At 50.1% G+C, this 71,536-nt stretch overlaps 1 protein-coding gene and 1 pseudogene across 1 annotated transcript; one reads left to right on the plus strand and one right to left on the minus strand.

The window, feature by feature from the left end:
* Nucleotides 1-26,282: 26,282 nt before the first annotated feature.
* Nucleotides 26,283-26,398, minus strand: LOC118614672 (annotated as a pseudogene).
* Nucleotides 26,399-40,724: 14,326 nt separating this feature from the next.
* ISX (intestine specific homeobox) lies at nucleotides 40,725-52,925 on the plus strand. Its single transcript, XM_036235879.1, has 5 exons — nucleotides 40,725-40,797; nucleotides 41,519-41,932; nucleotides 49,611-49,762; nucleotides 51,529-51,645; nucleotides 52,510-52,925. Exons 1-5 carry the CDS (start codon nucleotides 40,725-40,727, stop codon nucleotides 52,744-52,746), a joined length of 993 nt encoding a protein of 330 aa, XP_036091772.1. The 3' UTR covers nucleotides 52,747-52,925.
* The last annotated feature ends 18,611 nt before the right edge of the window (nucleotides 52,926-71,536 follow it).

Consider the following 71,536-nt stretch of genomic DNA (forward strand, 5'->3'; position numbering starts at 1 on the left):
TTCCTTTTAGTCCAAAGCCACTCTGCAAGCCCAAAGGAGTTCATTTCTAGCTATTTACAGAAGCAGCTTGCTGATCCTGCTCTCTAGTAATGAGTCGAGAGAGGAAACACAGAATTCGGGAGGGCTGAGTGTCAGAAAGAATGTGGAGGATGAATTTAGGGGTAAGGAGAAGCAGCTGCCCTCTCTAAAAAGATTGATAATATTCGAGAGGACCTTCAAGATGCTTTGTGTTTTAAGATTATTCCCCATCAAAAGTCAGTTGCGCTTTTTGTTGTAGCTACAAACATATAAAAACACATATAAGAGAAATACTCACCAAATTTGAGATGCATCCTCCCTCGAGGGAGGAAAGGGGACGATGTGAGCGGAAGGGGAAATGAAGCTCTCTCTGTAATATATGATTCATTAAAAGCTTAAAAATTTATGTATCTGCAGAAAAAAAAGCTGATAAGCAATAAAAGATGAAAAGATTATTTAGAGATAGAGATGAAACCACAAGAATTGATTTTTTTTTTTTTTAAGTTCTCTCTGGCATGAGGGACTGGAGATATGAAAGACCAAGCAAGAGATTCTGGGTCATAAACTCTTCCACGCTTTTTTTTTTCGTTCTTATATTATGTACTACTATTTTGCCCTGAATCTAAGACATGCATTTTTTCACATCTTAACAATTCTGAAATAAGGATACATTTTACAATTCATTGTAGAACATAGTTAAATCGGCGGAGTTTTTTTTTTCTTTCTTGGTGCTATAAAAAATAATAATGGCTCATCATATAACTTATAATCAATAGATTCTTAAATCCTCTTCCAAAGGGACAAATAAAATGAAATGAATTATCCCCTTTGGCATTCCCATGAAAGACCAAGAAAGAAACGAAGTACTGTTCGTTTTCTCTGGGTCGTGTTATAAGATAAACTGAGGCATATTTAAAATTTTAAGAGTTTATTTGAGCAAAAATTGATTTGAACTGGGCAGCACCAAACAAGAAGCAGGTAGGAGCCCTCCACTGATGGGAGCTAAGCAACTTTTAAAGGGAAAAGGTGGAAGCGAAGCAAGGATATTATTGATTGGCTTCAGCCAAGGTTTGAAACTGATGGTTTTTAGGTTTTGATTTTGTAACCTCGTGGCGTTTACAGGCTTATATCTTGGTTTGCTTATGCAGGCTGCCATGGCATTAGAGCCACCTCGGTGTAATGGCCTTCTCGTTTAATTAATTTTACAATTGACTGAGGGTATCTCTGGGTGAGACACTGCATTGAGACTGGGCTACCTGGGGCCCCAGGATTTATCTGTGTTTAATAACCTGATAGCGGGAGGAGAGCAGAAGAGCTTGGGTCACATACGTTGTTGACGATTAATCTCTTCTTAGGAAAAAAAGAGAAAGTATAACCTACATTGGGTCCTTTTGATTTAGAAGATGTGATGAATCAGAAAAACTTTGTGCTGGTAGGCAGAACGTGACCTGGAAAAAAAAAAATTTGTCCTAATTCCTATGTGTTATTAAATTTCGTCTCCCAAAGTAAGATAAAACACAGAGCCTGAAGTAATTAAGCCCTTTTTCCTCGGAGCTGGTCTTACACGTAAGGCATTCTAGAGCAAGGAAGTCCCTACTCCCTAATATATTCATCTCATACAGCAGGGAGGGTTAATCGTGTTCCATCGGCTGGAGCCGGGACGGGGGTGGGGTTGTGGAGCATCCCAGCTTCTGACCTGAGACAGGACTGCAGATGGTTGTTAGGATGCAAAATTCATCCTGTGTGGATATAACCCTGAGACTCAACCCAGCTCTTCCACTGTCCTTCCCTCCATGTAGGAAAAGTGAGCGAACAGGAGGCCAGCAGACCCTAGAGCCAGATAAGGAGAGATCATTCCCTTTATTGAGGAGTTTAAGAATATTGAGTTGAGTAAACCCCAGTGGGTAATTTATGGATTTTTCCATTCAACAGACATTTTTTGAGCAGGTGCTTGGCACTGTTCTAAGTACCTCTCTCATGGTCTACATAAATTATCTCCTTTAATTCTCTCAAAACCTAATTGAGATAGGCACTGTTATCATCATCCCTATGTTACAGATGATAAAAGTGAAGCTCAGAGAAATTAAGTAACTTGCCCAAGGTCACCCAGCTAGTAAATAATGGGGCTGGGATTCGAACCCGAAGGGCCAAGGCTCAGAGTCTGTCCTCTTAACCACCACGCTGTATCACTCTCACAAGTGGACATGGACATTGATTAGTAGGCCTAGAAATGGCTCTGTTCTGTTAGTCATTCTGAAAGAGGGTATAAAGGCCTGAGTTCTGGAAATCAGAGAGGAATTAGACTCCCTTCCCAGCCGCTAGCCAACACCTCTGTGAAGGCACTGTTGGGCGCCCTGGCATCAAGCCTAGCATATAGTAGATACTCACTAAATATTTCCTGGATGAGTGAATGAATGAGTGCATTCATTTACCAGCCAAAGGATCTTGGAAGAATTCCGTAATTTGTCTGCCTTCTAATTAGAAACACGGAGCCGGATTTCATCAGCACAGGACAAGCCACTTAACCTCTCTGTGCCTCAGTTTCCTCCTCATCAGGATGCTAGTAGTCCTTTGCCTCCTGGGGTTGTGGTGGGAACAGAATGGAGTCATGCATACAGAGCGTGTGGAAGACTGCCTCGTCCATGTCAAGGACCCCTGAGGATCTGGAATCCCCAAGGGGTATTGTTGCCATTGAACGTCCCTTTCCCCCAGAGAACCCCAAAACCCTTCCAGAGGCATCTCAGTCATAACAGCACTCTGCACGGCCGCTCTCCCCCAAGCTCGGCAGAAATACGGGGTGCCAGGTGAGGAGAGCAATGTCCTGGAGAGGGGCACCCAGGAGAAAAGGGCAGCCTCCCACCCTCACAGGCTATTCGCACGCCAGAGCCTCTTTCCTAACCAGAGCCAATGGGCCTGCACCAGAATCGAGAAAAAATTAAATGAAACAAAACGGTCCATAATTAGAATGGCAATAAAAGCAGGGGGGAGGAGTAGGACAGTAACTCTATTAATAGTGCTAATAAATGTTCCGGGATAATACCACTGTGTTCTGAACCTGCCCGTGGGAGGTGTTGCTTATACTCATTTGCATATTAATTTGGAAGGAAAATGCCGGGCTCTTTCTGCTGGGATAAATCAATTCCAGTGGAAGTTCTCATATGGGAAGCTGCTAATTCTTCTTCCGTCTTCCTCCCAGCAGGAACATACCCATGCGCTGCCAGGAAAGTATTTTTAAGAGCCACCACGGTGTGAAAAAAAGTAGGCCAGAAAACCACAGGCAGAGTGCGGACCTTGCAGATGGCGGGAGCCGTGATGGGCTGAGATGGGCCTTGCTTAGTGGGGGCTCAGGAGCCAGGGTGGGCCTGATAGGCCCTGGCTTCTTTGGAACAACACCGCTGGGGCAAGAACGGCAAGTGGGTTCACCTCGGATTCCAGCGCATATCTATTGGTACTGGCTGTTAAAGGGACATGGAGTGGAGAAGGATTTGGGATCCAGGGCCAGCCTCAGAAGACAGAGCGCAGCGATCGATTGGTGATGTCTGCCGGGGGAGCGAGCTGGGCGGGGTGAGCGGTGTCTGCCACGCTGCCCTCGTCTGCTTGGCCGCTTTGTATTCTAGAGCAGGGCTCTCTATGAGGGCTGTTTGGGGGCACCGCGGGGCAAGCAGGGCCAAGAAAGGGAACAAAATTTCAAAGCAGCCAAGCAGACAAGAGAGAAAGGACATGCTTGAACACTAACGTTTTTTGAGCAGTAAGTTTCGGGCACTGTGTCGGATCTGGGGAAATACAGAGATGACAAAGAAAATGCTTTCTTCCAAGAAAGTAAATCTAATGAAAGAGACAGGCATGTAAACGGGACGGATGACACGAGGTATCAGTTCTCGGCTTCCGGTTGCCGGGCTGCCCCTTCCCACGTCCCTCCACAAGGCCTGTCTCTCTACTCCCCCTCACGCCCGTTAATATTCCACAGGCTCCCTCCTCTCCTCCCTGTACGGACCTGCCAAGGAATCTTTTGCTCCCCACATTTGAGCTTCCTCCTCTGCACCATGGCTCCCCAAAGTCCGCCTCAAGCCGCAGTTTTTCTCCCCAGCACCATTTCCCAGGTGCACGCCAGGCCTCTCCGCTATCATAATCCCCATTTTAAAGTTGGGGTGACTGTGGCGCGGAGGGATCCAGTGGCTTCCTCAAGGGCACACTGCTGCAGGTGGTAAAGTCAGGATTAGACCCAAGATCTGGGTGACGCGGAACCTGTGCCTTCAAGCCCCACGCTGCTGTGCTGGCCGGCTGACACCCCCTACGACAGCATCAGGACAGACCTGAGGAGGAGCCTCGCTCACGAGATGCCTGAAGACAGACGCAGGACACTTGCTCCCCTTGCCTGTGTCAATCACGGCCTAGGTTGCTTATTCCCGGATATGAGCTGCTACAGTTACCAGATGAAACAGGATGAACTGGGAGAGGGCTGTGACTTTAAGGAAAAAATAGGTTTTCATGAACTGCATGCACATTCTTAAAATTTGATGTTTCTTAACCTCATACATCACAAGATCGGCAAAGTCACCAGATTTCTCCAGTGAACCAGATAATAAAAGAAAGGTTCTAAGGAGGCGACGCAATCCTCACCTCATTGCGGAGAAGGAGCTGAGGCTCAGAGAGGTCAATAGCTTCCCCCTACATGCACAGCCAGCCCAGCAAAAAGGCAGGAATCCAACCAACCCAGGGCTTTTGGGCTTCTGGCAACTCAGGACCCAAATTCTCCCACTAGAACACGCTTAGAGTGATTAGGGGCAGCATTTATTAAGCACAGAAGTAGAGAAAAAGAGACGCAAGAAAAAATTGCATTTAAAGAGAAGATTTTCTTTTTAAAAGATCTAGTCATCAAAAAAACTCCTTGATGCTTTGTGTTCAGTGTCACTGGGAAGAAAAGCAACGTAGGCACCGGAGGTCACGGGCCATTGTTTATGTCCCACGACTGCAGTCTTGGACCAGTGGACCCCTGCATCCCTTCACCAGAGAAGGGAGGGAGGTGTCCAGTATCAGTCCCTGGAGAGGTCTTCCCTGCCCACCACCCCCAGTTCACGACAGTCCGTTCCATCCCGCTGGGGGCCCACCCACTCTCTCCTTTGCAGCGAGAGGGGGCATGACAAAGAGGCCAAGGACTAGGTGATCCATGTCCCAATCCCAGCCGACTTCTGCTGGCTGGGCCTCCGTGGTCTCCTTACCACCCTCATCCCTAACATGGACAAGTCGCAGCAGCTGCCTGTGGGCTTGCCCTGAGCATTGCACGAGTTAAAAGACGGAAAGACAGAGCAGAGCCTGGCACACAGAGCTGGTCCTCCTTAGCTTCTTATTTGCTGCTTTCTCTCTTCCCTACCAACATGGAAACCCCCAGGGCTGTGGTTTGGTTTTGTCGCTATGGGCTCCTCAGCATCCAGCATAGTTCTCGGCACTGATCAGAGGTCAATTTGTAGACTATCTGCTGAACACACGTTCTGCTAGTCACCAGAACATGGCGGCGAGGTAAGGGCCAGCCAGGAAGAAATATGAACAGACCCTCAAAATGCCACGTGCGGAGATCAGTGTCTGAAAAAGCTCAGGCTTTGGGGCCAAACAAAACTAGTTCTGAACCCCCAGAGGGCCAGTGTCGAGGGGCCAGCCACTGAGCTGGCCCTCACCTCTGGGATCCCTCTCCCTTACCTGGGAAGTGGGAGTTCTCACCACACAGGTGGGGATGTAGTGAGGAGGAAGAGATCACCTGCACGACGAGCCTGCAGGTGCTTCGTGCCAGCCTCCTTCCCCCTCAGGGTCCCCACAGAGCCCTCTCCAGCCGTGTCCCTCACGCCCCCCGGACCTGGCAGTGCCGCCTGTACCCGCAGGGCCCCAGACCCGCCTGCCAGACCTCGCCTGTGCTCCACGGCTACACTCTGAGCAGGAGGAGGGAGGCGGGCGAGCTCTCGTTTGTGTTTTTGCAGTGCAGAATTTGTCAACGTGGCGCAGTTGACAGACGGCCTCTGTGTCGCCACACTGGTTCTTTTAATTGCCTTTCCTGCGTGAGAGCATCTGTATGCGTGTGTGTGCGTGATCGCTGAGCCAGGCTGGCTGGCTTGGGCAGGAAAGGAGCTGACTCCAGAAGACGGGTGTTCCCTTGGAATGCCTGACACGGCCCCACACCCGACGACACAGACTGGGGTGAGGGGAGAAGACCCCTCTGGGAGTCAGGAAACGGGACTCTAGGCCACACCCTACCCCTTTCATAAAAGTAACAGCAATGAAATCAATAGTGTGACAGACGCTAAAATGGGGCTCTTTCGAGCTCAATTTCAAGTTCAGGTCCCAGGACATTCTCCGTATCAAGGTAAGTGCTTGGACATATAAGGAGGTAACCGAACACCTGTTCTGCAATCCTGGGCTGACCTCGCCACATCCCCTTCTCCCAACACATTAAATGTTGGAGCACCCTCGGGAGGGTTGAATACTGAGGGACCTTTATTTGGAGAGTTATCAGGGTACTGTGAGATGACACTTTCCCAAGATGATGGAATGGGGGTGAAGACACTTCCCTCGCTCCTCCAGCCCAGCGAGACGGGCGCCTTCCCCTGGATTTGGGTGTGTGACATGCGCCTGAAGAATCTAGGGGTACGACGCTGTGGCTATCGGCCGGAGGCAGTGAGGTGGGAAGAGGGAGCTGTGTGGCATCAGGATCTAGCTGCACAGCCACAAGGTGAGGGCAAAGCCGGGCCATCGGCGGGCCACGGAGAAAGAGCCAGCGTGGAGCCTTCCCACGGTGGCCACTGGATTCCCAGGTGCAGAGGAAGGAAATCTAAGCAAGCAGCAGGTCATTTTGTGACCCTGTGAGGAGCTGAGACAAGCTGAAGGCGGCGGAGGGATGAGGTGGAAACAACCTGAGTCCCCGATGAGCTCGCCGAGCCACGGGGGGAGCCAGCCTTGGCCCCTCCGACCTTCTTATTATGAAAGGTACCATGTCTTCCTTATGGCTTACGCCTTTTGAGTTTTCTGTCTCCAGAATCCAAGTCGACATGACTAATTTGCCCTAAAGTACGCAGTTAGCAAGTGGAAGAGCTGAAACACGGTGACAGATCGGGCAGTCCAGTGCTTGTCACAAGTCACCACGCTGAGGGTCTGGGCGAAAAGTGCTGTACGAGCTCAAGTCACGCCCGAGACACGGGCAGCATGAGAAGCTGAGGGAACAAAACATTAAAGGCTATCAGACAGCAAAAGCAGAAGCTCCAAGTACACTTCAGGATATAATAAGCACTCGATTAAACTGTCTTCCGAGAAACTGTCTTAGACCTGAGGGGACTGAGAAAATACGCCGCCGGGAAGACATTACAGCTAAACGTCAAGGGGGAGCCCGAACTGGATCCTGGGACAGGAAAAGGGACATTTGTAGAAAACAGGTAAACTCCAAATAAACTCTGGAATTTGGTTGACAGGAAGGTACCAATGTCAGTTTCTTAGTTTCGACAAGTACACCAGCGGCAATGTGAGAGGTTAACAAGAAAAACTGGGTGAAGGGTCCAGGGAATATTCTGTACTATCTTTGCAACTTTTCTGTAAATCTAAAATTATTCTCCAATAAAAAGTTTATTTTTAAAACGTTCAGTGACTGAATGATGAACATAGGAGAAGCCTAGGTCCAGGGATGAATAAAAACACATCTTTCACTGAAGTTACTTGAATAATTCTATACCTACAATCACCCTTTGGACGTCTCTTAGTCCCCTCGAAAGCCCTGTGGGGCATATCTGCACATAGTAGGTTCTCAGTAAATATTCACGGACTGGGTGAGTTAATCCTCTCTGCATACAAGGAAGCTGTAACCTAGAGACGCCAAGTCCCTGCACTTGACTTTATTTGAGTCCGAGGCCCACGCTGCTGGGACGCCCCCACCCTCCTGGTATTCGCATTACAGTCTCCTCGGAACCTGGGAGGCCCCCTCCACCACCACTCCAGCCTCCGGCCACTCGACTTCATTGTTTATGCTTGGAAAACCTGAAAGTGAGGAGTTACAGCCTCTCCATGCCCCTGAAAGCAGCATCATAAATCTCAATTCTAAAATTTAATAATGTTTGCTTTTGCATTTATGGCATCATTATTACCGAGCAGGCTTCTCGGGCTCAAGGTGGCGGTAGAAAATCATTTCATTTGATGGACTCCCTTGGCCCACCCCACCGGCTGTGATCTGGCCTCCTCTCAGGGAGGGACAGCAAAAGCTTGGACGTGGGACGTGGCAGAGGGAAAGGCCAGATGGGTGAGGGAAAACCAACGATCCATCCTGCAGCAACAGCTCGGCCCACGGTTCCCTGTTATCGTGAAATCACAGCTAAAACTACCTGTTCCGGGGGTAGATTATCCACTCCACTGCCTACCTGTCCCTCCCGCCCTCCACCTTCTCTGCTCACCACGCCACGGTCCTGACCTCCTGGCTTCAAAACGCAAGAGCGAGATTAACTCCAGGCAAAAGGCAAGGGAATAACTTCGAGGTTTGCAAGACATGGAGGCTGCCCGTCGGGCTGACCTGGAGTCATCTGAGATGAGCGGTCGTAACCCACGTTCAATCCCTAGAGTTAAGAGCCCAGAGGGTGTTGGTCTGGTAAACCATCTAGTGCTGATTCTCCTTGGATTCTTTCCTTTCTACAGTTCAAATCCCATTCTTTGCCCAAGGAGCCAGGGACTTTTCATCTGGACCTTTTGACCTATGTTTTGGATCCAAATAGACTTAGATGATAATGATTATATCAACTTGGAATGGATGCTTCTGCACCTGGCACCAAGAGTGTCCTCGGAGTAGCCGTGGCCTTTTGTTTTGGGTCCTGGAAGAAATGGAAAGGGTCTCCCTGCTTTGTCCCTCACCCTCTATGATCTCCTCTCCACGAGGTCCTATTTTGTAAAGTATATCACGTTCTATGCCCTCCAATGGCTTCCCAGCACGGCTGTGACCCAATCCCACATCCTGACCGTGTGGCCCACCAGGCCCCACATGGCCTGGCCTCCACCTGCTCTCTGAAAGGCTCTCGTCCACTCTCCTCTCACCTCTGCGCTCCAGGCACACTGGCCCCTGCTGCTCCTGGAGCACACAGGCCGCATGCTGACCTCAGGCTCTCGGCATTTTCTGGTCCCTCTGCTGGAAAGCCCTTCTCACAAGCACTTGGTTCAGTCCCTCACTTCCTTCGGCCCCAACGCCACCTCCTTCACAAGGCCTCCTCTGCCCACCCCATCCACAGCAGCGCCTGCATTACTTCCTATCCTTCTATCCTACCCTCTCTTTCCCCACAGTGCCTGATATATTACGCGTTTACTTGTTCATCATTCGTTGTCTCTCTTCTTCACTAGAATAGAATCTTCATGAGAACGCTGCGTCCATCAGGATAAGCAAGATTCTGCGGCAGCAGCAACTCCAAGTCTCGGTGGCTTGCAAGCGGAAGAGTTTATTTCTCACATCCTGTCCCACGCGGGCCAGCCACAGGGTCTACTTCCCATTACTGTTGTCCCCATTCTATGACCTGGGCCAATGGAGGCCCGCCATCTGGAATATTGCAGGTGACGTGGCAGATGAAAAAGAGAATGTGGCTAGCTGGGCATGAACTACCTGGGACACCTGAGCCCATTCAGATTTCATTGGCCTAGAGCTGGAATTCAATGGGATGGGGAGGTACAATCCTTCCATGTGGAGTCTGGTGAGTAGGAAGTCTGCCAGAGGCTAGGAACTTAGTTTTATTTGTTTCTCCATCCACCATGCCTAAAACAGCGCCTAGCTTGATTAGGGGCTCAATTAATATTGGTTGGATGGAAGTTTGACTTAATTTTAAAGCCCTGTGTGCTGGGGCTGATAAAATAAGATAGACTCAGCGGTATCCGGCACATCCATAGACCCGACCTTGGGATCTGGAAAAGGTGGTGGCGGAGCTGACGGCAGCCGCAGGTGCCATGAGCCAGAAGGAAGCGTGGAGACCGTTACCCTAGGCTCCCTCCAGGAACGGCGCCTCCTGTGCATCACACAGAATCCCTCCGGCAGTGAGGACGGGGCTCTGACAAGGCTCTGACCGGGCCTTGACAGGGAAGACCCGGTACATGTGTACACCCAGGCCAGGTTATGTCTCTTGTGGGACCTGGGTCAGAGGGCAGCTGGGAAGCCAGGACATCAGGGCTTGGAAATGGAAAAGCAACCATAAAAAGGCTTTTCCAGGGAGCAGTGAAGACTCTGAGACCCAGAGAGGGGCCGCGGCTTATCCCGAGTCGCTCAGCTGGCAAAGGGCAGAGCCAGGGTGTGAACGAGGGTTCCCCTCTCGGCCCAGTGGGAGCAGCATGCTAGGAGCAATGACAAGACAACAGCAGTGGTGGCTAGCCCCCCCTGTACTCCTACTATGTGCCAGGAACTATGTTAAGCACTTCTCACCAATCTTCTTACGTGCGCCCCAGGATAACCCTATGTGGTGAATACTGTTATTCATTTCCATTTCACAGATAAGGAAACCAAGGCCCAGAGAGGCTACAGAACCGATCGAAAATCACACAGCTATTAAGCGGCAGAGCTAGGATTTGAGCCCAGGTCTCTCAGACTCCAGACACCGTGCTTTTAATTGATAATACACTAATATTATAATAGCGACCAGCCCACTCTCGATCCAGCACGAGAAACCGAAGTAAGCCAAAATTAGAATTGAGGACTCAGGCCAGGGAAACTAAAATATCTGGAGCCATGAAACAAACCCGAGAAATCCGAACCAAAAGTCAGAGCAGGGACAAGAACGGAGGGCTGAAAAAATGGGTTCCGGATAGACAAGGAAAATAACAGCGATCACGTGGACATGGCGCTGCCTCTGTGCCGAGCAGGGCAGACTCTCGCCACGCACTAACTCGTGCGACCCTCACAACGGCTCTGTGAGGTGGGGACGGCGTGGATCCATTCGCGTCCTGAGGAAGCGAAGACACAGAGAGGTTAACCAACTTGCCCACAGTCACACAGCAAGTTAGGGGGGAGCCAGGGTTAGAACTTGGGTCTGACCCCGCTTCTCACTAGTGTGTCGCAGGAGTCAGTGACGGCCTAGGCACAGAGCTGTGTGGACGCAGAGCCAGCCGGCCACCACGTCAGGGGACACCTAGCTCTCCTTCGTTACGTCGTCCGGTCCTCCAGAAAGTGTGCTGGAGCTTGGACGTTTCTGGCTTATCTCGGGCCGAAGCCCGCCTCTCCCAGTACGTTCCCCTCATTGGTCCTAGCTCTGGCCCTTGTGGTCACAGTGATCGGGCCACTCGTCCACTCCATGGCTGCTCTCTTCTCCACTTTTAGCGCCCCTTCCTGGTCTTGGTGGGGACTTCAGGCCCCTCACCCTCTCTGCCTCATCCTCCGAAGATAGCTGGAGTACCAGCACCCCTTCAAATCCAGCTGGCCCTGGTACCTCAAATACCACTTCCCAGCACACAGGGCCCCCAAAGAGACGTGCAGGCTGGTCAGTGTCTTCTCAACACACGCCCTGATTTTTCACAGAACTATTGCCAGTTTTCCGTCAGGCCAGGCAAATTAGGCTAGAGCTTACTTCTCAGCGCCTCCAAAGAATGCCCCTGGGCATATGCTGTCTCGCTCTTTCCAGGCCTCATAAAATATAATGTTTACACAGGTGCAAGGGAGGCGCTGCCCAGCTGAACCTCTCCTCCCTGCTGGCCGGCGTCCAGGCTCCAGACCTGGTGCCTGCCCATCTGCTCCAGGCCTGGTGCCTCTGTCCCCACGGAGGTGTCCCGGTGGCAGTTCTGCCCCCACGACTTCATCCTAAAGCTCTGCAATTCTTCTGTTCAGAAACGTTGGACTCAGAACCCCATCCCCCCCCACCCCCACCCCCACCCCCGAGGGGACTGAAACAGAACAGTGGTTGTAAGTGCGTGTCCTCAAGGTGGGTGTGGTCGCTGGGGAGTGGGTTCCATCGTCAAGGAAGATCGAGAAACCTTGGCTAAGAAAAAGCGACGCTGGCTTCTCTGCCGTCAGCCTTCTCAGAGCCGTGTGCGTGTGTGTGTGTGTGTGTGTGCGCGCGTGCGTGCTGTGCGGCACTGGGTCAGCTCTGACTCCTGGAGATGCTGTGCGTGAGTGACGCCCACGATGTCCTGTCCTCAGCAGCCCTGCTCAGCTCCTATGGACACAGGCCCGTGGCTTCTGTAATGGAGTCGCTCCATCTCCGATGTGGTCCTCCCCTCTTCCTGCTGCCTCCTGTTTTCCCCAGAATCATTGTCTTTCCCAAAGAACTTGCCGTCTCATGATGCGCCCGGAGAAGGACAGCTTCGGTTTTGTCATTTTTGCCTCCTCCGGGGATGTTTCAGGCGTAATTTGCATGAGGACCACTTGCTCATCTTCCCGGCGGTCTCGGGCGTCCGTAGAGCTGTCCGACATCACACTTCAAACGAATCAATTTTTTTCCTATCAGCTTCTTTCACTTGAGTGCATTAGAAATCTACTTAAAGGGCATCATTTGATTCGATAAATATTTATTGAGCATCTATTGTGTGCCAAGCATTATTTAGGCACTAAAAATACACCAGCCATGAGATAAACAAATAGAGCAGAATTCCTTGTTGGAGACAGACAATAAACAAGAAGGAAAGGAAATAAGTAATATACATAGGATGCCAGAAGGCTGTGTGTGCTATGGATTTATTTTTAAAAGCAAGATAGGAATTAAGAGAGGCATGGCAGGGCTGAAATTGTAAATCGGGTGGTCATAATAGGTCTCGTTGAGAAGGTAGCATTTGAGCAAAGACAGAAAAGATAGAGAATGAGTGGGCCAGGAAAATACCTGCAGCACCAAACGGCCAAGGAGCGTACCTGGCATGTTAGAGCAGCAGGGAAAATAGGAACTAAAGGCCTTGGCACTACTGGCACTTGGGACCAGATAATTCTCTGCTCTGGGGTCTGTCCCATGCATTGCAGAATTGTTTAGCAGCATCGCTGGCCTCCACTCACTAGATGCCTCCACCCTCACCCAACAAGGGTGACAACCAAAGTGTCCTTGGACATTGCCAAATGTACCCTGGGGGCAAAATCACAATCCCACCCCCTTAGAACTGAGACCCAGAGGCTTGAAGTCACTTGCCCAAGGTCCCTTAGCCTCATGCCAATCTCATCCCATGTAAATCCATAAGCAGCAGGCAGCCGGCCCAAGTTTAAGGTTTGAAGTTCTGCGTGTGGCACCGGAGCCTGCCCGGACCACGAACACGCCCACATACCTGGCATCCTCCTGACATCCTGGCCCCACCACCCAGCCCGCTCCTCCCAGTTGTATCCTGAGAGCCTGTCCCTCGCCCAACAAACTTCCATGTGCTGGGTCTCATTGCTCTCAAGGCAAGATCTCAGGAGACTGCAGGCCGTGCTGCACGGTGGCAGGTAGACAGTCGGGTGGCCAAATGTGGATCCAGGCTGACCTGGGCTGGGACTTGGATCTGTCGCTTCCTGGCGGTATGACCCTGCAAAATGGGGACAGTGACGATGAACTGCCTTGTCTGGCTACTCTTCGGCTGACACGGGAAAACGCTTGTGAACACATCCGGCAAAGTGCCTGGCACGCAGCAGGCTCTTATCGCCTGGTTTCTTTCGTCCTCTGTGGCTGCCACAGCCAAGTACCACAAACCCAGTGGGTTCAAAACAGCAGGAATCGAGTCTCCCAGCGTGTAGGAGCCTGAAATGAAGGCGTTCGCAGCGCCATGCTCCTCCCAGGGCCGCTCAGCGGGACGTCTTCCCTGCCTCTTCCAGTGTCCGGTCACCCCCTGGCTCCTTGGCTTGCCGGGCATCACCCCAGTCTCTGCCTCCGTCTTCGTGTGACCTCCCTTCCTGCGTATGCGGGTCTCCCCGAGTCCTCTCCTCTAGTAAGGACACCAGCCATTGGATTTAGGGCACAACCTAAATTCGGGATGGTCGCATCTTGAGATCCTTGACCAACTGCATCTCCAAATACCCTATTCCCAAATAAAGTCACATTCCGAGTGGGCATGAATTCGGGGGGGTTGGGGGGGGAGGACACATCTCGTGGTGGAGGAACCCAGGCCAGGGCTTTTGCCATGTACCTCTGCTCCTTCAGGCCACCAGCAGGTCACACAGTCGAGCCTCCGTTTGCCCTCTGCAAACAAGACCATCCTGCTGTCTGGGCCCAATGAGTCCAGGTAATGTCCTGCGGCACATCCTATTCTGGATTAGCCCAGAGGTTTTCTGGGGACTGGGGAGCACTGTGGGAGCCCACGTGGAACGAGGAAGGTGGGTGGACGGGGCAGTGTGCCGTTTTCACCCTTTCCTTTGCACAGGAATCAGCCCTAAGCCAGGTCCGCCAGTCGCGGTCAAACCTGGGACCACAGCGCCTCCTGGCGGCCCGCACGAGCCTGCACCGCGGTTCCCTTGTGCTCACGCAGCCATGCGCGGCGGAGGTGGCTGTAAATGAATTTAGCATCAGCACAGTTATTTAAATTGTTTTAATTAATCACAGATTGAGCAGTAAATGAACCACTAAGTGGAGAGAGAGAGCGCGGAGTGAGCGAGAAAGAGGTGAGGGAGGAAGGCGGCTCAGAGGTGATGGCTTAAAGAAGCACAAATAGCTTTCCGAGGGGGCAGGCAGAGGGGGCAGACGGGGAGGGAGGGGGCGAGCGGAGGAGACAGGGGGAGGGGCGGGGGGGGGCTGTTGGCGCAGGTCGCTGAGCTTTTCCTCCCACTCCTGACGCCCCACTTCTGACACGTCTCCTGCTCAGCCTTGGCTGGATGCGTGGGGGCGGGCGGCGGCCCAGTGTGGGTGGGGCTGGGAGGGCCGCCTTGGGGCAGGAGGTACCTCCTTCCCTATGAGAAGGATGGGGGGTTGGCTAAAGGGGAGACCAGGCTGGACAGCGGTGTAACAAACATTTAGTCTTAAGTCAATCCGTGCTTTGCACTGTGCTCGGAACTTTTACAACCATTATTATGTTTGAAAATCAATATACGACACCAAGCACCCTGTCCCAGAAATGCCAAGGGCTCGCTGTGGGACCTTGACCTTGTACAACGCACTTGGCTCTGGCTTGTCCACGTGCAGAAGGCGAAGGGGCCGATGGAATTGAAGAAGACAGTGCCTAAGAGCTCCAGGATCCGGGAGCCTTTTCTCTTGAGCAAGACATTTTAATGACGCCGTGGGCCGGGCTTCACCATCTATAAGCCCACTCTGCAGCCTTTCACATTTAATACAGGATTCAGCAAACTGCAGCCTGCAGGCTTGTTTTTTCTATAGCCCATAAGCCAAGAGTGGGTTCTTTTACATTTTTATATGGTTGAAAAATATCAAAAGAATAATATTTCATGACACGTGAAAATTATATGAAATCGTAATTCCATAAATAAAGTTTTATTGGAATGCAGCCACATTCATTTTAGGGACTATCTATGGCAGCGACGTAGTTGCAACAGAGACTCTATGGCCTGGGAAGCCTAAAATACGGACCACCTGATCATTTACATTAAAAGTTTGCCAACTCCTGATCTACCACATCATCATTTGTAAGATGTACGATTTTTATGTACCGCTAACAAGAAAAATGCTGCGAAATTAAACTATACCACAGTGCTCTCATATTACGTAGATTTTTTTTATTTTACATTTATTAAAAGTTATTTAGACTATTTAAACATGGCTTCATATCACACTTGTGAATACATAGAAAGGGAAATGTATGCAAAGTTAGCTAAGGTACTCTTAAAATATCTTCATCACCAGAGTCTAACTCTTCAGAGTAACTTTTTGACTCAAAACCACCTTTGTCCTCGTCAGAATGTCATCCTCAGTGCCTCTGTGTAATGCACTTCTTAAAAGAACACTTCGCCATCGCCTTGGGATTTTTCTTCCCAGACGTTGACAGCTGATCTGGAAGTTCTGATTCGAACATACGGGCTGGGACAACTACGTCGTGACTGCTGCCTGGCCAGTGGTGATTTTAAGAAACATGGCAGTTTCAGAGATGCTAGAATGTGGGTGAAGGGTGCAGGGGAAGGGATATGAATAAACTTTTCAAAATTGGAACGGTTGTCTACTGGTGAGAATGTATTCTGGAAGTAGAGCCAACAGGCTTGCCGATGCCCAGGAAGCAGGTAGAAGAGAAGGAGGAACAGCATGTAACGACTCTTCAGGTTTTGGTTTGAGGATATGACAAAACGGCGTCATCATTTTCTGAGGTGGGGACAGCTACAGAAGGATTTAAAAAAAAAAAAGTCAGGAATTACATCTGGGACCTGCTCAGTTTGAAAAGTCTGTCGGTCAGCCAAGTGGACACCCAAGGAAGCAGCCAAATGGACAGCTCTGCATTTCAAAGGCAAAAATACCCTGGGGAGACATGAGGGCAGAGATGGTGACCAAAGCCATGAGCCCAGATGAGATCACAAAGGGAGTGGGTTTCAGTAGAGAAGACAATCCTTTGAAGGCTGAGCCCCGGGGCCCTCCAACACGAAGAGTCCGAAAAATGAGAGGAACTAGCAAAAAAAAAAAAAAAAAGACAGAAGAAGCCACCAGTGAACAGAGCAGCTACATCATTCACAGAAAATAGCGCAAAAGGAAAATGCAGGATGTTTTGCTCAAAGTCGTTAGGAATTTCAAGATGGCGGCAGCAGAGCCTGTAACGAAGCTTGGGACCTTCTGAGCAAATGCACAGGTCACACACCCAGGAAGCCAGTCCCTCAGGTAAGAGAGGATGTAAGGGGAATGTGGCATCCCAGAGCCAAGGGGGGAAAAACGTACCTCAAGGATAAGAAAGACCGATCGACCAGGTCAAGGAAATGACTGAGGACTGAGGACTGACTGGTGGTTGTGGCAAGGTAGAGGCCACTGGTGGCCTGAATGAGAGTGGCTCCTGGGGCGGGGTGGGGACAAGCGCCTGATGGGGTGGGTTCAAGCAGAAAGGGAGAGAGGGGATAGAGTTGGCTGGTAGGTAGACAGTTTTAGAGGGGGTCTGCTGGACAGAGGAGCAGAAATATGGAGGGATATCCAGAAGCCACTACAGAATCGAGGCAGGCATTTTTTTTATTGTTGTCGCCCGTTCGTAGGCTGATGAAATGATTCTAGAGAGCAGGCAGTTGGGAAGGCAGGAAAGGAAGGGGAGCATCTGCAGGAGACGTGTCCTTGAGCAGCATGAGGGTGCGAGCAGTTGGCCGCCTGTGGGAGGGCGGTTCACCGAGGGCGTAGGAAGGAAGGCCAGCCTACGAGTAGGCGGGGCCGCGTGACAAGGCTCGTCATGGCAACAACTTTCTCGGTGAAGCGAGAAGCAAGGGCATCCCTGAGATGAGGGAGGAGTGAGAGGGGTAAGTATGAAACCATCATCTAGGAGGGTGCGGACTGAGTCCAGTTCTGTACCCAAACTTCTTTGGACCACTCTCTGCAGTAAGAAACACGTTTTGCATTAAAACACAGTATACAACACATTTCGCAGAGCGGCATTTAACCTGATGGCATTGGATGGGCTCTGACCTTTTCTATTCAATTCTATCTCATTTTCTTAATGCTTATTGGACCCACTAAATTGATTTCATGACCCAGAAAGGAATCTCAGCCTGGAGTTTGAAGAACACTGGGCTGGGGAAACGTGGCTAGCAGACATACTGTGGGCTGACCGGAGTTAGAGGTTGTCCATGTAAAGGAATACCTGGGTACAGGTGTGGAGTACAGAGAAAGCAGATTTACCCAAGACCAGGGGTTTTGCCAAGCAGGTGCCACCCAGAGAGAACTAGTGGGTCGCAGGGTCTAAGGAGCGAGTTGAGGACATGATGGGTGAAGGGCAGTAAAAGGACGGCCATGTGGGTGGAAAGGAAGTCCAGGTGAGGTCACACAAGCACGGAGCCAGGGAACCACGGGGAGTGTAGGGAAAGACAGGACCTGTGGGTCGAAGCATGGAACTGGGTGGGCGGCGGGGGAGGGGCGGTTCCCACCTACTGGTAAAAACAAGGCTCAGGGCATACTCATGGGGGGGTCCAGCTGAGGTAGGGGTGAGGACAAGCTCATGGGAGGAAAGGACTCTAAGGATTCTCACTGAAGATACTAATATCCCCCTAAATGAGGACCCAGTTCACACTGGAGACATGGCAGGGGCCAAAAGCTTCGGACTCTGAGACCCAAACCCAGGGTCTACGGGTGACTGACTGCAAGGAAGAAGGGGTGGCAGGGAGTTTTGATCTCGGAGTCTGTGGCTTCGCCTGGACATCCAGGATGGACAAGGAGTCCCCATAGCACACAGAGTGCGAGAAAGGGGGAAACCTCCTTGAAAGGCTGCCGGGGACGCGTGGGCTCAGGGGGGCTCCAGGCCGCCTTGAGAGCAAGATGGCCGAGGGAGGACTCGGCGTGTGCGGACTCTGCCAACGGTGCCAGCCCATTCTAAGGGGCACAACGGAAGGGCCTGGGCAGTGGCGTCTGTGGGGCAGGAGAGGGGGGAGGGTCTGCTCCAGAAGGAAGGAGAACGTTGCCGCTGACGTTGTCCAGAACTGCGGGCGCGTGGTGATAATGGGAAGCCGGGCTTGTTCTTGTTTGTAAATTCTTTACAGACCTCCTTGCTGGAACCCCACAGACTGCCACCTCCGCCCCCCTTGGGTGCACTGCTGGTTTGGGGAGGTGGGAGATGCGTGGAGTTGAGTCTGGTTAGGGGTGCACCGAGAGCAGTAGGGGATGAGGTTTTGTTTTGCGGGGGGGGGGGGGGGGGTGGAGAAACGGCTAACCTGCCGTGTGAGCCGCCCTCAGCGGAGTAAGGGCTTCACACACAGTGACTCACTGAATCCCCACAACCGCCCTGAGAGCTGGGCTCTGGAACGGCCCCACATTATGGAAGGGGAAACTGAGGCACTGGGAGGTAAGTGACGTGCTGGGGGGTCCACGGCTTCCCAGAGGGAGGGCCGAGGCCACGGCTCCAGTCCGTGCTGCAGTCGCCTGTGCGGCCTTACCTGGTGCTGGCCGGGGTCCTGGCTTCTGACGGCGGCTGCGCACAAAGGGGTGTGAGCGTGTCGCGCTCGTCCGGGGCGTCGCTTGCGCTGTGCGGGCTGGGAGGCGGGGTGTTTACTGGGCGCCCGAATCTCGTGGGCCCTCTTTAACGACTCCAAAGGCTGTGTCCTTGAGCAGAGGACCTCGGTGGGCAGCCTGAGCAGGCCCCTCTCTGTCCAATGAGGATGGAGACAGACAGGTTCCCGGATGCAGCAAGCGCCTGCTGGAGGCGGGGTGGCGGCAGGGCTCAGCGCCCATTCATGGAGATAAGAGAGTTCCTTATTTAAGGCAGGTCGAGTTGGGTTTTCCCCCACTTACCAACAAAAGTCTCACAACTGAATTGTAAGGGAGGTCCTCCTGGCACAAGGTCAAGGGCAAAACAGCCTGGAATCTAGGGAAAGCCAAGATCAGGAAAGGTGAGCATCAGAGGCCTGGCCGCCAGGCTGTAACCGCCAGGAAGACTTCTGGAATCTCTGGATGGGGGTCTGGGGGTGCTGGGAAAGTGAGGTGGGGCCCCTGGTGGGAAAACTGGATGCAGAGCAAGGACTCAGGATGTACCGTCAGGCCATTGCAAGTGACGGAAGAGGTGAGTATACCAGGCGGAGAGGGACACGGCCCGTCCTGGAGCCCGATCGCCATGCATGAGCTGTGTTCCCTTGGACAAACAACTGAACCTCTCTCTGCATCAGTTCCCTTCCCTGCCTCTTGGGGATGGTAAAGCACCTGCCTCTGTGGTCGCCAGATGAACAGATGAGGTCATCCTTGCCCGGGGCTTAGTGCAATGCCTAACGATGCTGAGAAAGTGCTCTCTATGTACCATTCTGCCTCCTCTGTTCCCCTAGGCCGGTGCCTGGTGGCCACGCCTTCCCACACTCCATTCCCCCCCATCCCTGCCTTTCCAACTTCTGCACATCCTTGAAGATGCAACCTTAGGGGTCATCTCCTCCAGGAAGCCCTCCCTGTTTTCCTCCCACTCCAGGTCTGGGTAGATGTCTTCTCTCTGCTTGTCCCTACCGAGCTTTTGACAACTACCTCTTTAGCACCTACTACAGCACATGGCACAGTGTAGGTGTTCGCTGATTTCTGAATGAATGAGAGAGTGAAAGAATGAGACGAGGAGGTAGGGACTGGGTTTCAGGAACAAGGCGGAGGTTTATTTATCAAAACTGGAGGCCTAGGAATAAATGGCGAGAAGGGCTGCACCCCTCGATGTCTGCTCCCACATGCATTCCAGGTCCCAGTGCTCCCAGGGCTGTTTCTCACCCCTGAAACAAATCTTATTGAGCTCCTGTTGTATTCTATACCCTGTTCCTGTCACACTAGATACAGAAGTAAACAATATATTTGTGATTCTTTGTTTCTTTGTGCCTGTTATGTTCCACTAACGGAAACAGACACACAAGAAAATACAAAAAGTACAAGATAATTTCAGAACCAGGTTAAGTATTAGGATGAAAATGGAAGTGCGAAAGGCGGGGTGAAGACTGGGGCAGGGAATTCCTTTAAATGTGTGGCCAGGGAAGATGCCTGAACCGAGATAGGAATGAATGGTGAGAGAGCAAGACAGGCCACGGCCACGCACAGGGCATCGGTGGCATGTGCAAAGGTCCTGAGGCAGGACGAGGCTTGGTGTGCTGGAGGAACTGAAGGGAATAGGGAGGAAGAGCTCGGGGAGCCACGGGAAAGGATGGTAGGGATGTCGGTCGTGAAGGAGCACGTCAGCCGAGGGATTCCAAGTGCAGCGAGAAGCCTTCAGAGCTTGTAAGCAGATCTGACGTGTGTCGTTTGAAAGAGCAGCCTGGCTGCTGTGGTAAGGGATGACAGGGGAGGGGAGCCCAGGGAGAAGCAGGGGGCAGGTGAGGAGGCTTTCGTGGTCATCCAGGTAAGAAACAGCGGTGGCTTGAATGAGAGCAGCAGCAGTGGAAGTGGAAGGAAGTGTGGACTGGGATCTATTTGGGAAGCAGAGACAATAGGACTTTGGGGCCCCGCCGGGTAATCAAGGGGTCCCAGCTGTGAGGACCCAGGCCCGAGAGATGGCTACTTTCTCTCCAACTTTGCACTGGGTTGGCCCTGCCTGAGCTGCCCAGGCTCTGATCCCTGCTCCCAGTGTGTCTGTCATTTGTCCCACAGGCAGCCACCAACTTTGGGCAGATACTGCCCGCCTTGGTACATTTTCCTTTGCCACCTTTCTGTAGCTAACACCTGCTCGTGGTTAACCATGATCTGCATTCTAGCTCTTCCCTGAGAACTTCTGTCACTTCTGCCTCTGTCTGAAGGTGACTTCTATCGATAGAAATAAGGAAAATACCAATAGCCAATTATAACTCTGCTTGGTATTTTATCATTTGCAAAGAGACTGTGTACTTTGTCTACTTCGAGCCTCACAAGTCATAACAATGGCTAATATTTATTGAATACTTACAAGGCGCGGGCACCGAGCTAGGTGCTTTACTTACAGTTATGGGCTGAATTGTGTCCCCCACAAAAAAAGGTAGGTTGAAGTCGTAACCCCAAGTACCTGTGACTATGACCTTATTTGAAAATAATGTAATTAAGTTAAGATCGTTAGGGTAGGTCCTAATCTAATATGACAAGTGACCTTAGAAGAATAGAAGAGGCAAGAGACAGACATGCGAGGAAAAGGCCAAGTGACAACCGAGGCAGAGATTGAAGGTGATGTGTCTACACCAAGGAACACCAAGACATTAAATGCCTTGGGGATAAGGTCACACAATGACCAGGAGTCAGAGCCAGCACAGGGTCCCTCCCAGACCCGGGGACTTCTAATTCCCTCCACCACACAAGCTGGCCTCTTCCACATGCTTTGACATACAAGCTTCACGGCCGAGCAATGATTGCAGTTTATAAAGAATCTTCAGCTCTCTTCGGGGTTCACAGTCTGAGGTAAGCATGAAGACCCTCATTTCACAAATGATGGATGACACTGAGTCTGAGAGAGGCCAAGTGCATCGGCTGGTCACGTGACTCCAGGCTATGTCCTTTCAGGTCCCTCCGACCCCTCTCCAAGGCCAGCCCCCCATTCGTGCCACGAGTGGGGTGGACTCTTCCCATGTGTGTCCTTGCTCGAGACTGTGAGATGACGACCCCAACTCTGCCTTTGGGCCCCAGAGCAGCTCAGCACCAAGCTGGTGCTTGGGGACCAACCACCAGTGATCGAAATGCCCACGTTTGGTATTATGGTATTCCAGGTTTTTGAAAAATGCAAAATTTGAATCATTTACATCTTAAGATATGCCCAGAGGGTTATATGCCAAATAACGAATTGAAAATGAACCAAGATGGCTGCCTCAGAATCATTCTGCCCACACCCCTCCCTTGTATGATACACTTTCCAGGTATCCTGTTGTTATTGAAATTCCCATTTCCTGGGTTACTGATGAGATGGAGCCTTTTCCTTATGCTAATAGTCATTTAATAATTTAGTAACATTACTAATAATCATTTCCATTTCCTCCAAAATCCACTGGACCTCCAAAGGATTTCCCGGAGTCCTAAAGGGTCATCTGAGCACAAGATTGGGAGGCTGGAGGGAGCCACGAAGGAACTCAGAAGGAAGTCACAGCCCAGGATGAGGAGGAGGGTGGAGGACGGCTGACGGAAGCCCCAAGTCCAATGCCAGTCTTGGGAGCCTAGCCACTGGTGTTCCCACAGGACGGGTTACCTCTGCCCCCCGCAGCCCCCACCCGCCACGACCAGGGCCTTCTCATTGTAGGGGTTGCACCCTACAGGGGAGAAGTCGTGAGAACCCAGACCCCCCACCCACCTACCCCCGTCGCCCCAAGATGAACCTCTTCCTTCTCTCCGCAGGCCCTGGATGGGTAGGCAGCCACTCTGCCACTGCAGTGGCCCCAAAGAATGATGTTGACCACCCACCTCAGCCCCCAACCATCTAGGGAAACTAAGGGCGAGAAGGAGGCCTTCCGGCCTCAGCAGACTGGCTGGGGGGCATGCGTGGCCCCCTCTCCAATGATTCCTGGATGTCAACTTCCGGGGGCCGGGCCACAAGGTGGCCAGCGGGGTCTGAGCAATCCGAGTGCCGCGCTTGGGCTCGGAGGGGGCAGACACTCCTCCGGTTTATTCACCCCCAGCCCTGTGATGGAGCACCCCGCGTGTGATCGGTGCATGAATTGGGAGCCCCGCCCCCTTCGTTCCGCGGGACTCTGCGCAAACCCCCCTTTGCCTCACCCTAGTGCGCCTCCAGCCGCCTCCAGCCTGCCAGCCCCGCGTTTCTGGAGTTGGAGGAGAAGATTCTTGTTGCAGCCCCTGAATTAGGGGGTGACATATTTATTCTCCGGCGTTTGTTAGTGGCAGTGATCGAATCTTCTCCCTGTTTGTTCCTAGAGAACGAGTCTGCTTCCAAATATAAGGGATTGGGGAGGGCGGGAGGCAGCGCATGGGAGCGGATGCTGGCCAGCCGCATCCATCCAAGGCCGTCTCACTTCCTGCGGTCCACGTCTTGCCACCGCCACCACCCTGGCTGCCTCTCAGCCCAGTCCTGCCAGTGATCCCCTCAACCGAACTGTCCGTACTAGCAAGGAGGCATCGCGATGCGGAAAATCTGGGTTTGGGAGACACACAAATCCAAATTTGAATCTAGATGTGAGTACCTAAGCCAGGTGACTTCACCCCGCCCCCCAACACACACACACATGCCTCAGTTTCTTCATCTATAAAATGGGCACATGGTACCTCCCTCGCTGGTTTGTGGTAAAGACGAATTAAACCTCCTCGAAGGTCTGTCACAGAGTTGGTGTCCAACAAATGTCGGCTTAACAGCACCCTCTTCATCTCCTGCTCCAGCCCCGGCCCCGCCCCACCAGACTGTCGTGAAAGAAAGAATCCTAGAAATATCCCGAAGGGAGGCCTAGGCCCTCACGTCGCACACACAGCTGTGAGTTTACTTGCCCCTAAAGCAGTTCCCACCCCGTTTCCCCCATGGACAAAAATAAAAGTCACTGAAGAACGGACCCCCTAATAAAGGCATCCTTGCTTGAATGTCCTACCCCATTTCACACCAATGTCTGTCATGGCTCCTCACACTCTTGGGTCAGTCATGGCTCCTCACACCCTATGGGCCATTCGCCTCCCAGGATGCCGTGCACATGAAATGCAGATTAATTTCATCTGAAAACGAAAATCTCACAAACGAGGCGGGATTTCATGAGATCAGTGAAAGTTATATTGGAGCATGGCTCGAATCATACACAGGCTCTTTGACAAATGAGCGGTTTAGAAGCAGGCTCTGCAGTTCAAGTCCCTAGTCCTCCACTTACTAGTTGTACCACCAGAGGGTAAGCAAGTTACTTAGAACACATGTATAGTATGTCCTACCAAGCAGAGCTGCGGTAAAAATAAATCCATCATGTGCACGAGGAGCCTGACACTTGGTGAGCACTCAGAAGATGCAAGTTAGTAGTACTATGTAAAGGGTTAGACCTGTTAATAATTAATAAAGAGGAAATCAATGTGGATAATGAGTAAGCACCTCAAAAGAGAATAATTTAAATATCAACGCACTAAGGGAGGCAAGCCCTCGAGCATTCCTACAAAAATGACCCTCTTTATAGCTGTGCCATGAAAACCTAATAAGAAGCGAAGGGTGCCCTAGCATACCATTATATCACCCTGCCGGAAAAATTCTACCGAAAAGAAAAAAAAAATGTGATTCATTCTCTGTTCCTTCTAAAAATTAGTATACTATTTTAATTATAGTAAAATTGTGTTAAGCATAAGATAACGGTTTTCTAACTTTCTTTATATTTAGCATATTTGTGCTTCAGTGACAGGTTGGTCTCACCCAAGGAGATGGCATTAGGCAGACACACCAGTTTGAATCTAGATGTGAGTACCTGTGCCAGGTGACTTCACCTCCCCATGCCTCAGTTTCTTCGTCTGTAACATGGGCACATTGTATCTTCGTCCCTCTTTTGTCGTAAAGACTAAATCTCCCGGAAGGGCTGTCACGGAGTTGGTGTCTAACAAATGTCAGTTTGACCGCGCGTCTCTTCATCTCCCGCTCCAGCCCTGGCCCCACCCCATCAGACTCAAGAGACTTTCTTTCTTTCTTTCTTTTGATCGATAAATATTTACTGTGCCAAATGCTGTTCTAGATGCTTGGGATACAGCCATGAACAAATGGACGAAGTGTCCCACCTCTCATAGGTTTACAATCCAATTGGCAGGAGGGATCGGCAATAAGCTCTAAGCCATAGACGTACTAAATAATTGAATTACATTGCATGTTAGAAGGGGCTAAGTACTATAGAAAAAGAAAAGGAGGATCGGGGGGTCAGCGCAGGGCTCAGAAAGGAAGGCCGGTCGAGAAAGTGGTGTTCGAGCAGGCTCGAAGGAATGAAAGAGTGAGCCCTGAGGTTGTGCAGGGACAGGCATTCCGGGCAAATGCAGACATGTGACTGCACCCGACGTGTTCAAAGGAACTTCCGAGAAGTCTGTGTAGCTGGAGCACAGAGGCCGTGGGGTCAGATTTCACAGGGCTTCGCAGGCCATTGTGTCTCCTCAGGATTCATGGGGGTCAGGGCAGGTGCTTGAGCAAGGAGACTGGATATGGCGGCCGTATGGAGCATGGACGGGGCGAGGGGGGGAGGAGAAAAGCCGGGAACCGCACGCCGTGGTCCCAGGCGGAGACACACTGCCTCACCCCAGGGGCAGCTAAGGTGGTGGGAAGGGGCAGGACCCCAGACATAGCTGAAAGATCGAACCCGCAGGAATGCTGATGGATGCGTAGCGGGATATGGGCAAAGGGGCTTGGATGATTCCCAGGTGGTCAGTCTAGGCCAATGTGAGCCCAGGTCCCAAACTGAAGTGCCTCCGCTCGACAGGACAAGGGTGCAACGAGCAGTGGGGAGGCAGCCACAGCGTCCGCCACAGCACGGCCGCCCACCCTGTACACCCTCGGGAGTAATAACAGCATGCCTCGAGGGGGACCGACCGGGCACCGGGCAACACGCCTGTGACACAGGCCTCACAAGTTCCAGTTAAGAGACGAGGGACCCTGAGCCCAGAGACATCACCAGGCAAATCTCACGTAGCTGGTAAGTGGCAGAATTAAGAAGTGAACCTGGGATTGTCTAACTCGATAGCCTGTGTCCTTAGCCACCGTGTGGCGCTGCCCCCCATCCCTTGCCACGCAGGTAATTTCTCCCAGTTCTACTCCCAAAGTAACCTCCTCCAGAAAGTCTTCCTTAACAAGAAATCTTCCTTAATTTTGGGGGTGAGAGGATGAAGAGTAATCTAACCTTCCATCGAAGAAACCATGGAGGCTGCCTACAGCACCTGGTCTTCCTAGGTGGTCTCCCACCCAAGTACTAACCAGGCCCGACCCTGCTTAGCTTCCAAGATCGGACATCGGGCTTGTTCAGGGTGGCATGGCCATAGACCGTGGACTGTGGGTCCACTGGGGCGCGAACCCAGGGCCTTCCGCGTGTAAAGCAGATGCGCTAACCACTACATTATGGAACCACATCCTAAATTTATTTTTGAGACTCACTATATACGTAGTGAAATGATCATCACAGTCAAGCTAACATCATCTTCTCACATAGTTACCGTGCGTGTGAGAGAGATGAGAGCACCTGAAATCTGCTCTCTCAGCGAAAGTCCAGTGTTCATTATGATATCACTAACTGCAGTCACCACGCTGTACGTTAGATCTTTAGCCTAATTCGTCCTACGCAACCGCAACTTTGCACCCGGACCGACGTCTCCCCCGTTGCCCCTCCTCTCTGCACCCCTCCCCCGCCCCCCGTAACCACCATTCCACCCTCTGCTTCTAGGTATTCAACTATTTTAGATTCTATATGGAAATGAGATCACACACTTTTTTTCTTTCTGTGTCTGTTAATAGCCACTTTCGGCTTTGGATTTTAGGATGAGAGCTGGAAGATACAGTGGTTTTGAAGTGCGGTGGCTCTAGAGCAGCATGGACCTGGGTTCAAATCCCACCCCCTGTCATTTCTTTGCTGGGTGGCCTTGGGCAAGATACTCTGTGTCTCCTTTTCCTCATGAGGCTTTTAGGAGATTTCAACGAAACGAGCTGACAGAAGCAACTACTGCAACCTGAGTACTTTTCATTGGCTGAACACCATTTGAAAACTTTTGTGTTCAATTCTCACAGCAACTCTGTGACATGGGTTCTCTCCATAGAAGAACAGACTGGAGCACAGCGTTGAAGTAACTTATCTGAAGTTCCCTGGCTCCTCTCCTTTGCTGTGTGGCTTTGAACAAGTCAACTAACCTCTCTGATCTTGGACAAGTTATTTACTGCTTGTTTCCTTCTCTGGAAAATCTAGCACATATTAATACTCAAAAACAGAGGGTTTTTTAAATCATCATCTTTTGTCATCACTACTGATACAATTACAGACTTATCCAAAGAAGTACTCAGTATCCAAAGAGGTACTCAGTACACATTCAACAAAGGATGGAGAGAAGGCAGGTAAGACAGAAGGAAGGGGTGAATGAATAAATGAATGAATGAATGAATAATCACTCACCTAGAGAGAGCTCTAGAATGCAGAAAGTGAGCAACGGGATGTGAAGCATATCTAAGTGATACACCTGAGAATAGATGTAGCATATGGGTGCAGAAGAAGCAAGGACTCCGATCCCTGTAGCTACGTGACCCTCCACCCCTCAGCAGATGTCTGCCTTCAACCCCAGAGCACCAAGATGAGAGCCATTTGTGCCCTGATGGATGGTGATGCAGACAGAAATGTCAATTGATCATAATTGGTCCATAAGTGGACCCCATAACACAAGTTACCCGTTTAAGACCCAGAGACATGTTACTAATATTTCTAATTTATGGGCTCGTTTGAGAAGTCATCAGGGACAACAAACCTAATAAATTGTGGGTTAAAGGGACTCCAGACAGCAGTGCGGAGGGCCTCTGCATGATGGGTGGTAGCCATTGAACTTTTGAGACAATCATAGCAACTGTCACCAGGGAGACAGGCTGCCAAAGGGAGTCTGGAGTTGGCAGCAGTGACGGCTAGAGGCAGATTATCAAGAAAGCATGGCATTTCCTGGTCCAGCGGGACATGCAGACGAAGACACCGCTATCAACTGTGCACCTACTTTGTGCGGGCGCTTTACGTGCACCGTCTCCTTGGAGCCACCTCGAGACATACCTGCCTCCTCCCTATTTTACAGACAAGGCAACCAAGGCTCAGAAAGATCAAGTCGCTTGCTCAGTGGAAGAGTTGAGCGGAGATTCAAAGGCGGCAGGCGCCCACTCGGTGATCCGTGCCGTTGTTAGTCACTGCGCGAGTCCAATGCCTTCATTCCACGGAGGTGGAAACCGAGTCGCAGCGATGCAGCCACGCGCAGGCAAGTCGACGGCAGAGCCGGGGCGAGGACAGCAGCGCCCTGACCTCTATGCTCCCGTTCTTCCCGGGATGCTCTCCGGGCCCCTTTCCTCCCACGCTCATCGCCTTCCTCTGCTTCTCTTCGCCTTCATGGCATTGATCGCCTGCAGCGTCTGTCCGACACTCGTGTGTTTGAATGCCAGCGTGGCCACTTGTGTGAGCTGAGGGTTTGAGCCGTTTAATTTGATAGCAGCTCACACCCCAAGATGGCGACGGAGACTTGGACTCACATGCGATCGCTTACACACCCATCTCAAGGGGGTGGTGTTCCCAATGGTACCAAAATAACCCAAGTCCACTTGCTAAATTCTCCTCCTGCCCCACTCCCTGACCCCCCACGGTCAGGAAGAGGCGCCCCCAACATCGATACCGCGAGGGTCTTCCCTGGGTCCCAGGGGCTGACCGACCCGCTCACACTAACACACCTTAACGGGTTACAGGCTCTGTGTCTTATTAAATCACCTTTGCACGTCTCTGCTCCAGCGTGTCATGTGTTCATTATTAAGTCTGTCACCAAAAAGGCCACCTCGCTTCCTTTCTCCAGGTTTGTCGAGGACTCGCTCATTTTAGCTCCCAATTAAGAGCCATAGTGCAGGCTACTGGTTGTGAGCCCCATATTCATGATTTCCTTCTTGTTATCAACAGAGCCTTGATTTATTAGGGGTGGCAATGTTCCCGGGTTAAAGATTGCATTGCCTAGGCCTACTTTCAACTAAGAAGGGAGGTTTAATGAGATAACAGATAAAGTCATTAGGTCAGATTCCCTCCAGGAAAGCTCTTGAGAAGGGGGCTGACCGAGCTGAGAGACCGCTCCTTTTTCTCTTTCACCTGGAATTCAGACCCGATGCCTGAAGCCCCAGCAGCTCGCTTGGACTGTGAGGTCACCTCGAGGATGAAGCTGGTACTGAGGCAGGTAGACGTGGTGATAGTGAACCTGTCGACACAGCTTTGGCCTGACAGCTCGGGGACTCCATTCACATGACAGGAAAAAAAGAGACACATTTATGTTTTTAAGGCTCCTTTTCTATATTCTGTGACGATGCAGTCGAACGAAATACTCACTGACGTGCTAACTCACGTGTTTTCATTCGGCTGACCCTCACCGAGCACCTGTCGTGGGGCAGCCACTGTGTTAGGTGTGCGGCATGAAAGACGAGTAGCCACAGACCTTGCTTTGCAGGGCCTCACGGTGCAGGGCGCCCCACGAGGAAACTAATAGTGGTGTCGAAAGGACCGCTCAGAAAGCCCTACTTGTTGTAAATGTTTTATTGAGCGAGAAACAAACTGTTCGTGAACACAGACTTCGAACCCAAAACTGGTCTGGAGCTGAGAAGCACGAAGTTGTAGACGACTTACAGAGCGGAAGTGAGGGAGTCATGTCAGCTTTGGGGGGTTTCCGGATGGCAGGGATTGGTTCAAAGTGATTATGTTTTACTACTTGAGGAAGATGACTTAAACAAATTTTATAGCTATCAGAGGTATTTACAAGAACTAATCTAAGCCTAGCGTCACCTATGTTCATGAAATAAGCTAGATTTCGTTTTACTTCCATGGCTTAAATACTTTTGTCTGCTTGGGGGATTTTCACACCTGGCCTCCGTTTTATTTTATTTTACCAGTGGGAAGTGTGGAGTGCTGAGGGACACAGAGGAAGGGACCTGACCCAGCCAGGGAAGGCAGAGAAAGACACCCATGGATATGCTGCACGTTCAAAAACAACAACTCACTCAGGTAGATTTGGAGCAGAGATAGAAGCAGAGGCGGAGGGCAGATAAAGGAGAGTTTATTTGCCAGGCTGAAAGGCTTGGGCCTGGCACCTGTACCCAAGTGTACACTTGCATATGCACACCACACATACACACAAGTACGTGCATAAACACACATGCACACACATGCATGTGCAAGCACGCAAGAGAACACACAAAGACTGCGGCCACCCTAACCTTCTCGCCTTTCCCCAAGCTTCCCAGGCTCCCTCCTGCCCCCAGGCCTTTGCCCAGGCTGTTCCCTCTGCCAGGAATACTCCAGCCCTTACCCCTGGCCAGCTTCCAGGTGAGCATGACTGGGGGAACACCTTCTCCTCCGGTCTGGGCTGCCCCCCATTTCTGACAACATCCATCTCCCCACGTAGTTTGCAGTTTTTTGCTAAGAGCTGTCCTTCAGCTGAATTTTGCGTCCCTGTGCCCATGGCCAGTTTCTCCTTTGCCTCTGCTGAGGCCCCTCAGGTTTCAGCAGCCTGGGTGTGAAATTCACCAGTGTATCTAAAACTCTTTGGTTACCTTTTATCCAGAGTTTCTGTCCGCTCCCTCCATAACAGCTAAACTCTTCTTGTTAAGCCCATGTGTCTAGTTTGTGGTCTGAAAGAAAAACACCAGCTAGGCAGTCAGGAGACCTGGGTTTTTGTCCTTTGCAATACTCAGTAGCTGTTTTAGGATGATAGGTGGACTGTCCCATGCTTCATACCAGTGTTTGTTTACATATCTGCCTCACCCCCAAAAAAGGCTGAAGGAGGCTTATTTGAATACAGACAACCCAGCACATACTTTAAAGGGATACACAGATCAAGAAACCAGGGTGAGGGAAAGGAGGTCCAGCACAGTCTAAGATCCAAAAGGCTAACTGAGTTTTTTTAAACTTAGCTTCCTTGGAGCCACAGAGAAAACAGGAACACAACCACCTATAAGTGGTCAGCACGACAGTGATTAAAAATCTTGGAAAACTTTCCAGTTGCTCAAGAGATGTGGGCCTTTCCTGGCTTGGTGTTTGCTTAAGGAAAACAGCAGGTGAGCCTCAGCAAGACCCAGCTCCCTCCATCAGGGAATTCTGGGGAATGTGTTTCTCTCCATCTCCTCAGAGATGTCATGTGGTTAACAGATGGTTTGAAGTTATCTAGTCTCCAGTAAGAAGCAGCCTACTACACAGACAGTCTATGTTCCCAGCTGAGGGGAGACCTATGTGCATTACAATCAATCGAGTGGCCAACATCTGCATAAAGGGAAGCTAAAGGAATACCTGGGGAATGCCTGTGGGAATACCTGGGAAATGCCTGGGAGAATGCCTGTGGAAACCCTGTGGGAATGCCTCTAAGAATACCTGTGGGAAAACCTGTGAGAAGCCGTTTTCCTTAAGGGAACAACTCTATATCTGTTCCCACAGCAAGAAATAATGTCGTAGTCCATCAAGTTAAGCCGTGATAATTTTAGCTTAAAAACTTTTTCAAAGTTCATTTTACAAATCTCCGAAGAAGGCCTTGGGGAAACCCTAATACTGCACCCACAGATACCTAATGTTAAGCAAATGTCATCTCCTGGTGAGTCCCCCAAATGGCTTCGTAGGAAAATGTAGCCTTAAGTGACTAAATGAATGAATGTGATTCATAGGTTGTTGAATAAAAGCCAACTCAATGTTGGAGGACATCTGCCAAAAATGACAATTGAGGGGTTGGAGCGATTCATCCTGAGCCATTTTTTCCTGACAGTAATGAGGCCATTCCTGGTTGGTGACAATAAAACCATGTTATCTGCATAGAAAAGACTTTTAATTCCCTGTTTCTCATATAACAGAGGGCAATTCATCCAACTCCCCCCAAAATTCTTTCAAGTCATAAAATATCTGTTAAAGGGAGCAGGGACCAAAGCACATGGCTCTTGTGCTCTGCTTGGAATTGTGGTCTGGTTTATCCGGACACGGTTTCTTCTGACACCAGCCCTCACACTGTGCTAAGGCTCAGGATCTGTGTAACTGCCTATGGCAGGGTGGGGATTAATACTGAGCCCCTGCAGTTTAGCCCATAATTAGTTTCTCTCCACATAATTAGTTTCCCTCCACATAATTAGTTTCCCTCCACTGAGTCAAAGGCCAGTATCAGTCATTGCTGTGCATTTCTTATATTGTTCCTGACAAATTTTTGTACAAGTGGCATAAAAAGGTCAAAAGTATAACACAAATGTGCTGAAAACCCAAGGGCTTCCTCATACAAAATATCACCCTTGCAATTTATAAAAGAGAAAATTGGCAGATGGTTTAGTTGGAATACCAAGTAAACCAATAAATAGGTCCATCATTTGGATGAAATAGAGAATGAACCTTTACAAAGTGGGAAGATCTACCCTTTGGGTCCATTCAGACAAGAGCTCGTGTGTAGAGAGCTTCTGGTCAAGATGGCAGAATAGGTAAATGCTGTGCTGGCCTCCTCTCACAACCACGTCAAAATCACAATTAAACTGCAGAACAGCCATCAATAGGAGTCACCTGAGGTCTAGCTGAACAGACATCATACACCTGGGAACACACAGAAGAGGCCACATCAAGACTGGTAGGAGGAGAAATGATGCAAAACAGGCTGGTCCCACAACCACATGTGGCGATTGAGAATCTAGAGAAATATCTCGGCTGCGGTAGTCTTCTTGGGAGAGAGACGGGTCTCAGCCCCACGCCGGGTTCCCCAGCCCAGGTCTCCAGTGCCAGGAATAGAAGTTCCCCACAACACCTGGCTGTGAAAACCAGCAGAGTCTGTGGCTGAGAGGATGGGCCTCCAGAGCTACAGACATTCCTTTTAAGGGTCAGTGCACATGGACTTACTTGGTGAATTACTCATTCGCTCTGAGCTCCAGCTCTTGGGAAGCACCTTGGGAAGTGCCAGGGACATTGGAGTAGAACTGGGTTGTCTGGCTTTGGGGCGAGAGCTGGAGGGGCAACTTTCTCTTTGATAGAGGGCATTGCTCCTTTGCTGAGCCCTCCCCTGCCTGGCTTGCAGACACAAGTGGCCACCATATCTGAGTCTCCATTAAACCTGGCTAACACTGGTAGCTCCACCCTGGTGATTCCCTGAGCCTGAGACCCCACTCTCCCAGTGAGTGGGCCCACCCAAGCCATTTCCACACAAACAGTGCCTGTCTTGGCTCATGCTGCAGACTTCCCTAAAATCTCCCAAAGGGTCACAAAACTCAAACAAGCAGCATCTGGCCTCGGCATGCCACATACCTCTTGCTGAGCAGCCCCTAGCCTGGCACTAGCAGCAGTTGGCCTCAGTTTGCAGCTTGGCTTCTTGAGGTACATCCAAGCCCAATGTGGGTGGCAGCCATCTGCTATTGCTTAGTGCCTCATGCCAGGTGGTCCCAGGCAGGGCACAGGCTGCAGCTGAACTTGACCAGTGGCAGAGCCCCTCCTAGGAGGCCCCAGCCTGCACACCCAGTGGCCAGCTTCAGTCAGAGCTGTAGGACCACACGGGGTCACATCTAAGAATGACACCCCCAAAGGGCAGACCGGGCAGGCACTAGAGCCATGCTAAAGTGACTCCTGCTCTATAGAGTCGGCCCTGCACAATAGCTCCTCCACTGGCCATGGCCAGTCCTCACAACCAATAATCAGCCCAAGAGTCAATCCCTCCCATTGATATACAAACAGCAACCAATGCTCAACTACAACAGGAGGGCACACACAACCCATACAAAAGACACACCTGGAGCACCCAGCTCAGGTGACCAGGGAAGACTATGCCACTGGGACTCAAAGCACATAGACTATGTAGGGCCACTCCATTAAGACTGGGAGACATAGCAGCCCTACCTAATACATAGAAAGAAACACAGGGAGTCAGGAAAAACGGAGAGACAAAGAAACATGTCCCAGCTGAAAGAGCAGAATAAAGCTCCAAAAAAAGAGCTAAACAAAGTGGTGACAAGCAATCTACCAGATACGGAGTTTAAAACACTGGCTATAAGGATGCTCAATGAACTTAGGGGAAAAGTAGATGAACTCAGTGAGAACTTTAACAGAATGGTAGAAAACATAAAAAAGGAGATGGAAAACACAAAAGAGAACCAGTCGGAAATGAAGAATGCAGTATCTGAGACGAAGAATACATTAAAGGGAATCAACAGATTGCATGAAGCAGCGGATCGAATCAGTGATTTAGAGGATGGGGTAGCGGAGGACACTCAATCAGAACAGCAACGAGAAAAAAGAACGTAAAACTACGAGGGGCCTCTGAAACATCAAGCATAACAAAACTTGCATCATAGGTATACCGGAAAGAGAAAAGAGAGACCAAGAAACCGAAAACCTATTTCAAGAAATAATGACTAAAAACGTCCCGAACTCGGTGAAGGAAATAGACATACAAGGCCAGGAAGCACAGAGTCCCAAGCAAGATGAACCCAAAGAGGCCCCCACCAAGACACATCATAATTAGAATGCCAAAGGATAAGGACAAAGGGACTCTCAAAAGCGGCAAGAGAAAAAGCAGTTCGTTACCTGCAAAGGAGCTCCCATAAGACTGTCAGCTGATTTCTGAACAGGAACTTTGCAGGCCAAAAGGGATTGCCACACAATATTCAAAGTGATGAAAAGCAAGGGTCTTCAACCAAGATGACTCTACCCGGCAAAGCTATTATGTAGACTCGAAGGACAGATAAAGAGCTTCTCAGACAAGAAAAAGCTGAAGGAGTTCATCACCACCAAGCTAGTATTATAGGAAATACTGGAGAAACTTCTTTAAGAAGATGAAGAAAAAAGAAAAAAAGATAAAAAATATAAATAAAATGGCAATAACTACATATCTAGCAACAATTACTTTAAATGTAAATGGATTAAATGCTCCAATCAAAGGATAGGGTGACTGAATGGATAAGAAAACGAGACCTTTACATGTGCTGCCTACAAGAGACTCACTTCCGATCAAAAGACACATACAGACTGAAAGTTAAGGGATGAAAAAAGATGTTTCATGTGGATGGAAACAAACAAAAAGCTGGGGGAGCAATACTTAGACCAGTCAAAATGGACTTCAAAACAAAGGCTATAACAAGAGATAAAAAAAAAGGACCCAGTAATCCCACTTCTGGGTATTTATTCAAAGAGACCCAAAACACTAATTCGAAGGGACATGTGAATCTGTATGTCACTGCAGCATTGTTTACAGTAGCCAAGATATGGAGGCATCCTGTGTGTTCATCAATGGATGAATGGCTAAAGAAAAGCTGGTACATATATACAAGGGAATATTAGTCAGCCATAAAAAAAAGAATAAAATTTTGCCATCCGCAACAACATGGATGGACCTAAAGGGTATTGTGCTGAATGGAACAAGTCAGAGAAAGACAGATGCCGCATTATTTCACTTATAAGTGGAATCTAAAAAAAAGAAAATAAAACACAAAACAGAAACGAGCTCATGAATGCAAAGAACATTTTGATGGTGGCCACATAGGAGGGAGTTGAGGGTTGGGTGAAAAAGAGAAAGGATTAAGAAGAAAAAATTTGTAGTTACAGAGTAGTCATGGGGATATAAAGTATAGCATGAGGAATATAGTCAATAGCATTGTAATAACTATGTATGGTGTCAGATGGGTGCTAGGTTTATCAGGGTGATCACTTTGTAAGCTATATAATGTCTAATCACTATATTGTACACCCGAAACTGATACAATATCATATTCCAATTATAATTAAAAATAAAATAAAATCATTTAAAAATAAAAAATAATAAAAGCAAAAGATCACATGTGTGTTTAGAAATAACTGGGCTACTGGACATTTGAGATGTGGCAAGTCCAAATCGAGATGAGCTGTAAGTGTAAAACACATCGGATTTCAAACGTAATACAAAAAAAAAAAAAAGGCAATTTCAATAGTTTTATATTGATTACATGCTGAAATATTTGAATACATTGGGTGAATAAAATATATTATTAAAATTAAGGCCACTTTTTTTCACTTTTTTTAATATGGCTACTAGATAATTTTAAGTTACTCCCACGCACACTGTCAGAAGCCACCTCCGAGGTGACCCCGACAATCTCCCCCGCCCCAGTATCGACACCCTTGTATCGTCCGCTCCCGAATTGTGTCAGCATCAGTCTGTGTGGCCCATGCAATATGTCAGAAGTAATGATGTCACTCCAGTGTTAAGTTACAAAAGACACCGCAGCTTCCGTCTTGGTCTCTTTTCCAATTTTCTCTCTCTTTTTTGCTTTGTAACAGACTTCATGAAAAAAAAAAAAGAACCACAATGACAAAATCCACATGGCCCAAATTAAAATGAGCCCACAAAGCTAGTTTTAATTTTCCAACAACTGCGTACGTAATGGGTGAGAAGGTAAACCCAAGGCATCTTGTGGAGTTTCAAGAGATGTTCAAAAAAGCAATTTCCACCAATTTGAAAGTTCTGTTCCTCTCTTTGCCATATCCCAATTCTTTGAGGTGCAATCGTCAATTCTAATAGCCTTAAGCACGGCCATACCTATGGTTCAGGTGGAAGGGATATTATCGCTTTGTCCCTGCCTGAAAACCGCCTTCTTAAACATAGCAATAAATAAGACAGGCTAACTGTAATGCAATTTACAATACTGTCTACTTCAAACTGCTTACCATAATTTAAAATTATTTTATCTACTTGTCTGCTTGTTTATTGTGTCTCCTCTCTGATCTATAACCTCAACGGGGCAGGTGCCACATTGGTCTTACTCAATACTTAGCCTAGTATCTGACACACAGCGGGCACCAGATGGATGTTTCCTGAATAAAGGATCGAATGAAAAATTTCCCTGATCCTTGCCATGCATAAACACCTAGAAATATTAGACTCCATAAATCCATTAGTAAAGAATTGTCCTCTCAGCTTAATATAGCTGTTCACAAGGAGATATGATCTATATATGGGGAACCATAACATACATAACAATTCTTTCACTCCAGAGCAGTTCCAGTAAGACCCTGCCCGCCCTGCACCAATCCTGATCTTCTGGTCTTCAGAGATTATTCTGACCAACTTTAAACACGTGATATAAAGGGAGGATTTTAACCATCACACAGAACCCAAAGTCCAAGCCAACGGCACATGCCTAATGGAGAGATGTGAATCGGCTTCACGCCAGGTCCAGCCTCTCTAGTTAGCAGACCCTGAAAGGAAAGAGCTCTGAGTTCTGTCCTGGGTGCGAGGTATTCCTACTCCCCACCTACGGTGCCTCCAGGATCTTCCCAGCCTGCGTGGAAAGTCAAGTTCTCACTCCCAAGTAAGGGAAAGACTATGGGGACAGCTACGAATGTTCCCAACAGAATCTAGGGTAAAAAAGAATTTTGAGATCAGGATGGCAGGTTGAGGCGTCTCGATCCTCCCAGGAGGTCATGTCAAGAGCGAGTCTCAAAGGCACATAGCGCAAGAACAGGGGGGGTCCACTGAGAACTCCCGATCTTCTCACCAGGCCATCCCGTGACAAGCTGTTTTCATGCCATTGTCCCTGATCCCTCCACCCATATAAACTCTCCCATAGAACGAGGGCTTCTGCACAGAAAGCCATGATCGAATAACCCCAAATATGCAGAGGGCTGGACCCTGAAAACCTGCTCTGGAGGGGAGTAGACTGGCTCCCCCACAGACCTCGAATCTCTCAGTCACCAACCGACTGGGGTCTCCATACAGATGCTTCGTCGGGCGCTCCTTCTTAAAACTCAGGATTTTACAACGACTCAGAGAGGCAGGGTGGAGTGGTGGGAGAAGGTTAAGACCGGATGGTAGAAGGTCAGGCACAAGCTGCGACTCTGCAGCCAACAGAGAGACCTTGAGCGAGTCACTTCCCATTTCAGGCCCGAGTCCCTTCGACTGTACGACAGGGTTGATGACTCCCACTCCCTGTGGAGGCCGTGAGCATCAAAGGTGATAATGCTGGAGAAGGCTTTGGAAATGGGCCCGCTGGGGGCAATGCGAGGCAAGGTCAAGGATAACCGAAGAGAGGAGGCTCTCGAGCGGTGGGTTTCCTTCCCGTCTCTTTCCTCGCTTGCTTCTCTCCCCACGTCGCAGTCAATACCCTGGTTACTGAGTGGTCACACGCCCGTCCTGACACCGCGTTCTGACGCAAAACCCACCTGATCTTCACGACCCATGGCTCACAGAAACGCCCATGGGTCCGTATTGCCTGCGGGATAAAATTCGAATCTGAAATAAACTCAAGGACCTTCCCTCGCCTGGCCTCTCTCTAGACCATCAGCCCGTTCTGCTTTCTTTGTAACAGTAACAAGAGTGGAAGTTACGTTGGGCATTTATTTGTCATCTTTTTATTATCTGTCTATTTTCGGTGTAAGAAGAGGGAGCTCGTCTATTTTTATCACAACTATCTTTACAGCACTCACGGTCTGGCACTTCATAGTGGGTGCTGAAAAAAATATCTGATGTGTGCATAAATGAACAGATGGCTCCAACCTACCTTTCTAGCATGTTCCTCCTAAACGCTTCTTCAGAAAATAAAATCCCTCTCCTATCATTTCAGCTCGCAAAAGTGCACCACGCAGGTGTCTCTGTGTGCCTGTGTGTTCGGAGTGGATGAGATGAGGGCACCTGTGGGTGACGACTCCCCGTGCTCTCTCCTCCCTCCACGTCAAATCTTTCTTCGATCCAAACGGTGACATAATCTCTTACTCCTATAAACTCCCGCAAGGTCCCATCGGTGACCAGGGGCCACTTGCCACCTTGTCTCGCTGGCACATCTGCAGCCACTTTCTCGCCTCCTCACACCCCGGGATGCAGGTCCCTCTGGGCGCCTAGGGTTTGGCATGTAGGAGAAGCTCAAGAGACATTCGCGGGAAGAGCCTGCGTGTGGCAGCCAGCGCTGCGGTCAACCGTGGGGGCGATGGTCCGGAAGGAAAGTGGGCGTCCGGGTCCACACCACGAGGGACGTTTTCTTAACCTTCCTGGAGGCGAGGATGCGAGGAAGTCAAACGAGGGGTTCAAAACGACGGGTGTAACTCTCTTCGGCGCAGCTCTCTCTCTGACTCAGTTCTTCTTCCGTACAATGAGAGGGTTGGACCGGAGGGTCTCTAGGGATTATGGAGAAGGGAGCAGAGTGTGGGTTTTAGGGCTGGATGTGCCCGGAATGGAACAGTGCTGCTGGCCAGCTGTGTAGCCTTACACCCCCCACTCCGCTTCTCGGGAGGATGGTGTGAACGACACCGGTGGACTGGGCCGCTGGGCGGGTGAGAGGCAGTGAATGCACCTGCCCCCCCGCCCCGTTCCATCCTCTCTCCTCCCCTCCTTTACTGCTTTGGCCGCTTCGGCCCCCGATGTCCCTGTCCTCACTCTGTACCAGCCACCGCAAGTATCCATCACAGTTTTCTCTACCCCAAGTGAGAGGAAACTCCCACCTTTAACGAGCCAATGGTGGGCCAGACTTCGGGCCTCCTGACATCAAGGAGTATACAGCAGGTGCTTCGTTGTGCACCCACCAAACTGGGTCATTTTCTTCCTGGCCCAGAGGGGAGCTCCATTTCCCGGCCCCCTTGCATCTAGGCGGGGTCATATGACTCATCCCGGACGCAAACTACGAGCAGCTGTTCTATGAGCTGCTTCCACTTCTGACCTATGAAAATCCCCTAAAAAATCCTCCTCCCTCTACCCTCTCCTTTTCCCTGGAAAACAGAGCCCGTGATAGGACGGCAGCATCACGGATGGAAGGATCGCGGTCCCTGAGTGGATGGCCAACTACGTCGACTACAATACGAGAGAGCAACGTCGTTCCTGAGGTTTTCCGTTTCCTCGTTCCTGCGGCAGAGCCCAGGATCCCGCCAGCTGGCTCGGAGAGCCTGGCGCTTCCGAGGGGCACAGCCCTTAAAACAGACCAGGTGATCTTTACCCGTTCCCCAGCTCAGGGTAAGTCCTTCCCGCTCTTGACTCACCCTCCGCAAGGAGCTGGGGTCAGCCCTCTCCGCCCCCCCCCGCCCCCCACCGCCACCCCCATCCACTGAGAGAGGTCTAGACTCTAACATCCCAGTTCACGTTCACGGTCTCCCCCGGGAAATCTATCACTCTCGTATAAATTGGCTCCTTGTGGCCAGCATGGCGTCCCAGAGCTCCCCAACACCGTACTTAGAACAGACTGTGCCATGACACCCACCACACCCCCTGGGTCTGGGCCTCAGTTTCCCCACATACACCATAAGGCCTTGGAAGGCATCTCCTGCTCTGATATTGGCAAATACATCGGAGAGGGATGGCCTGTGGCCAACGCCCAGCAGACTGCGCCCTGGCCCAGCCTCCAGCCTATACAGGACCCATAAATTCTCCTGGCTGAGTAAACACATTTTATTGGGCCTAAGGACACTTCCTGCCATCCTGCTCCTGCCTTCCCTTATCCCTCTCCAGCCTGGTCGGCTCCCTAGCACGGCCCCTCACGGGCCCCCCAAACCCATCCTTTAGCTCCCCGCTGCCCCTACCCCTCTCCCCTGACACCTGCATCCCTGGCCTTAAGGAAGGTGGAGAGTTTTTTCCCCTTATCAGCCCTTTTACTGCCCCCTCCTCCCTGGTTACACAGTCACTGGGAACAGAACTCCTGGCAAGGGCAGGTCCATGCCTGTCGGCTCCCAGCCCACAGCTTACTGGGCAGAGGGACGGGGTCCCTTCCGTGCCGTCTCGGAGGCAGGTAAGGGGCGCACAAGCAGAAGCCGAGCAAGACGCGTCCCAAAAGGCGAGGAGAGGCAGCCGGGGCCAGAAGCCTGCGGAGGTACTTGAAGTGATGTCAGAGACAGAAGGAAGGAAAGTCCGGGCCAGGCCCGAGACGCCTGGGAGGCCCAGGCAGTAGCACTAAGCCTGGCCCCATCACACAGACAGCCTGACAGCGACCCCGTGACCCCACTCTAGCCTCCGCCTTCAGAACAGCGGAAGCACAGGTGTTCCAGAAGGCGGATTCTGGAGTCGGGGGGCGGGGGAGGGGACGGCAAAATTAGGAGAAGTCCAGGAGGGTTTCGGGGAATATCCCTCAAGCTGCGGTGTGGCCCAGAACAAATTTTGCTGCCTGAGACCCAAGGGTGGCACCCCAGCCTTCCAGAGGCCTGGAGCCGGCGGGAAAAGGCCTCAAGGCAGAGAAAGAGCAAAGGTGGGCACGCCGCCCAGCCCTCCCCTCGGGCAGGCTTCCTCTTCCTTCCAGCTCCGCGCCCTGTTTCCCACTGGCAGTGACCTCAGGACCCCCGGCCTCGGCTGGAGACTGTGCAGGCGACCACCTGGGGAAGACCTTCGCAGGAAGACCAAACCCAGTCTGGTCGCGGCGACGCCCTTACGTCGTACTGGCATGGGCTCTGCGCCTGTGGATGCAGGGTACAGCCTGTTCCAGCTCTTCCCGTGTGACCTTCCTCGTTGATTCCAAGGGGTGACTGGAAGTGGCCCATGGAAGTCCCCGGGAAGACAGAACCGTGCTTGGATAATCCGACATGAGGCTCCTCGTCCTCCTCCTCTGTTCGCCCTCTTGATTCCAGAAGGTTCAGGGGAGGAAGTACGCCACCCTCCGCCAGCATCGCCCTGGGCACACTCAGAGTCCCCTCGGCCCTCCTCACAGCCACTCACGGAGAGTCCTGCTCTCTGCAGGGGTATGGAGAGGAAGAACTCGGGGTGCTATGAAGGCCCAAAGAAGCTGGGCCTGTCCTTCTCCATCGAGGAGATCTTGAAGAGGCCTGCGGAGAGGAGGGACAGGATCAGGCCGGACAGGGCAGGTGGACAGGGCACCGGGCAAGCAGCACCTGCAAGCTCCAGGCCAGAGAGGCCCCCACAGGACCAGCCCCACGGTGAGTGTCTTCTGGTCGTTTCTTATCCATTCCTGAGTCTCTAAGACCCAGCTGGGCACAGGCAGAGAGGAGACTGCTCCATATCAACAGAAGAGAGGGCTCTAACTTTCAAAGAGATGCCAGGCTCTGGGCTGGTGCCTTAATTCTCTTTCTATCTAGCCCAGAACTGTGGTTGTTCACATGTGACCCCAAGGCTCAGCTGGTTGCAGAAAGCAAGGGCCAGGGCTTGTTTCTGTAACCAGGCTCCCCCGAGAATGCTTGTTACCATTTATTTATTCAGCATTTACAGTGCGGTAGGCACTGTGCTGGAGGCCGTGCGTGCCTCCTCTTTAACTTCAGTGGAAAGGCATAATCATAACCTGACAGATGTGGAAACTCATCTGCAAAAGAGAAGAGGTGGACGGCGTCCCCAGGGTGCACAGGTAGTAAGGAGAAGATCCGCCATCCGGACCTGGTTCTGGCTGCCCCCAAACACCTGCTCGGTCTGGCATAGCCTTCTCTTCCTAAGCGGAGTTCAGCCTGCACAGCTTCTGAAGCGTTGTTGGGCATCGGGCCACCCTGAGCACCACCGCACCCCCTCCCCGGCCAGTGCCCCCCTACCAGGGCATGTCCCCAAATAACAATGACCAGCTCTCAGTCCCCTGCCTGACAGCCGGTTTGAGGAAGGGCCCTGAAGTGGACGCACACATCCTGCTAAGAGTCCAGGCGGTCTTGGTTCTGCCCTGGCCTGCGTGACCTCTCAGGAAAGCCCCCTTCCACCTCCGCCCTTGGCTTTATCCTGGGCAAAACCCGAGGCAGTGCTGTCTCCAGCATCCGCTGGCGTCTGATGGCCCCAGCGAGCCTGAGTGTCTCACACGAGCTTCCCAGTTCTCTCCCTATTTCCATCCCTTTAATGCAAGGAAAGATTGGAAAGGAAGGTCAGGGGATCTCGGGATGTCCTCCTACCACACACAGAGCCCACTCCCTCCTCCCAGCCGAGTCTCCCAGGGGTGGGGTGGTGCTCAGCTGCAAGCAAGAGGAAGACCCTGGAGGCCACATGTCCCCAGGGAGCTGACGGGTTGCCCTGTAGCAGAGTCTGTCAATGGGAAAGGGTCCCCAGCTTACTGTTTGGAAGTTCGTTACTATCGTTCAGGTAATTCAAGGAGCATTCGCAGTAATGATTCCTCTGGGAGTCTAACCTCAGTCTCTCCTGCTGCAGCTACGTAGTATCCCTGACTGATCCAATACCTACAAGAGCTGGGGCCAGGCTATTTATCCACCCTAGGTCACTGCTCTGCCTCCCTGGTGTCTCATGGCAGGGACCCACTCCCCACGTCTTTCCAGTCTCACAGGGACCCTCATAATCTAAGGCTTGGACCCTCCCAGGTCTCAAGCCAATGGAAAAATCCAAGAGGGTCTCCCAACTTGAAAGCACGCTGAGCCCAGCTGACTGCTCACTCCTCCTGAGAGAGGAAACCCCCCTGAGGTTGGGGGACCCTCTGAAGTCAAGGGGGATACGATCAGGAGGAAATTACTTTGTACTGGAGGCTCCGACCCTGGAAAGAGAGAGACCATCTCTGCCGCTGTCCCGCTGATGGCCCTTCGCAGGGAAATTGTGGCACTTGAGGTGGGGGTGGAGGGAGAGGAAGATGGACAAGGAAGAGACCACCTCAGTGGGTAAACCGGTATGGCCTTCTGGCCTTCGGGGGACCCAGATATATCCCCTCGTCTGTTCATGAGCCATTCGGTCACTCAGAGAATAATTGCTGAGTGCTTACTCTGGGCCGAGCTGGGGGCCGAGACGGTGACGATGGATAGAACCAGGCGTAGTGACCACTCACCCGGAGCGGGGTGGGGTCAGCAGCAATGAGAGCCTGGCAGCACCCCCTTTAGGCACCTTTAGTGCTGACCTGCGCCCATCTTATGTAGTGGAGGCGGCCAGGGTCACAGTGGAATTCTGGAGATTTGCGGAATATCCTCTAGCAATGGTCGGAAAAGTTTTTCTGCAAAAAAAGCCACATAGTAACTTCAAGCTTTAATGGTTATGTGGTCTCTGCTGCAACTACTCAGTTCTGTTGACACAGCTAAAAAGGAGGCAATATGTAAATGCACAGGTACGTTTATGTTTCTATAAAACTTTATTTACAATAACACGCAGAGGGCTGGATCCGGCCTTGGGCTGTAGTTGATCAACTCCTAACCCATTGGTGTGACATTAAAAATCCTCCCCAGACCGGCCCTCCTGTCTCTCGGGCCACGTCCCATCGCACCCTCCCTGTCTTTCACTCACTAAACTCCAGGCACATGGCGTTCCTCTCCAACTTCCAACCCTTCTTGTCCTTTAAATGCCTCCCGACCTTTGCCCTTTAGAAGCCTCGGTCCGCCCTTCTTTTCTTCTCCTTTTCCTCTTCTTCCTCCCTTCCTCCCTTCTGGCGTTGGTTTCCTGGGGTGGCCGTAACAAATTGCCACAAACCGAGTGGCTTAACACGACAGAAATGTAAACTCTTACGGTACGGAGCCAGGAGTCCGAGACTAAGGTGTTGGCAGGGTCAATCCCGTCACAACCAGTTCCGTGCCTCTCTCCCCGCTTCCGGTGGCTGCCAGCAATCTCTGGCCGTCTTTGGCTGATAGACACATCGCCCCAATCTCTGTCTCCCTGTCACCTGGTCTTCCCTGCGGGGTCTGTGTCAGGTCCCCGTCCCCTTTCTCTCTTAAGAACACCAGTCATTGGATCTAAGGCTCACCCGAAATCAGGAGGATCTCGTCCCAAGACCCTTAGTTACATCTACGAAGATACTATGTCCCAATGAGGTCAGGCACGCATGTACTGGGTTAGGCCTCGGACATGCTTGGGGAACGAGGGGGCACAATTCAACCCACTAGCCTTCCCTCACGTCTTCATTTCCTTCGTTTTCCAATTTCTTCCTGGCTTCCCTGTCTTCCTCCTCTTTATCCTCCTCCTCCTCCTCCTCCTCCTCCTCCTCCTCTTTATCCTTCTCCTCCACCTCCTCTCACTTCTTCCCCTCACCCTGCACCTCCTGGAACCAAAGGCAGAGGCTCCGCTCCACTCCAGGCCCTGAGAGAAGGAGCCTAGCCAGGCTCGGGCTATGGCCAAGGCCTGGGGTGTGTCTCGTTAATGGCTCTGGCCCACAGATAGGTAGATCCGGGGCTCTCACAAGAGCAGACAGGAGCAGGGCCGAAGGACACAGAGCGAAAGGCTTGTACTTCCCCCAGGGTAAGTGTGGTTTGCTCTCCCTCCACCAGACACACGCTCTCCCTGCCCCTGCCACCAGAGCCACAACCTAACTTGGCCATGGGGACATTCCCACAGGGCTGGAGGCGCCTGGATGCTGGTTCTGGAAATGAGAACCTGACTCAGTCTTATGCCTTGTGGGAATGCACGGAAGGGCAAGGTTTGACCCCCCTGCTCGCAAGGAAGCGTTGCGTTCGTGTGGGTTCCCCAAAACGCGGACCCGAAGGAAAGCACCTGAGCACAAGCAGGTTACCTGGGACGTGCAGAGAACGCCAACCAGGAAGTAGTCAAATGAGACAAAGAAGGAAGGACTGCAATGAAGCCAGGGACCACTGTGTCGAACCGTGGCTTCAACGCCTTGGGAAATGGAGCAACGATACTTCTCAGAATGGGCCAGGCTTCCTCGCCCAGAAGTACATATCCTGGCAGTAGGAAGCCGATCTGGAGCACAGAAAGATCCGAGGGCTGCGAGAGGGCCACCGGCAGCGTCATTGTGACGGCAAGACCCCGGCGTATCAGGAGACCTCTGCGTGGAGAGAGGGCGCTCACGGCACTGGCTGTCATGTGAATGCGATTCGGACGCCGTAAGCTGCAGCCAGGCGCGAACTGCTGACCGTCTAATGAGCGGCCGGCACATTACTGCTGCACGACCATTGTCCCAAACTTGGTGGCCGCAGATAACCGCCAACATGTGTTACCTCACTCCGATTCTGTGCATCAGGAATCTGGGGGTGACTCTCCACGGATCAAGTGGTTCTGGCTGAGGGGGTCCTCATGAGACTGCAGCAAAGATGTTGTTCGGGGCCGCCGTCACCTGAAGGCTGGGCCGCAGTGCAGGACCAGCTTGCACGGCGGCTGGTTCGCGCCCACGGCTGGCGAGCTGGCGCCAGCCGGTGGAGGAGGCCTCGGTTTTTCTCCCCAGGTGGAGCGCTCCACGTGCCACTTGAGTGTCCTCCCAAAGCAGCGGTGGCGTCTCAGTGTAAGCAATCCGAGAGGGAAAGAGCCGAGCGGAAGCCCAGAAGCTCCCGAGAGCCGCCCTCCGTTCGCCCCCCACTGCGCTCCGTTTGTTACGCAGTCGCTGCGGTGAGCCCACATTAAAGGAGAAAAGCATCCAAAGGGTCGCGTCTGAAAGCCACCACGGGCGTCCGCCGGGAGCGGGGTGATACAGAGAGCAGGTCACAAGCACACCCCTGCCCTCGCCTACCCGACAGCCAGGGAGACAAACAACCCTCCCATAATCACCGGCGAAAGCACATCGACAACGGTGATTCCCAGGGGGGGTGTGGTCCACTGGGGACGCCGGCAAAGCCTTCCCAGAGGTGGTCGCACTGAATCCGTGGGCACGAGGGGACTGGAGGAAGTCCATGACCAGGCGGGAGAGACGAGGCCAGTGCAGGTCCCTGGGAGACGCCTGCCCTGCAGCTCGCCTGGCAGATCCGGGAGACGTCCCCAGCCTGCGGGAGGGTCCCCACGGGTGCCCTGGGTCTCCTCCGCACTGAACCCCCTGCCTTAGGAGGACAAGGACAAGGCCCATTTCCAGAGACGTCGCCCAGTGGCAAAGCCCCCGGGGCCTCCGGAGCAGCCCGGGCCAGTAACGGACCGCAGAGAGGGAGCAATCAGAGGAGAGCGCCAAGCGTGAGAAACATCGGTTAGTAATTAGGTGGCCTAATCACCTATGTAAATTGTGTATTTCTTATGATCGATGTGCTAAACGGCTCAGGTTTAATTAAGTTCCGCTGACTCGTTCTCTTCGAAGACCCACTAAAGTGTGATTCACGGCTTCACTATTAATAACGGGGAGAGGAGCGAGCTGAAAAGAAGAGCGGTTCCCCGCCACCTTCCTCCGCGTCCTCGACACCCCACAGCCCCTCCCCAGAGCCCTGGGCCAGCGCCGCGGAGGGCTGCACTGTGGCCGCCGGCTTCTGGGCCTCTCTGCTGGGTCCGGAGATGCTGGGCCCAGACAGAAATCTCATGGATTTTCTCACTCCTAATCCAGGGCTCTTTCCATGGCTTAGAAAATCGGGCCCGACACCCCCATCGTCCCCTATGAACTGGGGAAGATCCCGGCCCTTCCCGATGACTGAGACTCTTATCTCGTGCATGGGGAGCTCCATCGATGAGCTCGTCTTTCCAGCCTCGTGTTCAATGAGGTCCAAAATTCCTTGGGCTGAGTCTGTGTTACCCCTTCTTCTCCGTTCCGCATTCCAAGTATGCTGCTCTGCCTTCTCTCCCAGGCCCCCTCCCTCTTCTACCGACAGCAGTCTGTAACCCAGTGTCAGCCTTGCTGGCCCGCCTCGACCCCTTCCCTTAAGCAGCCTCCTCCTGCGTGCGGTGGGAAACGTGAAGTGTGGACCTTCATCCTTCCTGAGCCAACCGTTCACACACTGCCCTTCCCCATCCCTCCCTGTGCACCGTGGGCAGCTCCTCTCCGCTCTGAGTCGCCACCTGGAGCTCCGGGGCACCCTCCTCTCCACTGGCCATCCTCCTCCCCGGACACCGGCAGAGAGATGGGCACGGGCCTGTCTGCCCTTCCTCTCACTTCCCCTATTTTCCAGTTTCCCCAACGCCATCCAGGTCGGCTCTATGACTGACGGACACTCTCTTTCCTAGAGATATGTGGCAATTAGAGGAAATTGTGACACAGGGGTAATGTTTATTGAGGAGTTTATTGAGTGACGTTACGAGGGCCGATTTTCTTAAATCCCCTGGACCACACAGACATTTCCTCCCCGGCTACCAACTGGCTTCTTCCTCCACATGCCCAGCCCGCCTTCCTGAGAGGTCTGAGAGGTCGTCCGCAGTTGCCGCCCCCTCGGCTTCGCCTCCCCCTCTCTCCTCCGCCCACCGCCCCTGAGCCCTCACCGTCTCTCTCCTGCAGGGACTGCTGTCTGTCGTTAGAGCCAGGTTCCGTGATCACTCTTCTGTGCCCGTGGTGATTAGTCACAGCATGGACACAGCGGAGCCCTCTTCCTTGAAACTGGGCGTCCGTATCACGGTACCTTCCTCGTTTTCTTTCCGCCTCAGAGGCCGCCCCTTCTCGTTGGCTGCTGAACCTCCAAATGGTGGAGGGGCCCCGGGCTCACTCTTCGACCCCCCTCCTTCTCCGCTTGCACTTCCTGACTAAGTGATCTCATCTACTCCCATGGCTGCGAAGCCCAAATACATGCCGACGATTCCCAAATTTGAACCTCAGCCCCGGGCTTCCCTTTGAACTTCAAATATATATGCATCTGTCTAGTCAATAGTTTCCTTCTCAGATTTAACAAGTCCAAATCAAACAGCTGATCTCCCCATCACACACACACACACACACACACGCATGCCTGACATTATGGGCATATGTGTGACCACTGTGGTTACACGGGGCACTGCACTCATATAGGATTTAATGGGGTTTAGTGCTTGTGGTCACTATCTTGAAATTCTTAATAATTCTTACGGTTGAACCTGTGCTGTGTAAGTGAAGTCCCATGAGACCATGAAGTACGCACTAAGGGCCTAGATCCTCGATCCATGCTCACCCCCTCTTCCCCGGGATGGGCTCTCAGACACCTGTTTTTCCACTTGGAGCCAGTAACCACTGCCTCCTCTATCCTAGGGTGGGCTAGATGTGGGTGTGAGGAAGGTCAAGGTCAAGCACACACTCCCGAGCACCAAGTCCAAGGGTGGCCCCTGGGTCCCAGTGAGGGTCCACACTCACCTTGCCGGTATCTCTGCCTGAGGGAGCCTGGCCTTAAATAGCAAACAAAGAAACACCCTGACAGGTCAGGAGAGTGACTGAAGAAGAAAGGAAAAAGCTTTCGTCCTCTTTTTTGAACAAGGGTCCCGCATTTTCATTTTGCAGTGGGGCCCACGAGCGATGTAGCCAGCGCTGAGTGGACATGAGGCCAGACAGGTAGTTTAAAAAAGGTTGTAAGGGGCTGACTGTTGTGAATTGCAGTCTTCCCTTTGCAGACCAAGGTTGGCAAACTTTTTCTGTAAAGGGCCAGGTGGTAATTATTTTGGGTGTTGCAAGCCATATGGTCTCTGTTGCAACTACTCAACTCTGCAGTTATAGCACAAAAGCATCCATAGACATAAACCAATGTGTGGGGCTCTGTTCCAATAAAACTTTATTTACAGAAACAGACAGTGGGCTGGAATTGACCTACAAGCTATAGTTTGCCATCCCTCGTTGTAGACAAGGGGGAGACGTTGAAGGCATCTGAGCAGTGGGAGGATAATCAGAGAAGTTTCTAAAAAGTTATCTTGACCTCACTGTCCAGGATAGACGGGAGGGAGCCAGCCTAGGAGCAGAGTTTCTAAGAAAAAGGATATTATACAACCCCAAGCACAAGGGGCCAAGTGTCAAGACTTGGTAGTGGTCCGCGGAGGTCAAAAGGGTGGACCGAGGCAACGCAAAGCCAATGCCAAGGTCACTAACAAGCCGACCCATCTTCCGTCCAGAGGAGAGGAAGAGCAAGCGGAGGATCCGAACCACCTTCACCACGGAGCAGCTGCACGAGCTGGAGAAGATCTTCCACTTCACCCACTACCCAGACATCCACATCCGCAACCAGCTGGCAGCCAGGATCAACCTCCCGGAAGCGCGGGTGCAGGTACAGCCGTGCCCGCCCTCAGCCCCACCTCCGTGGCCCCGGGGCATGGGTGAAACTATGGACCCTGGACCCTCTGGGGCCACCCTATCTGAAACTCTCCATTGGCTTGGTCCTATGAGGACTGTCATATTGAACAAACACTGTGTTCCAGGAACTGAGGTTGCCATGGTTATAAGATAGCTTCTCTCCTCGGGGCTGGGCGGGGGGTGGAAATGGCATCAGGGCTGTCACTGGCATCTGCTTCCATGCCCTTCCTTTCCACTCGGCCACGGTCCCAGAACAGCATTCCCCATGCCGCCCCACGCACAAAATGGGTCTTGACGATCTGGACCAGGGGTCAACAAACGTTTCCCCTAAGGGGCCAGATGGCGATTATGTTAGGCTTTGGAGGCCATGTGGTCGACTGTCACAACTATTCGACTCTGCCATTGCAGCACGTAAGCCGCCACAGACAATAGGTAAACCAACGAGCATGGAGGTGTTCCAACACAACTTTATCGATGAACGCTAAAATGTCAATTTCGTATAATTTGCATGTGTCACAGAATGTTCTTCTTTCGATTTTTTCCCCCGACCATTTAAAATGTGAAAACTGTTCTCAGCTCATGGGCCATCTGAAAACAGGTGGCAAGCCAGATTCAGCCCGTTAAGGCCTACGTTTGCCAAGCCCCATCTGGACGCCACGGGCAGCACTCTGAAGGCAGCACAGAGAAGTGGGAAGGACCCTGGATGCACGGGCCGAGACCCGGTTTCAGCACCAACGGCCGAATCTGTACTCTGATTCCTTTATGCCTTAGCGTCTGTGGCTTCACCTGCGGTTGGAGACGCAATGGCCCCTTGTCACTCCCCGGGGCATGTCCCGCCCTCTTTGGACTCCCTCAGCTTTGCTTGCACCATTCTAGCAAACCCAAATCCAGTTGGTGCAGGAAGTCCATGACCGGAAGTCCCCTTTCTCACAGTTTTCTGAGTCATTCATTTTATTTTATATTTTTTTGTTAACACATGTGATGGACTCGTTCGAATTCAAAATCTGTGCCAGGACCCGGGTTAGCATTCTACTCTTCATTGTTACCCCAATCTACTTTTCTTCTGGCTAAAGACCACATCCGTCTTAGGTTTCTCCCTTTTTTCTTCCCATTTGGAAGCAGTCACCAGCTAAGCAGGTAGCACCTGCAGCTCAGAATTCTGCAGAATTCAGCGGCTGTCTCAGCAGACTGACCAAGTACAAATGGCCACGTGTCAGAGACAGTCAGGGTGCTTGTGAATGCAGAGAACTACCAAGGTTCCCAGGAATGCCAAGAGGGCCTCAGGGGTTGCAAAACTGGTGGAAATAGCCCGGTGGGTTTTATTTGATCTGCATAGTATTTTAAAATGCAGAGCTTTCACATAAAAACTACGGTTTCTGCCTTAGAAATCGGATGTGCTTGCAAGGCTAGGCTCACATTGCCACATGGTGGCTGTTGGCTGAAGCTGAGAGGCTGACCCCTTAGGTTCTGTCCACCACAGACTCCACCCCACCCAGTTATGTGGCACCCAGCTGCCTCACTGTCAAATGAGCCCCCAGCCCTGTAGGCATTGGAAGTCGTGATCCCCACCCCCTCTCAGGAAGCTGACCTCCAGAGCCAAAGAAATCCTTGATGCTATGGAACTTCTAAACGGTAAAGAGCTGGTATCTTGGAAGGTGTGGTTATGATGCATGTTGGGAAGGTACTAAATAGAGAAAAAACCATTTTGCTCACCTCCATCCTCCCTCCCCCTTGCTCCAGATCTGGTTCCAGAATCAGAGAGCCAGGTGGCGGAAGCAGGAGAAGATGGGCAGCCTTGGGGCTCCACAACAGCCGAGTGAGGCCACCTGGGCCCCAGCCACAAATCTGGACGTGGGTGTGAGTAGCAGAGGCACCAAGAGGGGCTGGGGGATCCGCCGTTTGGGAAAATCCCATCCAGACCCAGGTGGGAGGAAACACATCAGGGCCGTCTATAGTCAAACGTGCAAGGGGGATTCTTTTAGATAGAGCATGGCCAAGGGTGTTCTGGACGTCTGCGGGACCTGGGACGAGCCACTGTCTCTTTCTGTCCCCATGACCTCATCTATCGAGTGACAATTACAGTGCTCTTTCCTCCTGTGGGGACTGGCTTGTATCGCTTGTGCCAAACCCCACAGCCGACGGAAGAGTCATGAAGTAAAGGGCAGCGTGTAGGAGTCACGCACATTGGCTCCAGCATCAGACACCCAGGTCTGACTCTGCGCCTAGCTGCTGGGTGGCCTGGTAGAGTCACGGTGCCCCTCGAAGGACAGTAATAGCTTTGACGAGGATAAAATGAGGGAGGCGTGAAGAATGCTTGGCACCGAGGAAGAGCTCCCTGCGTATCAGCTGTCCACGGAGTAAACGCACATTTGGAGTGTGTACCGGATGCTGAGCTCTGGGGAGACGGCATCACGCAAAATAAGACAGTCCTACGATGGCAGGTCTGTGCAGAACCACAGCGAGGCTATGAGGCAGAATTATTTTTATTTATCCTGTTTACTAATGCAGAAATGAGAAGCAAAGTGACGTTCCCACATCAAGCAATTGCTGTGAATGGTGGGATGAAGACCAGGCTTTCTGGCCCCCTGGGCACACGCGTCCCCCCAGACGGGCCCCCTACCCAGCCCGAGCTGCCCACGTCATGGAGGAAAATTTGGGGCTGCTGCGGCACAGTCCGAGGTGAAGCTTAGGACTCACTTCTCTCCTGACTTCTCGTGACAGGGACCCCTGCTGCCCCCTGCGCTGTCCAGGTCGGCTCCTCCCATGGGGCGTTATCCACCCATTCGCAGTCAGCCGGCCTCCACCTGGTTCCCTGCCTGGATCGCCCTCCTCCCGCGCCACCCATGGGAGACACGGTCGCTCCCGGGCCCTCTCGCCCAGCACGCCTGTGTTCCTGAGCTCTGCTTCCTTCTACCCCCGCGCCCCCAGGGGGCCAGCATCTGTGCCACCTCCACGTAGGGATCAGAGGGACATCTTCTCCCCAGGGGAGCCGCTCTCCTCTCCAAGCTAAGGCAAGCGGCTCCCGGGCCTCTGAAGAAGTCCACCTCATGGCCCAAAGATGGCCCACAGCCCAGGAAGCCTCCCCGAGCACGGCCCGTGGAAGGGGGCATCGGACTCAACAGCAAGGTGGCCAAGAGGCTGCGTCGGATCTCAGGACGAGCTCTGGAACGAGGAGGCCATCCTCCTGCACCTGCGCCTCCTCTGACGTGCTGTGTGACCTCCAGCCAGGCACTCGCCCACTCTGGACTTCACCTGTAATATGAGGCAAGTTGTAGAAGATGATTTCCGAGGTCCCTCCTGGCCTGTGCTTTGGAGAGGTGAACCATGGTGGGAACCAAGGCATAAAGGTTGTTTGTTCTTTCATTCATGACGCATTTATTGAGCCCCTACGGAGAGCTCCATAAATGGAACTGGATATTGACATGAACAACTGAGGCTCCACCCCCTGCAAGCTCTGTCCAGGTTGGTCAGAGGGATAGTGCTGACCTTTCCCTGCAAACAGAACATTTGCCAGGGACCTTGCAATTGGCCGTGTCTAACATTCTGTATGGCTTTGATGTGAATGTCTTAAAGACACAGAGAGAAATACGGGAAAAATTTTTTAATCGTAGACAGAATTTAGCGTCTTTGGTTATTCTGTTGAATTGGGGAAGGATATTGCCATTTCTGGTCCGATTGTAGAGTAAGACAGGGTTTATTTCCTGGGACTTGAGCAAGAAGCCCAGCCAGAAGGCCAGCCTCTGTCCTGGAAAGCCTAGAGTTTCATTTGACTCTGCTGTTTCCTTGCAGTGAGGCCTTGGTCAAACCCCACGCCCTGCCTGATCCTCAGTGTTGACATTTGAAAAACAGCCTGCCCACCCTGACTGCCTCACAGGGTGATCAGGAAGCTCTGAAAGGGAGTGAAAGCGCTTTGCGAAGCCTCAGGTCTGAGGCCATCACGGAGTGATGTCACTGTCCCAAACTCCGCCAGGAGAGTGGCTGCTTTGGGTCCCAGCCTGGCATAAGTCTCTCCTGCTCACAGGGAGGGGACCCTCTGAACATCCCTTCTGCATGAGTATCACTGAGATGCACCCTGCTGGGAAAGCACAGGGCCTCTACGTGCGGTCCCAGAAATTCTAGGATTCTGCCCCACATCTCAGAACCTCTGCAATCCGCCTGGATCCCCGACCCACCCAGGGGTCCAAACGGGAATCGGGAAGCATGGGTCTTCGTCTTCGGCTCTCTCTAACTTGCCGTATGAACTTGCCATTTATTCTCTCTGGGCCTCAGCTTTCTCCTCTGTAAATTGGAGGCAGCAATGCGAGCTCTGCCTTCAGGGCATGCGAAATCCCAGGACCACAGTCTGCAGCCCACTGAGTGTGAATGTGCTCTGCACACTTAGAGTGCCAGGCTGCCCAGAGCCCTGAACTTAACCGCTGACACCTAGTCTCCAGCAGACTCAGGATGGAAGGAGAAGGCTAGGGGCGAGAAAGTCAGTTAATAAACCAAGACCGAAGCGCCTAACTCACTGACTCGGGTAACAGGTACCTCTTTCTTGGCCCTAAACTCAAACGTGCAAAATGTAACTTTTATCACTTCGCTATAACTGGATTTCTATGTTATTGGCAGAAAATTTATTCCAGTAACTTCTATGCCACAGATCGCTCAAACACTCCGGTTTAAGCTCAGTCACATTTGAGACTGTCCCTCTCTGACCCCCTTTTGCCTACAGGGGTCTTTTCAAGGTTGAGGGTGGGGCTGGGAAAGAGTTTATATAAATGCCAGTCTGGCCTGTCAAGGGAGGGGTGACCACTTCCCAGCTTGTGTCTTTCTCAGCCCCTGCTGGCATCCGCAGCCTGTGCCTCAGCTGGTCTGGCCATGGGTGTGACCCCTCCACCCCACCTCATTCCAGTGCCCTACGGAGGAGGGGCTCACTCTACATCCTCTGCTGCGGCCCTCCCACTCCAGATGTGAAGGCCCCCACTTGCTCTCTCTGCCTCCCGGATCGTCTCTCGTGAACAGGAAGAAAAGCGGACAGCCCCCGCACACCCCTCCGGGGCTGCGGCTGCCCGAGGCCAGACAGCGGGCTCTCTTTGGAGACCTCTCACAGCCATTTCTCTAGTCCTGGTGATATGAAAGCCGTGGGTGAGACTGTCAATCTCCAGACCTCCAAGCGGAATGGAGAGGCACGGGTCCACTCTGCTCGGGTGCCCGTGTGAGTGTGGGTTCCCCGCAGAAACAGAACCAATAGGAGAAGAGATATTTTATAGACAGACAGATTATATGTACATACATAGTTACATACATACATATATAAATAGATAAGTACATAGATACATAGGTAGATATTTTTATAAAGAATCGGTTCTTAAGATTTATGGATGCTGAGAAATTCCATGACCTGCAGTTGTCAAGCTGGAGACCCAGGAGAGTATCAGTCCCCACTTGAGTCCAAGGACGGAAGACTGATGTCCCAATCAAAGACAGTCGGGCAGAGAGAGCAAATCCTCCCTTCCCCCGCCTCTTTGTTCTATTCAGGCCTCACACCCATACTGGGGAGGACCATCTGCTTACCTCAGTCTCTCAATTTAAATGTTAATCTCATCTAGAAACTCCATAGAACACACATCTATATGAATATTTAATCAATTTTCTAGGTAACATGTGGCCCAAGCAAATTGACACGTAAAATTAACCACCACAGTCCCCATCTCTTGTCCCGGTCACATACCCTCCTTGCCCCAGAATCTTCTAGGAACAGGGTTTGGACAGCCAGAAGAGGTAACTGTGACCAGAACATCTGCTTCGGTACAGATATAAAAGTTGATTGGGGGGGTGGGGACTTCTTCCTCTCTAGGGATTTATTCCCCACCACCCAAAAACTGTTTTATTCCCTTTACCATATATCTGTAGGGCAAAGGAATCACTTTAAAACTCTTGCCGGCAGTGTGACCTTGGCCAAATGACATGTCCCCTCTGTGTACATGTTCACCACACAGCAACAGTTCCTTGTGTCCTAAGTTTCTGTGACAATTAAATGAGTTAGTACATTCTGGCACATGACAAGCACTCAACAAGTGTTAGGGGAAAAGTCCTTTTCCCAAATCTCCCTTCTACCTTCCTCTTTCTGAACGTGAGCAGCTATTCTGATCCCAGACTCTATCCCAGGAACTCTTAAACAAGCCTTCGGTAAGTCAAGGAACACTCAGAAAGAATGTGCAACATCGTGTATGTGTCTGTTTGTGTGTTTATTTTTCTCAGGGAAAGGATTCATTGTTTTCATCAGCTTTTCAAAGAGCTCTGTGGCCTAAAATAATAACAATAAAGAATCCCTGTCAAACACACCTGAGTCAGATCTTAGCAGGTTCATATTGTAGACGCGTGGACTAGAGACTTGAGAGAAGCCAAAAGATTGTTTTTTAAAGATAAAATCATTTAACTCGCTAATTAATGAGGGAACCAATAAGGCATCGTAACAGTTCCAAGGAGAATTCAAAGGACAGACACAGAACTAGGCAAGCAGGAATGCCGAGATGAATTACCAATAGAGACAAAAAGCAGCCAAGGCCATAAAAGAACAATCAACTGCATCTCCACACAATTCATTTGCATTTCTATGGACAGGAATCATTTGTATTATTACCATTTTCCTACAACTTAAAGAGTTGAAAAATAGCTCAAAGACAATAAAAGGTGCAGAGCTAGTTAGACGGAGCACATGGCAATTTTTTATGCCCCTTTGGAAGTCTTCCACAGTTTTTCCTGACCTAAAGTTACTAATCCCTCTGACTCTCGGTTTTGACATCTTTAGAGGGGATCACAAGACCTGTCTGAGAAATTAGTTATGAGATTATATTATGAGTTGTGAGATTATGATACAGGTATAGTGTTTTGTATTTGTCAAACACTATGAATTTAGGAAATTATTATTTACTGCTTTTCTAACTCCTCTAGAACTCAAGTTTAAAAGTGTAGCTAGAAAGTGTTTAGAAGTACAATAACATTTCTTTAATATCCATTGACCTTTGGCAGTTCAATTTTTTAAAAGGCTAAACAAGCCATAGAAAATGAACAAAGAGCAGAAATTAGAGATTCACAAGAAAAGCATACAAATGGTTACTAAACATATGAAAATATTCTCAACCTCATCCATAATTTTAAAATATAAATAAAACAATGAAATACCCTTTTTTTACTTTGCAGATTGGCAAATATTTCTGTATTATTGAGGAGTTGTTGAAATAGTCACTCTTCTATGTAAGGAAGTATGAATTAGTAAGTTATTTTGAAAGATAGCTCGATAACCATTAGCATTCTAAGTGCAAATCTCTTTGACCCAGTAGTTGTATTTGCAAGAACTTATCTGATAAATATCCACGTATATAAATACCGTATATAAGAATGTTCACCAAGGCTGTCACAACAGCCACAACTGGAAGCCACCTAAATAGGACGCTGGTTGAGCCAATTATGGTGTATTCATCCAGCTGTTAAAAGTAATGAGAGAAATTGAAATGTACCTCATGGGAAATTGTCATTAGACATGTCATTAAATGGAAAAAGCAAGTGGCAGAACAGTATTATGATGTCAGTTGAGTAAGAAGAAGATAAAGATATCTTTATATGTAAAAACACATTAATATGCTAATGAATTCTGCATACATTAGCAACAGCTAGTTGTTTGAAACGATTTTTTTTTTTTTTTTTTGGTGCACAACTCTAATTTGACTGAATTCTTCATCCGGTTTGGGCTGACCTAGCTAATCTCAGCTGGGTTTGCAAGTGTGTCTGTGGCCTACTGGTCGGTTGATGGCTGCCATGTGATCTAGGGTGGCCTCATTCGACCACTGGCTTTGGCGGGCTGTTAGCCTGTAACAGAGTGTCTGGGCCTCATGTCTCTCCCTAGGCTTTCTCACATAGGGTCACAGGATTCTAAGAGCACAAAGCAGAAGACTCGAGGGCACTCCTAGAGTGAGGGCTCCAAGAAGACGAGCGCCAGTAGACCTAAGTGCCAATGAAGCCTCCGCCAACATTGCTTGCTTACATCTCATTGGTCAAAGAAAGTCACATGGCCACACCCAGGGCCCGGGTGGGAGGGGGCTACATAATCTAGTGAAGACTCCGAAGTGTGGTTCACCAGAGTCACCACTGGCTGTCTACTCCCTGGTGCATTGACCTTGAGCAACTTAATTCAAAAAAAGAGATTTCTCTGTGCTTTACTTTCATCATCTGTAAAGTAAAGGAACTAAAATCAAGGCTCTTGGCAGTCCCTTCTCTCAAACTCCTTCCCACAATTGCAAAATCACAGGTGCGATGAACCTTTGAAGAGTTGACCGCAACAAGACGAAACTTCACTTTGAATAATATAAATATACATTATATATATAATACGTAACATATTTATATATAAATTTTATGTTATGTGTAAAATATTTCTATACATATATTATATATTTATATTACATACAATATAAATAAATATAGGGTTCATTGGGGACCAGAAAACCAACCAGGAGAGTTCATGAAGAAAAAGGGGTGCCTTAGCAACAGTCCACGAGAAAACGCCTCAGGCATTTTTCAAAGGTGAGCTCGGTGGGAGTTAGCAGTGCCCTGCAGCCCCCAAATGGAGCCTTGAGCTGCATAACTAGAAGCTTTAGGTATAGATTGAGGAAGGTGATATTCCTCTAGTCCAACCCCAGCTGGAGTGGTGCATTCCCTTCTTGGTGCTTCCTCTTAAGAGAGAAGTGTAGACTAACTGGACTCTGTCCAGAATGATGACCTGTGGAGTAATCGGGCTGACACAAACTGAGCCCCCATCAGCCTTCATCTCCTTAAAAGTGGAATGGTTTGCCACTGTACGAATCCTGACCTGTGGCCGAGAGAAGCCCACGGCACCGTCTGTGAATCGTTCTTGCCTAAAAACTTGAACTTGATTCCAGTCATGCTCTAGACTCAACTACCTATTTACAGGAAGTTCAGAGGATGGAAGAACAAATTCAATACCATGCAGAAGCGATCAGCCATATTTAGAATATGAGACAGTCGACAGAACAAATGATTCTGTTCCTCCCACAAATCTATGGCACGGAAAAAATGGGGGAGGAACCATTACAGAATAAAAAAACTTGGGAGGTAGAATAAACAATGCAATATATGAATCTTTTTAGACCTGATTTTTTTAATAACCACACAAAAAAGTTCTTGGATGCCATCAAAGAACTCTGAATATGGACTGAATCATAGGAATATTGAAACTCTGTTAATTGCACTAATTGTCAAAAATCACGTGGCCTCGTTTTTTAATGTCCCTTTTTATTAGAGATGCATATTAAAATTGTATAGATGAAAGGGTGTAATGTTTGGGATTTGCTTTAAAATACTCCAGCAAACAAAACACACAAACAAAAGAAGGGAGTAGGGAATAAAGAAAACAGGACTGGCAAAGTGTTACCAGTTGTTGGGATGCGTTGATGGGCATGTGGGAGTTCATAAGCCATCCTCTCTAGTTATGTATGTGCTCGAAAATTTCCATAATAAAGAAATTTTAATTCAGAAGTCATTCATTCTATAAAAAAAGAAAAAGAAAGAAAGAACAGAACAGAACAGAAAAAAAAAATGATCTGGAAGGCACAGGGTCTCAAAACCAGGTCTCCTGAGGGTGGCATGAAAGAATCAGAGATGTTTGGGATGCAAATGAGGGACTCCCTCTGACCCTGCGTGCAAATGTCTGAAGGGCTCATCTGAAGTTAGGAGGAAAGACTTGTTCTGTGCAGCCCCAGAGGACAATCAATACTGGGACCAATACGGAAGTTATAGGAAGACAACTCTAGGAAGACGAGTTTAGGAAGATAATTATAAGAAGACAAGCCAAGAAAGGCCTGACACGCAAGGTTTTCCAAAGGTCCCCTCTCCCCCCACTTCTCCAGCCTCCTCTTCTCCGTAGCCCTCCAAGAGCCCTCCATTCCAACCACACTGAATCATGTGATGTTCTATGTCACGCCCTTTGCCCTGCACTTTCCTTGGCTAGGAATGTCCTCCCCTCTCCCCAGGGACTGGAATTCCACTCATGCTTCAAGGCCCAACTCAAAGGCTTCCCTCCACCTCCCACTGCCCTTCATCTCCCCTTTGAATAATAACATCTCATAATTGCTTAGAATATACTGGTGGCTGTTAGAGGCATGTGACTTGATTTTTTTATAAAGAGCTTATCTTTACAGATAGATCTCAAAGATAAATTATATATTACCTTTTATAACGATTCCTCCTCTTCACTCCCACAAGACTGTATGCCTTTATTATGATCACCAGGGCCCTAAGTATTGAAGGCCTACGATGTGCCACATGCTTTAATTCTTGCACCAATCCTATGACCTAGGTAAGTGTCAGAGGGAGATCAACTTACTCAGTGTCACCCAGCAGAGGTCTATTTTGAACTAAGGTTTCCCCGATGCCAAAACTTTTAACCACTGTATCTATTTTTCATAATATGAATGTATAAATGGCGTGTGTGTGTGTACATATGCGTGTGTGTATATTCCTCGTCTTATTTATTTTCCTTTCTAGCACATTGTCTAGCTATGGTAAATGCTCAATAAATATTGGAGAATAGATGGATAAATGAATGAATAAATTCTGCATTGTGACTAGTTATGTATATGCTTCCTCTCGCAGTACCCCACCACCACAGTACACCTTTGAACAGCTAGAATAAATAGGACTAGGCTCCAATATTCAATATAGGATAGAGAAGAAGTACTCGTAGATAAGTATGAAGACTCAAGGAGTAGCAGGGACTTGCCTAGGTCCCCAGGAAGCCAGTGGAGTGACAGAGGAAGAGGAGGCGGTCTCCACCAGCTTAGGCTGCTCCCAGACACTGCTAGAGTGTGGGGGTTTGGGAGAAGAGGGCCTCTCCTCTTCCAGAGCTGCCAGGGCCCTGACCGCTGTGTGACCCCTGGGGGTGGGGACCTGTACTCCACAGGGGAGGAAGGGTACAGCCTGTTATCACCGGGAGGCAATAAAGTCATTTCGTGGTAATTAGACTCCTAACCAATTTAAGTCATTTACAGCTCCCAAACAATTACCTGGTGATTCTTATCTCCCCAAGAATCCAGAGATGTTATTTGAAGGGGGTCATAAACTAAAAACCTGCTTGGGGGTGGGGAATAAGGAGAGAAGACAAGAAAGAAAGATGGCCGCTCGTGGCAATGGGAAAAGAGGAAAACTTTAAAGCTCCATCAGCGTACCTGCTCCCTTCATCAGGCATGGGCAAAGCAGGCCTATTCTTGTGGATTTAGTAGGAGAAAATGTTCTGTCTCTACAAGGTTCCTCTCCAGAATGATGAAATCTTCGAGCTGGAAAGGCTAAAGAAACATCTAGTAACGTATTTCCCGAATTAGAAACCCTGGACATCTGTGTTTCTGAGATGTTCATATGTGTTTGATGAGTATTCTAGGGTGAATTGGCTTGGGAAATTCACTAGCTGTGGCTCCCTCACAGAGCATCACGGAGTCCATCACATCGCAACGTTTCTGGGAAGATCCACAGGAAAAAACACCAGGATCTACCAAAAGATTGAAGTCAGTGAAACCCAGTGTGTCTCGGACTTTGACCACTGAAACTTCTCACCCCCACAGGAAATCCATTAAGAAGCACAACGAACCTCTAGAAAAACGGATCGATTTATCAGAGTTTCCTTCTCAGTTCTCGGCTGAAAAACTGAATGGGTTTTTGTTCCACGATACCACTGCCCCTCTTAGGACAGGTATTTGCAACCAGTGGCCTAAACGATCACATATCCCTTCCAGTTCTAGAAATTCATGACAGCTCACCTGACTGAGAAGAATGATATTGCAGAGCCCCTTTCCCTTGACAAATAGTGATGATGACCTTAGGCTCAGGCCTCAGTTTCCTCATCTGACAACTGGAAGCCAAAAGCCTCATTTGCAAAGATGCTGCATGGATAAGGGATTACCTATTTATTTAATAAGCACAGAGTATTTTGTGTTATTCTATGCATTTAACAAATATTACTCATTGAAACCTCCTAACAACCTTAGGAGGCAGACACTATTTGTATTCTTATTTTATCAATGACAAACAGAGGCACAGAGAGTTTCCTAGCAAATCTAATACATAGTAGATGCTAAGTATTCCACAGCTCCTGTGTACTTAGATTTAAAAGTGCCTGGTAGATAAAAATAAAATATTTGCTGTGGTCTTTGTGTTCCCTCACCCCCATTTTCAGAGCATCCAATTAGAAGCACCTGCATGTCCTTAAAATCCCCAGTAGAAAATTATTCAATTGAATCATGTGGCACTAATATATAAAACCCACCCCAGGAGCATGAGATAATCAAGAGTCTTGCAATCATCTCTATCAAAATCTCAATGGCATTTTTTTTTACAGAAATAGAAAAAAAACTACCCTCAAATTCATACAGAACCAAAAAAAGACCTCGAATAGCCAAAGCAATCTTAGGAAAACAGAAGAACAAACCTGGAGGCAACACACTTCCCGACTTCAAGCTATACTACAAAGCTATAGTAATCAAGACAGTATGGTTCTGGCATAAAAAGAGACACATAGACCAATGGAATAGAATGGAGAGCCCAGAAATAAACCTATACATATAGAGTCAACTAACCTATGACAAGAGTGCAAAGAATACACAATGGAGAAAACCAGTCTCTTCTATAAATGGCGCTGGGAAAATTGGATACCCAATACCACTCACTAAAATCAACTCAAAATGGATTAAAGACTTAAATGTAAGACATGAAACCATAAAACTCCTGGAAGGAAACATAGAGGGAGAACTTGATATCGGTCTTGGCAACAATTTTTCAGATATAACTTCAAAAGTACAATTAACACAAGCAAAAATAAATAAGCGAGATTACATCAAGCTAAAAGACTTTGCCCCAGGAAGGCAAACCATCAACAAAGTAAAAAGGCAACCTACATAATGGGATAAAATATTTGCAAACCACATATCTGATAAAAGGTTAATATCCAGAACATATAAGGAACTCTTACAACTCAACGGCAAAATAATAAGGATAAGAAGAATAAGAACCTGATTAAAAAATGGGCAAAGGACCTCAATAGACGTTTTTCCAAAGAAGACATACAAATGGTTAACAAGTACATGAAAAGATGCTCAAGATCACGACTCATTAGGGAAATGCAGATTGAAACCACAGTGAGATGTCGCCTCATGCCTGTTATAATGACTATTATCAAAACGACAATATATAGCAAACATTAGCGAGGGTATGCGGAAAAGGGAATTCTTGTGCACAGGTGGTGGGATGTACATTGATATAGCCGTTATGAAAAACAGTATGGAGTTTCCTCAAAAAGTTAAAAATAGACTACCCTGTGCCCCAGCAATCCTACTACCGGGGACGCATTCAAATTAAATGAAATCAGTATCTCAAAGAGATATCTGCACTCCCACGTTCACTGCAGCATTATTCACAATAGCTAAATATGCAAAACAACCTAAAGTGTCCATCTGTAGATGAATGGATAAAGAAAATATAATACACACACAGACACACTCCATGGTGTCTGTCATTTGCAAAAAACAAAAAAACAAACAAACAAAAAAAAACATGGATGAACCTAGAGGATATTACGCTAAGTAAAATTAGCCAAACGGAGAAAAAATAAATCCCAACCAATCGTCCTTATAGGTGAAATCTCAAAAAAAATTGAACTCATAGAACCAGAGAGTAGAAGCGTGATTACCAGAAGCTGGGGGACAGGGAAAATAGGGAGAGTTTTGTCAGAGGGTACAAACAACTTTCGATTATAAGACGAATATGTTCTGGAGATCTAACGTACAGCATGGTGGCTATATAATATCCTCTCGTACTCTTGTAATTTGCTAAGAGATGGATCCTGTTATCTTACCGAACCAGAAGAATTATAATAATAGCAATAATAACTGCGTGAAGTGATCGATGAGTTCATGAGTTTGACTATGGTAATCACAATGCACATGAATATCAAACCATCGTGTTGTACACCTTAAAGACATCTGATGTTTTATCTGTGGACTATACCTTGATAAAATTGGGAGTTGGGGGAGATTCTTGAAGTCAAAGGAGAGGGTGCTAAGGGTGTTGCATACAGTTACGTGGGTCGTACACAATCTACAGCAACCTCAAGAGAACTCATGTTTGCTCAGCCCCCACTCTGCTCCTCTCTTGGGGGTTTGGACTATAATCTGCACTGTATAGATGACGAGAAATGAAGCATGAGTAAAAGCTATGGTCGCCACAGTAAGCAGTAGAGCTTAATCCTCCAATGGGCCTTCCTCTGAGTGTGCACCGCGCAGATACTCCAGGGGCCCAGGGGAGGGGCGTCTAACATCCAAGAGATCATTTCCTTAGATGGGGGCAGTTCTTGGACCTGGGATATAATACATTCAGGTCATGAGAACCAAACGGTATACTTACACCCTAACCGTGGCTTAACAGAGGGTGAAATAAGTATATATATGTTCCTGTCTGTATTAAAAAAAAAAAAAAGCGATCCTTATTTCACAATATATATTTAACACATTTTACCATGTTAAAAAGTTTTCAAAGTATCCAGAAAAATCTCAAAGCAAACAAGGATATTATTTAATATCTTTCCATGTAAACTTAACTGCTAATGATTTATTCAAAACACTACCTTTTCTGAGTTCAGACTATTTCCTTATAATATATCTGCATCCCGTAGGCATAGGCATCTGTTTTTTCACGAACTCTAACTAAGATGTAGCATTTCCTTCCTTTATGACTGCAGACAACAAACTACAGGCGTGCATTCACAGTACCTAGGACTTTGTCCCCACAGACATTTTCCTCTCTCTTTATGGTTATTGCAGATATCTCAAAATATTAAATGTGTTAATAAAGAAGCACATGTATATACCACAGTATCACAAATGTGCTGCTATTTTGGTAGCTGAATTTCAATATAATTGGTTTCCTTTATAATCTTCGGTATTTTATTTCACCAATTTACAAGCATTATTCAGAGAAAGAACCCACGGCTTTGCCAGGCTGCTGTGGTTTGAAAAGGGTTAAGAACCCCACCCCACAGGCTGGCTGCCTTCTGTCTCTTCCAGGGGCTTCCACCCTCTAGAGACCTTTTGTAACACTGGAAGTCCGGCAACTCTCAGCTCTCTGTCCTGCCTTTTCTCAGCTTGCATCATTCATGCTAAAAGAACCTGCCAACGCACTGTGCTTGCATACCGCCCGCGGCATTTACCGCTGGAACCAATTTTCCCCTGCCGGACTTGCTCTGCCCGTTTACCTTGCTGAAGAGCAAGGAAAGCATCCCCCTCTCCAGCCTTCAGAGGGAGACCTTCTCTACCTCAAGTGATGATAAACTGAAATGTTACACCCAAAGCGAAGATCTGGCTACACCTGCAGAGTCCCTGGGCATCAGCGAGCACAGCTCACAAACTCTGCTGATGCAAACTGCACTCTGTACACAGGTTCACAGTCCCTTCCAAGTGGGTGGAAAACACCGCCCTAGCCCACCTCAAGTGAGTTTAAAATCAGAGTTACAAGTCGTTCCTTCACATTCAATGAAGCCTCCCCTCCTTACATTGCTGACCCAGGTCTCTGAGCTCCCTCCCCTCCGGGGAAGTTTGGTGTGATGGTCCATGACCCGGATGCTCCCGGGGGGCCGGAGAGTCACATGTTTCAGGTCGGCCGTGGGGTCAACCACTCGATGGTTTTGCTCTGTGTGTGATCGTCGCACAGTTCATTCTCCAAGGTGTTTCAAAGCCGTCTGGAAAGATGCAGCCGGGAGCACAGAACAGAGAGAGGGTCCTGGGCTAGCGATGAAAGATCTGGATTCCGCTCGCTCGGACTTCGTTAAAGATTTTTGCATCTACGTTTCTGAGAAAACTCGATTCGTAGTTTCCTTTTTTTGTGCTGTCTTTTTAATTCACTTTAATTGGTACATTTCGATTATTGCAATTAATATAATTATTGATATATTAGGGAGCGAGTCTGTGATTTAATTTTTTCCTGTTTGGTCTCTGTATTGTGTTTGTTGCCTTTTTCATATCTGTGGGGCACTTGAACATATTTTAGAATTCCATTTTGGTTTTACTATAGAATTTCTTAGTGCGCCTCTGTATACCTTTTTGATTGCTTGCTCTATATATCTGATCACTGACATCGGTTTCTTCCACACCAACTAATTACCATGAAAATAGGAATAACTAGTATTATCAAAACTAACCAATTTTAGCATTTAGGATATGCTGAGCACCATGCAAATTGCTTTATTTTCATTATCTCATTTAATTCTTAAAATAACTCAATGAATGCTAGGTACAATGATTCAGACAGAAAGACAAATACTTTATGATCTCACTTAGATACGGAATATTTAAAAAGGCAAATCAGAGAAACAGAAAGTAGAATGGTGTTTGCCAGGGGCTGGGGTGGCGGGGCGCGGAATGGAGAGATGGTGGTCGAAGGGCACGAACTTCCTGTTATAAGGTGAGTAAGTTCTGGGGATCTAATGTACAGCACGGAGACTATAGGTATTGGGTGCTTGGAAGTTGCGAAGAGAGTGGATCTTAAATGTTCTCGCCAAAAAAAAAGTGGTAATCATGTGAGGTGACGGAGGCGGTAACTAACCTTTTCGTGGTAATCATTTTGATATATACACATGTATCCAGTCATCACCTTAAGCTTTCAGAATGTTATATGCCGATTATAAAGCTGGGGTGGGGGAGGGGAGACGGGCATGAAATAACCCCACGAGATGACCTCTGTTTCCTCCACTGCACATTCAAAGGGTCGGAGGCCCCGTGAGTTGCCGAAGTGCCCGTGGCTGCAGAGCAAGCATGAGAGAAATGTAGGGTAGAGGCGGAACCTCAATCTTTCTGCCTCCGTCGCCCCGCGTTCAGGCGAAATCCCACACTTCTCCTGAACATAACTCGGACCAATTCGCAAACCATGATGGGACACTCACGATAGGCTGGGAGTTGGAGATTTGTTTAAATCCCCAAATTTACAAAGATCACGGTCAAAATCGGATAAAGATTTTAGAGGTGCTCGGAGCATTAAAAGGGAGCGGGCGGGAAGGGGCCTAACTCGCGTCAGATGCTCCCCGTGCTCCAGGCTCTGCACGCACCGCCTGCCTCGCTCCGTGTCCCACGGCCCTCCCCAGGGCCCGATGGGGTTGCCCTCGCGGTCTTCGCTTGACAGAAGAGGAGCCGTATCCTTAGCTGAAAGAGCATGCCCGGGGTCTAAAGACAGTAAATGGTGAAGCCAGGTCCGGACCCCGGGACCACCTGCCTCCAAAGCCCTGGCTCTTTCTGATGTAGTCTACATTTTCCTATTATGAAAGTGGCCTTAGTCCGAGAAATAAAGGAAGTAGAGCACAGGCCTCACGCCAATGGTCTCTGAGGGTTTAAACCCATCGAGTGTGATGCGTTAAGCGCCCAGACCCTGGGAGTCTTGGGCTTGTGTCCCAGCTGCACCACCGCCCCCTAGCTATGCAAGCTTCTACGAGCCCCAATATCCTCATCTATAAAACGAGGTGGATAAGAAAACTGTTGGCTCAATAAGGCACGTACAAGGCAACGCAGCATAGTCCCTGGCGCACAGCAAGTGTCCAGTTAACGGTGCTGGGAGTCATTACGCTCGGTTCCAGTGTGCCTGGTTACTGTACAGCACTCTGAGATTGGAGGGCGTGACATATGCCCTTTGGGAAATGCAGCATCCCAAGGTAAGGGCATGAAAGTGTGGCCAAATTAATTCTGCCAGAGGAGTTCAGTAAAGGATGAGAGATGAGTGGATGCTTTGAAGAGTCCAAAAAGGTTCCACAAAGGTGGGGTAGATTCCTAACTTCTGGGAAAGAAAGAAAGAGATTGAGAGAGACAGACAGAGGAGGGAGAGGGATCAGCATGAACAAAATCCCCGAGGCAGGAAGAGAGGGCTGCTGAGAAAGCAGCCGCTGACCTCGACGGCACAGAAACTTGGGCAGCACTTATGTAAAATCCCAGGAATTCTGATTCTCCAGGCTTGGGTCCTTCCTTAAAATTTTCGTGACTATGTAATCAAGTCCAGGACAAATTTGTTTCTTAGCCAGCCTGTGATCTCTGAAACTGCACGACGGCCCTAAAGCAAAGTGCAGATTCGACTTTCAGATGACCCTCAGGAGTGAGACTCAGCAGTGTTCACTGATCCCCTGCCACGAGCCGGAAGCCACACCGGGGCTGGATATCCGGCACGTGAGCTGGATGTGGCCGCTGTGCTCTCCAAGCATGCTTTCCAAGAGAGGAGTCAGAGCATAAACAACTACCTACACAGTTCCACGAATGCCTCAACTGGGCTTGGCGCCGTGTGCACACAGGTGAATGCGTGATGCCGGAGACGAGCTGCCCTGGGGGCTCAGGGCAAAACCAGCGCAGACGTCACAGAGGGAGCCGACCTGCACCCTCAGGTTGCTGATGCCTTTACAACGAGCAAGGGGAGAACTGCAGGACTCCAGTGACAGAAGGCATGACAGGGATTATTTGACAGGTTACAGATGCAGAGACTCTTCTTAGGGATGACAGGGTGTTGGAGAGGAGGGCTCACAGGCCTGGGACCTTCAGTGTGAGGTGGGCCACCAACTTCAGCAGGTTATCCAACTGCGGCTTGGAAATGCCTGCCTGGAGGTGGGCATTCTCCATTCATCCCCACGGCTGGAGGTGAGATTCCATCCAAAACCCTTCTTTAGGCTGAGCTGAAATTCACCTCCCTGACCCACTCATCTATTGATGAGTAACAGTATATTTTGAACACGGTTGGACAGTTACCCCACAGTATCTGAATAAGGGCTCTATTTAAAAACAAAACAAAGTTCTTTATTATTATTTGCAGCACTTGTCAGAGCCTTGAATTTGCTGCTGTGCACATACCCTTCTAACATGGGCCATAGGATGCAGCACTTCCCAATCTTATTTGACTAAGAACATTTTTTTCCAGGGACTCATGTTAATATTTCCTCCCACACAATTAGGAAAACACCCACCTGATGTTAACCTCTCTGGCTGGACAAGTCAATGAGCCTCGACAAAGAGCCTTATTTTCAAACTGGAAGGTACACTGGGTGTGAGCTGGTCGGCCTCTCCTCACTAATGGATTTCCTTCATTCCATTCCTGACAAGTGATCCCTCAGCCCATGCTCGAATGCCTCTGCTCACAAGGCACTCATTACCTGCAGGGTAGCCCATCCCCATGGCTGGAGGTGAGATTCCATCCAAAACTCTTCTTTAGGCTGAGCTAAAATTCACCTCCCTGACCCACTCATCTGTTGATAAGAGTAACAATAATAGCTACCATATTTTGAACACCTACTATGTGCCAGGCTCTCTGCTAAGTATTCTCCATACATGATCGTAATTAAATCTTTCAAGCACATGGACAGCACATGCCTCTTTTACAGCCAAGGAAGCCGCTTTGGGAGCAGTTGCCTTACTTTTCCACGCTCACCCAGCTGGCAAGAAGCAGATCGAGAACTCACACCCCGAAGGTTTGACCCAAAGGCCAAGGGCTGCAGTGTACCAAACCACGGCACCGCCCCGCCCTCCTCACAGAGCTCTGGCAGGCCCTTCCCACACGCCAGGCTCCATTCTGATGGACACACACATCTAATCCTGACAGCGGCCTGTAAGGAAGGGTCTATAACTATCCCAGTGCACAGGTGAGATATTGAGCAATAACCTGCCCAGAGCTGCACAGACACCAGGTGGCAGGCAGATGGGAACCTGGAGCCCAGGCCATCTGGCTCCAGAGCCCCACATGCCGGCCACCGTTCCTCGAGCCCCCGTGTCTCACGCCCCTTCCTGCGCACCGGCTGAAGGGGCGATGTCTCCATGAGTCTCACCTTCCCCAGCCCCGCGGACCCCCGTCCCTGTGTTTCCTCTCAGTGAGGCGTCTCCAGACTCCTCCTTCCACTTGTCATTCTTACACAGGCCTATCCGGGGATTCTGGGCAAACGCCCGGGCCGCCCCAGAGAAGAAGAAGGTCAAGAAGCCAGAAATGAGAACCAAATAAGAACAAGAATACAATTAACTGTCAAATGGGGGTTTGCTGGGCCCAGGTCTTTTGGGGGAATTACAGCCTTGAATCTACAGGCAGTTGCCAGCATCTGGATAAGAAACTCTAGGACATGTAAGTTGCATCAACAAGAGAATCCTCACTGTTCTCATTTACAGATGAAGAAAAGGATGCCCAGAGGCCTTGAGACAGGCTCAGAACCACACGGCTAAGGACAAGCTCAGATTTCAAGCCCAGGTCCCACTCGCTTGGTGGTGTTTGCCCTCTCTCCCGCCCCATACTGCAACCCCCCAAAGAGACGGCTCCTCCTCATTCCAGCTGTGTCTTGGAGCCCTTTGCCGGCCTCGAGCCAGGCCCTCTGTGACAGGCACCCGGGAGGTTTCCGAGGGCCTTCCCGGACGAGGAGCGTTCGGAGTTTGGAGGGTGTGGGAGGAAGGGGAGAGAAGCCAGCGGCCGGAGCTCCAGGTTGCACGCAGCCGGCCCTGGCATGCCACCAACGCTTCTTTTTTACAACAGGAAAAACACTCTCTCAAATGACTCACTCAAAGAGGTGTCTGTAAAGAGTTCTGCAAAACTCTTCGTTTCTGGGCATGACGAGTGGATAAAGCCAACGCGAGCCTGATGGGCCTACAACCCAAATAGGGGACAATCTCGGGCACAGCACTCGAGGTGAGGACTTGGAGTACAGGCTGGGGTCCGGAGCACCCCCCGCCCAAGTGCGCTCCACTGGCCCTGGCCTGTGGGACCAGTGCAAGGGGCTCTGAGGGCTCTGCGCCCAACAGAGAAGCCGGGAGGCAGCTGGGCGGGATCTGAGTTCCAATCTGCCAGCACCGGCCATGGGAAGGTCAGCGATCCCTCTGAAATGGGCAGTGGTGACTCCCTCATGCATGCATTCATTCATTCATTCGGCACTATGGACACAAATGCTTGCCTATGAGGACTGAGGAAACGAACAGGGTTGGAACCCGTCTCACCAACCGCAGTGTTTGCCACGTGGTGGGGCAGCCGTTGGGACTGGCAGAGCATTTCCGCCACCATTTCCCCCTCTCCGGTGTGACCCCTGGGCAAGAACAGCACTGCGCAACCCTGGTCCTGTGCAGCCACTTCGCTGTCATTTGGTGGTGGGCTAGTCGCCGACCCTCAGCTTCCTCACCTGCAAATGAAGGTGGGCAGTGGATTCGAACACAGATCCTAGCCCCAGATCCCCCAGCCATCAGGGCAGGGGTTGCAAATATTTTCTAAATAAACCGCCAGATAATAAATAACGTAGGCTTTACAGGCCTTATGGTCTCTGTAGCAACCACTTAACTGTCATTGTAGTTCAAAAGAAGCCGGAGACGTTATGTAAATGAGTGGGCATGGCCGTGTGCCAATAAAACTTTATTTACAAAAACAGACGGTGGGACAGATTTCTCCCATAGGCCATATTTTGCTAACCGCTCCCCTAAAAGATCGTAAAAGTACTGCTGGACTCTTGTGGTGATAAACAAAATTTGAACACTAAGGTTTCTATGGCTGGCCGCCTTGGCCACTCCACCAAATCTGCGTTGTCGTTGACCCTCGATTCTGTCTTTTAAAACTTGAGCGACCCCACTTAGGACATGCAACAAGCGCCTTCCTTCTTCAGACTCCGGGAAAGTCCCCCCACTTCTTCAGGCCTCATTCTTCCACCTATAAAGGTACTCGCTGGCGGCCT

Source organism: Rousettus aegyptiacus, unplaced genomic scaffold, assembly GCF_014176215.1.
Source record: "Rousettus aegyptiacus isolate mRouAeg1 unplaced genomic scaffold, mRouAeg1.p scaffold_m13_p_2, whole genome shotgun sequence".
Classification (NCBI taxonomy): Eukaryota; Metazoa; Chordata; class Mammalia; order Chiroptera; family Pteropodidae; genus Rousettus; species Rousettus aegyptiacus.

What these genes read in the sequence shown, in the direction of transcription:
- ISX (XM_036235879.1), top strand. Translation starts at nt 40,725, where the DNA reads ATGCCTGTCGGCTCCCAGCCCACAGCTTACTGGGCAGAGGGACGGGGT. An exon ending in CCGTGCCGTCTCGGAGGCAG is followed by an intron (nt 40,798 to 41,518) that starts GTAAGGGGCGCA and finishes GTTGATTCCAAG; the next exon opens with GGGTGACTGGAAGTGGCCCA. An exon ending in CCACAAATCTGGACGTGGGT is followed by an intron (nt 51,646 to 52,509) that starts GTGAGTAGCAGA and finishes TTCTCGTGACAG; the next exon opens with GGACCCCTGCTGCCCCCTGC.